Source organism: Solanum lycopersicum, chromosome 10 (genome assembly GCF_036512215.1).
Source record: "Solanum lycopersicum chromosome 10, SLM_r2.1".
Lineage (NCBI taxonomy): Eukaryota > Viridiplantae > Streptophyta > Magnoliopsida > Solanales > Solanaceae > Solanum > Solanum lycopersicum.
Window position 1 is genome coordinate 17,868,187 of NC_090809.1, and position 72,089 is coordinate 17,940,275.

At 36.3% G+C, this 72,089-nt stretch overlaps 1 protein-coding gene, 1 long non-coding RNA gene and 1 pseudogene across 2 annotated transcripts; all 3 read left to right on the forward strand.

The window, feature by feature from the left end:
• Window positions 1-21,035: 21,035 nt before the first annotated feature.
• On the forward strand, window positions 21,036-21,600 carry LOC109121246 (secreted RxLR effector protein 161-like). The gene is made up of 2 exons (XM_019215916.1): window positions 21,036-21,515; window positions 21,574-21,600. Exons 1-2 carry the CDS (start codon window positions 21,036-21,038, stop codon window positions 21,598-21,600), a joined length of 507 nt encoding a protein of 168 aa, XP_019071461.1.
• A 2,656-nt stretch (window positions 21,601-24,256) lies between these two features.
• Window positions 24,257-28,829, forward strand: LOC101259001 (large ribosomal subunit protein bL28m-like; annotated as a pseudogene).
• An 11,355-nt stretch (window positions 28,830-40,184) lies between these two features.
• LOC101258794 (uncharacterized) lies at window positions 40,185-43,169 on the forward strand. The gene is made up of 2 exons (XR_183160.4): window positions 40,185-40,779; window positions 42,774-43,169. It is a non-coding gene; the product is annotated as an uncharacterized lncRNA (long non-coding RNA).
• Window positions 43,170-72,089: the final 28,920 nt, after the last annotated feature.

The window sequence follows — 72,089 nt, forward strand, 5'->3', positions numbered from 1 at the left end:
ATACGAGATATTTACATGTGATGCGAAAGTGATCACAAAATTCTGAGGACAAGAGTACAGGTGAGCCAAGATTGGCAACATGATTCATGTAACACAAGCATTACTAACCCATGACAGTTATGATATGCATTCTATATCCGAACTACAATCAGAAGGTATGAGGCGTATTGCCTATATTATTATGTACGAGACAGAAATTGCCACAAGTTGAATAATATGATGTTGGTTCTCCACCAGAAAGCACGACCATTGCTAGTACTTGGTTGGGTATGACATATTTAATTCATATACGGTAGGATGTCAACCATGAAGATGATCAGAGTTTATGTTTCAGGTTGTATTTAATACCCTTTTTATAGCAAGTATTTATGATTCTATTTTCCTCCTTACATACTAGTACATTTTTTTCTGTACTAACATCCCATTGTCTAGGGACGCTGCATTTTTGTTTCATTCGTGTAGGACAGGTAGCAATTTTTAATTGAACTATTCACTAGGATTCGTGATTCATTTATGAGTTTATAACCTCCACCTCTTCCTAGAGCTTTCATAGGATATTTACTTTTAAGGTATAATTCAAGTATAGTTGGGTCCTTGTCTCGACTAGTGCTTATGACAATAATAGAGGCTATTGTGGACACAGTATTCTAGATTTCTTTTCACTGCTTCAAGTTTCCAGCCACATAGGCTTGGCATATGAGGCGATTCCCATACTTCTACAAGTGAACAAGAGGTGAGTCCCTATATTGTTATTATGATGAATGGACATGGAGGTTATTACCCATGATCCTTATGAAATAATGTGGAGGAGAGTACCCACATTATATGATAAATGATGTGGAAGCGAGTACCCGCATCGTATGATCAGATTGTGGAGGTGAGTACCCGTGATCTAAAAGTAAGTAAGGCAAGAGGTGAATACCCATTAGCCTTTAAGCTAGGCAAAGAGGCGAATCCCCACGTCTTTAAAAGTAAGTATGAATAATGAGAACTATGATGTAAAGAAAATAACTTGAATTGTTGCTAGAGATTCCCTCCATGTGGTAAGCTTGAATAGAGACGGATAACATAAGTCTTGACTAAGGATGAGTAAGGTTGCTTGAGAAGTATATCTTTCTTATTATGATAATGATTCATGTGCATTGATTATGCTCATGGTTTGTATTTACTAACCATGATGTTTTTGTTGTTTATACTATCTAGCATATTTAATACATGATTATGTTAATCCATATTTTTCCTACATTCTTATCAAATGAAGGACTTGCAACATTCACACTCATTATCATGGCTAGGATCGTAGTATATGAAGGAAGTGAATATTGGTGAGTCCTAATTGGATTTGAGGATGTGATCACCACTTTCTTTTATATATGAACTGTGTCCAGGACTTTACTCATGATGTTTACATGGTTTGAGATAATTATATTAGACTTCCGCTTCATTTTATAAAGAATTCAATTGTATTGGAATGTTTTAAATTTTTTATCATTTCTATTATTTTATGTTATGATATATTAAGACCTCTTCAACCCTACTCTATTTTACTCTCCATTCTCTATATTTGGAGAGCAAAATAGAGAATGTCCTCTTCAATCACTCTCTATTTTATGATCTACTCTCCAATTATAGTGAGTTGAATAGTAGTTCTCCAAATTTGGTTAACTACCATTCATACTCTTGATTCACTTTTTCAATATTATATTATTATTTCTATTTTTTTGCATTTAACAGATTATTTTTTATATAAGGCTATTAATTAAATATCTAATATATGCAATTCTTTTTAAATTTAATGCAACATTTTTAAAAATATTTTATTTTACATATACTACTTTCATATCAAATTTATAATATTTTAATATTTTTTTTAATTTTTCACTTGGTGATACAATTTGATGTTATAAGAATTTTCACTATGAAGAATGCACAAAATATAAATAAAAAAAATTAATTTAGAAATATAATACATAACATAAAAATTTAAATACAAGATAACAATAGATACAATGCATAACATAATAGTTTTAAAAATCACAACAATAATTTAGTAACACGGTAATTAGTCGCTTCTAGAGTTAACAATATTAAGAAATTAGTGCATGATTTAAAGAAGTTGTGAGATTGCAATTGTGCTTATTGATTTTTTATTTCAATATTTGCAGTTGTTCTTTAGAAATTTAGAATAATGTATAATTTAATATTAAAAAAAAATTTCAAAAAATTAAAATTTAATATTACATGAAATCATATAGGATGATTATCCGGCGAAAAAAAGAGAAAAGATTTATATTATGGAATAAGAATAAAAAAGGAAAGAAATAATAATATAATATTGAGGAAAGAGAATAATAGAAAAGATTTATATTATGGAATAAGAATAAAAAAGGAAAGAAATAATAATATAATATTGAGGAAAGAGAATATTCTTTCTTAGAGGGTAAAATAGAGAATTGGTTTGGAGTTGGATGTCTGAAAAAATAGAGAAGTCTATATTTGGAGAGTAAAATAGAGTGTAGGGTTGGAGATGTCCTAAGCGGCTTGTATGAGGTCTTTTGGGGTCTTATAAACCTTCTTACATCTAAAAGGCACCCCTGGATCGTGAAAGGTCATAATTCTATTGGATACCTAACAAATAATTAAAATATCAAATACCTGCCCGCTCCACTCGAAATCTCCACCCTAAAATTTTCTAAATCTTTTAATCCATCACATCATCCCCAAACCTTATAACTTTAACTAAACATATGCTTGAACTGGATAAAAACTACATAGCATTCAAGGTTTAATCGTGGAAATAAGATTTATTTTCTTTGAATTTTTTTTGTTAATAGGGTAGTGGATTATTTATATCTCAACCCCCAAACTTTATTAACTAGACAACTTTTTGTCGTTAACTTATTGAACTGCAATTTCTTAATAGCTGACAAGTGAGTTTATTTTAGTTGTGTCGTCTCATCACATGTTATGATATTGTTTTACTTATAACTCTCTCAACTTCAAAGAAAAAAAATGTTTTTGTCCAACATAACAACGAAAGGTCTTCAACTGCAAGTGTTTGTAGATTCATTATGGGAGTCCACAAATATACTTGGAAGGACAAAAATTGTGTATCGTGCTTATTATTTATTTTGATATTCTTGATTCTCCTAATTGAGTGTATATTTTAGTTCGGCTACAAGGTTTTGGGATGAAGGATTGGGTTAAAAGATTTAGGGATTTTTATTGGTAGAGCGGGTGGGTATTTGGATTTTTAATTATTTTTATTAATTGTTAGGGTAGATAACAGGATAGTGATACGTCATTAATGAATTTATTAATTGAGGCTATGGTTTAGTCCGTTAAAGATGAGGAGAAAATAGAGGCAAAAGATTGATATCAAAGGCATTTTAGGCCCCAAAAATAGAAGAAATATAATTTTGTATCAATTCGCATTTTAGGCCTTTTTCTATTTAACTTAGTACATATTTACGTGTTTCTTGAGATGGTCTACTAAAACGGACAAAGAAGTTAGGTAATTAGGTGAGAGTCCTTCAAGTTTTAAATATTGAGTAAAAGTGACAAATAAATTAATAATATTAATTAAATTAAAAAGTATTTTCTAAATAGCCCCAAACTTTTAAGTAGTACACTCTGACCCTATATTCTTTATTTCTTTACCTTAAATTATTAATATTTTTTTGTCAAAATAGACAAAAAAAAATGCATTCTTTCTCAACATCATTCTCTTCCTACAATCCTCTTCAACTGTAGCTATATTTGTCAATCCTTCTTTCTTTTTCTTCTTATTTTTCATCTTCCTTTATTGGCAAAATTATGCTTTTATATAGAAGATCTATCAAGAAAATTTTATGAAAATAGAATATCAATATATATATATATATATATATATATATATATATATATATATATATTACATTGTATTTTTTTTGTTTAAGCTTTGAATAAACTAAAAAGAGTATTATTTATAAGTATGAAAATCACTTTGCATCAATTCTTAAGTTGCATTTAGTGAACCCAAAGTGATTGTTTCAGTCAAAACCTTTGTAGTTGTCCGAACAACTATCGAAGTTGTTTATTGAAATAATTAGATGTCTTTGTTATTGTCCAACAATTGTTGTTAGTAGTCCGACGATAGTAGAAGTTGTTCCAACAACTAATGCAGTTGTTAGACAATTGTGTTTTGTTGTTGGTCAATTGAAAAATTATAAAAATGTACTTTTTGTCGTATTTATAATATATACTCAATGATACGATTATAAGATCAAACAACTTAATATTGTATCTTAACAACTTTTAATTTTTATTAAAAGCTTCTAATTTTTATATTAACAATTTCTAATGTTGTTGGACAACTGCAACAGTTGAAGGGTCAAGTCCTTCAAACAACTACATTAGTTGTCCAACGATATTGAAGAGTTGTCCAACAATATTGAAGAGTTGTCTAACATGCATAGTTGTCTAATAATAATTGAAGATAGATCTAGCCTTTCTGTAAATTATTAGGTATAAACTAAGTCCTTTAATAATAATTGAAGATAGATTTAGTCATTTTGTATACAATTAATAAGTATAAAGAAAGTCGTTTAATAATAATTGAATATCGATTTAGTCGTTTTGTAAACTATTCAGTATAAACTAAGTCGTTTAGTAATAATTGAAGATCGATCTAGTCATTTTGTAAATTATTATGTATAAACTAAGTCATTTAATAATAGTTGAAGATCGATTTAGTTGTTTTGTAAACTATTAAGTATAAACTAAGTTGTTTAATAATATCCGAAGATCGATATAGCCATTTTGTAAATTATTAAGTATAAGCTAATCGTTTAATAATAATTGAAGATCGATTTAGTCGTTTTGTAAACTATTAAGTATAAAGTAAGTCGTTTAATAATTAATTGAAGATCGATTTAATCATTTTTTAAACTATTAAGGATAAACTAAGTCGTTTAATAATAACGGAATATCGATCTAGTCATTTCATAAATTATTAAGTTTAAAGTAAGTTATTTAATAATTGTTGAAGATCGATTTAGTCTTTTTGTAAACTATAAAGTATAAACTAAGTTGTTTAATAATAAGTGAAGATCGATTTATCATTAAATTATTAGGTATAAACTAAGTGGTTCAATAATAGTTGAGGATCAATTTAGTCGTTTTGTAAATTATTAAGCATAAACTAAGTCGTTTCATAATAATTGAAGATCAATCTAGCCATTTTGTACATTATTAAGTATAAACTAAATCATTTAGTCATAATTGAAGACCGGTCTAGTTATTTTGTAAATTATTAAGTATAAACTAAGTCATTTAATTATAGTTGAAGATATAAACTATTAAGTATAAAGTAAGTCGTTTAATAATAACTGAAGATCAATTTAGTTGTTTTGTAAACAATTAAGTATAGACTAAGTGGTTTAACAATAGTTGAAAATCGATCTAGCCATTTTGTTAATTATTAGGTATAAACTAATCGTTTAATAATAATTGAAGATCGATCTAGACATTTTGTAAACTATTAGGTATAAATTAAGTCATCTAATAATAATTGAAAATAGATTTAGTAATTTTTAAAACTATTAAGTATAAAGTAAATCGTTTAATAATAACTCAAGATCGATCTAGTCATTTTATAAATTATTAAGTATGAACTACGTCATTTAATAATAGTTGAAGTTCGATTTAGTCGTTTTGTAAACTATTAAGTATAAAATAAGTCCTTAAATGATAAATGAAGATCGATCTAACCATTTTGTAAAATTATTAGGTATACACTAAGTGGTTTAATAATAGATTAATATCAATTTACTCGTTTTGTAAACTATTAAGTATAAACTAAGTCATTTAATAATAGTTGAAGATCAATCTAGCCTTTTTATACATTATTAGGTATAAACTAAGTTAAGGCAAGTCATATTCATCCCAACAAGCCAGTGATCAATAAAAATACAAGCATATGGTCCATATGTCGCACAAGAATGGTTACTTGACACAATTTTTAGACGCTCATATGACCATGCAACATTCAACAAATTTTCAGACAAATAATTGAACATCCCGCTTTGCTTGAGTAGTTTGGGTCACAATATGAAAAATGAGTTGGATCAATGTGAAAACAGTCAGCTCATCACACATATGAATATTGCACTCATAAACTTGAATCAAGCCTTTCTCCATCACTTTCACTTTCATCACCTTTTTCTTTTCCACTAGATTTATTTCCATCACTTTCATCATCTAATTTTTTTTCGCTTGAATTTTTGCTATTTTCGTTACTTTTTTCTTCACCTAGTAGGTCACTGCTGCTCTTACAAATTTTTTTCCATCTCACTAGATTGCTTCTCGCAATTTTGATCACCTTTTTATTCTGCTAATAAGTCATTGTTGCTCTTACTAGTTTGGAGTGCTGCAGTACCTCTTTTCTTAGTAGTTGTATAACTCTCATCATTTTCTCCATCATCAGGATTCGGTGAAGATGTTTCAATTCTTTTCCTCTTATATTGACGCATTATAGCTACACTTAAATAGTTAAAAAATTAGTAAATGATATAAAATTAACTTAATAGGATTACTAGAAAATGTGTAATTATAGTACATTAAACATAAATAATTATATTGTTTGTCCTACAACCAATCAATTGATCAACAATTGAGCACAATTGTCTAACAACTGTCGTAGTTGTGGGAACAACTTATCTAATCGTCCGATAACTACATGCAGTTGTTGGATCATTTTGTATCTGAAATTATGCATAATTATTCTTATAAATAACTTCAATAGTTGTCTAGGTAACTGTAAAAGTTGTTGACTGAAACAACTAAATTGGTTAAATTATTAACACAAAATAATTTTATACACACTAAAAAGATCTTTTGAGTTAATTTTAACTTCAAGCAGAATAAATACAATGTAAAATAACAAAAAAAAACAATATTATAGATATATGATAATGATTTTCTTCTTTATGAAACCCTAGTTTTGATATTTTGTAACGACCTGTTTAGTCGTTTGAGCAGCGGATTTTATTTCTGGAAAAACAGGCTGAGGCGACGAACCTAACGACGGACCGTCATGGGCACGACGGACCGTCGCAGGGTCTCGTTTCAAAACACTTAGAAAATCTAAAATTGGGTACTGAAAATCGACTCTCTGAACTTCGTAACGGAGTGGCAGGACGGACCGTCACAGGCCATTCACCCAAAATCAAGTTTCTGAACTATGCAACGGATAGTAGGACGGACCGTCGCAGGCGCGACGGCCCGTCACAGGTTGCGCAAATCCCAGGCAGAATCGGATTTCCTTACACGTTTTAAAGGACATTTTTGGACTATTCCTTCCTTAATTATAGGTTTTATGGGTTTATATTAATAACTCAAATTCTGGGGGGTTAAAAGAGGTAATCCTAAGTTAATTAGTGGGGTATTATTGCCATCTTTTATTCTTAATTATATACTAATTAGGGTAAAAGAAAGAGGGTTTGAATAAAGAAAATAGAAAGAATAGGAGAGAGAGAGGGAATCGAACGAGAAGGGAGAAACAAAGCTTTGGGAAAATTCTTGCTTGATTCAATTCTTCGGTGGAGGTAGGTTATGGTTTTCATGCTTTCATAGTAAACTCTTAATAGAGAATAATATGTATTGGTAGTATTGTAAACCCTGCTATGTGCTTAATTGTATGCATGCATGAACGTGATTATATAATTGTGATTATATTAAGCATGATGAAGTTATTGAATCCCAAATCTTGATAAAAACCTAATCTCTTTTAATGATGATGCCTTGGTAAGGGAGAAGGCTTGATGAATTGATGGAAGGAGATTAGGGGATCGGGTGTCACGAACCGACACGTAGAATTAGGGGATCGGGTGTCACGAATCGACACGTAGAATTAGGGGATCGGGTGTCACGAACCGACATGTAGATTCAGGGGATCGGGTGTCATGAACCGACACGTAGAATTAGGGGATCGGGTGTCACGAACCGACACGTAGATTCAGGGGATCGGGTGTCACGAACCGACACGTAGATTTAGGGGATCGGAGTGTCACGTACCGACACAAGAGGAATAATGAATATGAGGGAGCGGAGTGTCACGTACCGACACAAGAGAAATAAAGATAATGAATCTTGAAAGATGTTAATATACTCAATCTAATGAACATGATTCCCAAATGAGTATGGTATTGGGGCTTGAGCCCTCATGGATGAACTTGATGGTACTTATTGATGATTATAGTACTTGTTGTTGCTACATGTTGAGTTTTATAGTTGATTTACGATAATATTTGATATATACTATTCCCTATTTTGAGTTGGCCGATGATATCTACTCAGTACCCGTGTTTTGTACTGACCCCTACTTTTATGTTTTTCTTCTTGTTATTTGTGGAGTGCAGCAAACGTGTCGTCATCTTCGACTCAACAGTAACTCAAGCCAGTCTTCGTCACACCGGATCTTCAGGGTGAGCTAACGCTTCTAGCTTGGACTGGATCTTCTCCTTCATGTCTTGATGCCTTGAACTTCCGGCATGGACTATCTTCTTATGTATTTTTAGCTTCTTAGAAACTCTTAGAATTAGTAGTTTAAAGTAGATGTTCTTGTGATGATGACTTCCAGATTTTGGGGATAATAATAGTTATTGATTTTATTAATGAGTTTAAGTCTTCCGCATTACTTTATGTTTATATTATATTGAAATGTTAAGGTTAGATTGGTTGGTTCGCTCACATAGGAGGGTAAGTGTGGGTGCCAGTCGCAACCCGGTTTGGGTCGTGACAAACTTGGTATCAGAGCATTAGGTTCGTTGGTCTCATCACACAAGAACAGGTCTAGTAGAGTCTTAAGGAACGGTAGGGGGACGCCTTTACTTTTCCTTGAGAGGCTATAAGACTTTAGGAAAAATTTCACTCTTTCATTCTTTCTTTCGTGCTACTACTTAAGTCCAATTGGTATCTAGGCGATACTAATTGGTATCTGACCATCTTCACTCTCTTTCGCAGATGGTTAGAATTAGAGCAACGACTACGTTAACACCAACACCGGCCAGACAAGAAACAACTGAGCCAGCCACTGGGGCTGTGGCTCGAGGAAGAACAGCGGCAAGGGGCCGTGGTAGAGGTCGTGGGAGGACGTCCTCTAGAGGAAGAGGACGAGCACCGAGCCCATCTGGTACTAGGGTGGTGACTCCTCCACCGACTGAGGAAGTGATAAGAGAGGGGGAGGATGGGGTGAATGAACAAGTGCAAAATGAGGAAATGCCACCCCAACCTACCCCAGAGATCATCAATCAGGTTCTGGCTTATCTTAGCGGGTTATCTGATCAGGGCCAGACACCCCCAGTGTTTTCTGCACCAGCACCTCAGGCTCCGGAGGTACAACATGCGGCTACTATGGCTCCCCGCATGGATGTTCCATTGGAAATAGGCACGTTTTCACGTCTGACTACTGGGACTATGATGACAAGTGATCAGCATGAACTTTTCAGTAAGTTCTTAAAATTGAAACCTCCAGTCTTCAAGGGTGCTGAATCGGAGGATGCTTATGATTTTCTGGTTGACTGTTACGAGCTACTACACAAGATGGGTATAGTAGAACGGTTTGGTGTGGAGTTTGTGACTTATCAGTTTCAAGGGAACGCCAAAATGTGGTGGCGGTCACATATTGAGTGTCAACCAATAGAGGCACCACCTATGACTTGGGCCTCGTTCTCTAGCTTGTTTATGGAGAAGTATATCCCCCGGACTTTGAGGGATAGGAAAAGGGATGAGTTCCTGAGCCTAGAGCAAGGTAGGATGTTGGTTAATGCTTATGAGGCTAAGTTCCGTGCACTATCCAGATATGCCACTCAACTCTGTTTCAGTCCTCAAGAGCGGATTCGCCGGTTTGTGAAGGGGTTGAGGTCAGAATTGCGGATTTCGGCCTTACAGGTAGCGGCAACGGCAAAATCCTTCCAAGAAGTGGTAGACTTTGTGATAGAAGTGGAAGGAGTGAAGCCAGACGACTTCACCACAACATCGACATCAAAAAGGCTTCGAAAGGGAGGTGAATTTAATGGTTCTTACACTAGAGGACAGGGTTCGGGAAGTTACTCAGTCCGACCAATTCAGTCTTCACTACAGACTGTAGTTGGGGGACCACCTCAGACCGGTCAACACTTCTCCGAGGGGCCTATGATTGACTCCAGAGAATGTTATGGATGTGGGGAGATTGGACATATTAGGAGAAATTGTCCCAGACCAAGTTATAGACCCCCAATAGCTAGAGGTAGAGGTGGTCATGGTAGAGGCCGTTATTCTGGAGGACGTGGTGGTCGAGGTAATGGTGGTCACCAAAACGGCAGAGGTAATGGGCAAACTGGGGCCACTACATCACAACATGGTAGGGGCAACGGACAGACGAACGATAGGGCCCATTGTTACGCTTTCCCTGGGCGGTCTGAAGCGGAGGCATCTGATGCTGTCATCACAGGTAATCTTCTGGTTTGCGATTGCATGGCTTCTGTATTATTTGATCCTGGATCCACGTTTTCTTATGTATCTTCCTCATTTGCTAATGGTCTAAATTTACATTGTGAATTACTTGATATGCCTATTCGTGTTTCTACTCCGGTGGGTGAGTCTGTGGTAGTTGAAAAGGTATATAGGTCTTGTTTGGTGAACTTTGTGGGGAGCAACACTTATGTAGATTTGGTTATCTTAGAAATGGATGATTTTGATGTAATTCTGGGTATGACTTGGCTTTCTCCGCAATTTGCGATCTTGGATTGTAATGCTAAAACGGTGACGTTAGCCAAGCCTGGGACAGATCCGTTAGTTTGAGAGGGTGACTACACTTCCAATCTAGTGTGTATCATCTCCTTTCTTCGTGCTAAGAAAATGGTTAGTAAAGGGTGTTTGGCTTTCTTGGCGCATCTCAAGGATGACACTACCCAAGTACCTTCGATTGAGTCGGTTTCAGTAGTTCGTGAGTTTCTGGATGTGTTCCCTGCAGACCTTCCTGGTATGCCATCGGATAGGGATATTGACTTCTGTATTGATCTTGAACCCGGTACTCGCCCCATTTCTATACCCCCTTATAGAATGGCTCCCGCGGAGTTAAGAGAGTTAAAGGCACAACTTCAAGAGTTATTGAACAAAGGCTTCATTAGACCAAGTGCATCCCCTTGGGGTGCTCCGGTTTTGTTTGTAAAGAAGAAGGATGGGAGTTTTCGAATGTGTATAGACTACAGACAACTAAACAAGGTAACCATAAAGAACAAGTATCCTCTTCCCCGCATTGATGACTTGTTCGATCAGTTACAAGGTGCTTGTGTCTTCTCTAAGATTGACTTGAGATCCGGTTATCATCAATTGAAAATACGGGCAACGGATGTGCCAAAGACTGCTTTTCGAACGAGGTATGGGCATTACGAATTTGTAGTGATGTTCTTTGGTCTTACGAATGCCCCTGCTGCGTTCATGAGCTTGATGAACGGGGTTTTTAAGCCATATTTGGACCTCTTCGTGATCGTATTTATTGATGATATATTGGTATACTCAAAGAGCAATAAGGAACATGAAGAGCATTTGAGAATGGTATTGGAAATGTTGAGGGAGAAAAAGCTTTATGCCAAGTTCTCTAAGTGTGAGTTTTGGCTAGATGCAGTGTCCTTCTTGGGGCGCGTGGTTTCTAAGTATGGAGTGATGGTGGATCCTTCTAAGATTGATACAGTGAAGAATTGGGTAAGACCTACTAATGTGTGAGAAATAAGGAGCTTTGTTGGGTTAGCTAGCTACTACCACCGATTTGTCAAGGGATTCTCTTCTATTGCTTCCCAATTGACGAACTTGACTAAGCAGAATGTTCCATTTGTATGGTCGGATGAGTGTGAGGAAAGCTTTCAGAAGCTCAAGACTTTGTTGACTACCGCACCTATCCTTACCTTGCCAGTAGAGGGTAAGATCTTCATTGTTTATTGTGATGTATCCTATTCTGGTTTGGGTGCAGTACTAATGCAAGAGAAGAGTGTGATTGCTTATGCTTCAAGGCAACTAAAGGTGCATGAACGTAAGTATCCGACCCACGATTTGGAATTGGCTGCGGTGGTGTTTGCATTAAAGCAATGGAGACACTATTTGTATGGGGTTAAGTGTGAGATCTATACGGATCATCGTAGCCTACAGTATGTCTTTACTCAGAAAGATTTGAACTTAAGACAGAGGAGATGGATGGAGTTACTAAAGGACTACGATATCACTATCTTGTATCATCCGGGAAAGACGAATGTTGTAGCGGATGCTTTAAGTAGAAAGGCGGGAAGCATGGGAAGCCTAGCTCACTTGCAAGCTTCTAGACGCCCACTGGCTAGAGAGGTTCAAACTCTAGCTCATGACTTGATGAGATTAGAAGTAAATGAGAGGGGAGGATTGTTGGCTTCTGTGGAGGCAAGATCTTCCTTTCTTGACAAGATTAAGGGAAGACAGTCTGATGATGAGAAACTGCGCAGAATTCAAGATAAGGTATTGCGAGGAGAGGCTAAGGAAGCACAAATTGATGAGGAAGGTGTTTTGAGGATCAAGGGAAGGGTATGTGTACCCCGCGTCGATGGTTTGATCAACACTATTCTGACAGAGGCTCATAGTTCAAGGTATTCTATACATCCGGGCGCAACCAAGATGTATCGTGACCTAAAGCAACACTTTTGGTGGAGTAGAATGAAGCGTGACATTGTGGATTTTATTGCCAGATGTCCAAACTGTCAACATGTAAAGTATGAACACCAAAGGCCCGGAGGAACATTTCAGAGAATGCCCATTCCGGAATGGAAGTGGGAAAGAATTGCAATGGATTTTGTGGTTGGTCTTCCAAAGACAATGGGTAAGTATGACTCCATTTGGGTGATTGTTGATAGGTTAACTAAATCTGCTCATTTCATTCCGGTCAAGGTGACTTACAATGCAGAAAAGTTAGCCAAACTTTACATCTCGGAAGTGGTGCAATTTCATGGGGTTCCACTATCCATCATATCAGATAGAGGTACGCAGTTTACTTCTAAGTTTTGGAAAACATTGCATGCGGAATTGGGTACTAGGTTGGACCTTAGTACTGCGTTCCATCCTCAGACCGATGGTCAGTCTGAGCGAACGATTCAAGTGTTGGAAGATATGCTTCGTGCGTGCGTGATAGAATTTGGTGGCCATTGGGATAGCTTCCTACCCTTAGCGGAGTTTTCATACAATAATAGCTATCACTCAAGTATTGACATGGCTCCATTCGAAGCATTGTATGGTAGGAGATGTAGGTCTCCCATTGGTTGGTTTGACGCATTTGAGGTTAGGCCTTGGGGTACTGACCTTTTGAGGGATTCGATGGAAAAAGTGAAGTCTATTCAAGAAAAGCTTCTAGCGGCGCAAAGTAGACAAAAAGAATATGCAGATCGAAAGGTTAGAGACTTAGAGTTCATGGAAGGTGAACAAGTCTTGTTGAAAGTTTCACCAATGAAAGAGGTGATGCGGTTTGGTAAAAGGGGTAAGCTAAGTCCAAGGTACATTGGACCATTTGAAGTACTTAAGCGAGTAGGAGAGGTGGCTTATGAGTTAGCCTTGCCTCCAGGGCTGTCCGGAGTGCATCCGGTATTCCATGTGTCTATGTTGAAAAGATATCATGGGGATGGAAATTACATTATCCGTTGGGATTCAGTCTTGCTTGATGAGAACTTGTCTTATGAGGAGGAGCCTGTTGCTATCTTAGATAGAGAAGTTCGCAAGTTGAGGTCAAGAGAGATTGCATCCATCAAGGTGCAATGGAAGAATCGACCGGTTGAAGAAGCCACTTGGGAGAAGGAGGCCGATATGCAAGAAAGATACCCACATCTGTTTAAAGATTCAGGTACTCCTTCTCGCCCTTGTTTTTCTTCTTGTGATCGTTTGGGGACGAACGATGGGTAAATTGGTATCTATTGTAACGACCTGTTTAGTCGTTTGAGCAGCGGATTTTATTTCTGGAAAAACAGGCTGAGGCGACGAACCCAACGACGGACCGTCATGGGCACGAGGACCGTCGCAGGGTCTCGTTTTAAAACACTTAGAAAATCTGAAATTGGGTACTAAAAATCGACTCTCTGAACTTCGTAACGGAGTGGCAGGACGGACTGTCAAAGGTGTGACGGACCGTCACAGGCCATTCACCCAAATTAAGTTTCAAAACTATGCGACGGATAGCAGGACGGACCGTCGCAGGCGCGATGGCCCGTCACAGGCTGCGCAAATCCCAGGCAGAATCAGATTTCCTTACACGTTTTAAGGGACGTTTTTGGACTATTCCTTCCTTAATTATAGGTTTTGTGGGTTTATATTAATAACTCAAATTCTGGGGGGGTTAAAAGAGGTAACCCTAAGTTAATTAGTGGGGTATTATTGTCATCTTTTATTCTTAATTATATACTAATTAGGGTAAAAGAAAGAGGGTTTGAATAAAGAAAATAGAAAGAACAGGAGAGAGAGAGGGAATCGAACGAGAAGGGAGAAACAAAGCTTTGGGAAAATTCTTGCTTGATTCAATTCTTCGGTGGAGGTAGGTTATGGTTTTCATGCTTTCATAGTAAACTCTTAATAGAGAATGATATGTATTGGTAGTATTGTAAACCCTGCTATGTGCTTAATTGTATGCATGCATGAACGTGATTATATAATTGTGATTATATTAAGCATGATGAAGTTATTGAATCCCAAATCTTGATAAAAACCTAATCTCTTTTAATGATGATGCCTTGGTAAGGGAGAAGGCTTGATGAATTGATGGAAGGAGATTAGGGGATCGGGTGTCACGAACCGACACGTAAAATTAGGGGATCGGGTGTCACGAACCGACACGTAGAATTAGGGGATCGGGTGTCACAAACCGACACGTAGATTCAGGGGATCGGGTGCCACGAACCGACACGTAGAATTAAGGGATCGGGTGTCACGAACCGACACGTAGATTCAGGGGATCGGGTGTCACGAACCGACACGTAGATTTAGGGGATCGGAGTGTCACGTACCGACACAAGAGGAATAATGAATATGAGGGAGCGGAGTGTCACGTACCGACACAAGAGAAATAAAGATAATGAATCTTGAAAGATGTTAATATACTCAATCTAATGAACATGATTCCCAAATGAGTATGGTATTAGGGCTTGAGCCCTCATGGATGAACTTGATGGTACTTATTGATGATTATAGTACTTGTTGTTGCTACATGTTGAGTTTTATAGTTGATTTACGATAATATTTGATATATACTATTCCCTATTTTGAGTTGGCCGATGATATCTACTCAGTACCCGTGTTTTGTACTGACCCCTACTTTTATGTTTTTCTTCTTGTTATTTGTGGAGTGCAGCAAACGTGCCGTCATCTTCGACTCAACAGTAACTCAAGCCAGTCTTCGTCACACCGGATCTTCAGGGTGAGCTAACGCTTCTAGCTTGGACTGGATCTTCTCCTTCATGTCTTGATGCCTTGAACTTCCGGCATGGACTAGCTTCTTATGTATTTTTAGCTTCTTAGAAACTCTTAGAATTAGTAGTTTAAAGTAGATGTTCTTGTGATGATGACTTCCAGATTTTGGAGATAATAGTAGTTATTGATTTTATTAATGAGTTTAAGTCTTCCGCATTACTTTATGTTTATATTATATTGAAATGTTAAGGTTAGATTGGTTGGTTCGCTCACATAGGAGGGTAAGTGTGGGTGCCAGTTGCAACCCGGTTTGGGTCGTGACATATTTTGAAATAGAAAAGAGAAGAAAATTTACTAGGAAGAAAACACAATAGACATTATTAAATAATAATTTTAAAATTATATAAAATTAAATTTTTTTTCCAACTTGTCGTTCCTTCGCCGTCCCAACCATTTAGTTCTATTCTATTAATGAAGAACTCTTAAAAGTTCCTTTAAGTTGGAATTTTATCAAAATTTTAAAAATATTATTTTGAATCCTTAGGTTTTAAAATTAGTAGTTTGAATCATTTTTATTAATGTCAAAAACAAGAACATAGAGGAGAGATAAAAAGGACACACTTGTCCATTTTTTTAATTGAAAACTTAAAAGGCATTCTTACCTCGTCTTCTCGTGTGTCTTGGTAGAAGTGTCTCCGAAAACAAAACCAATTTCAATTTTCTCATTTCTCTACCTGAAGCAGTTGTTTGAGTCCCACTCCATTGAATTCAGGTATGCTCCGCCTAAATCACTTTTATCTGTTTTTTGTTGGTCTTCTCTTTCTTTGCCTTTTGAAGTTCTATTCGAAACTTTCATTTCGCCGTATGAAATAGTAAATTTATGTTTTGCTTGAGAATTCGTTTCAAATTTGTTGATAGCCAATCTGATTTTTGCTTTTCTTTTTTTTTCGAGTTTTTTTCAAAAACTAATGTTTATGCTACGTGTGGGGTAGGGATGTTTTACTATAATTTTCTCATAGCGCTTTATTTTATATTTTGCTCATTTGTGGGCCAGGTTGATTATGCACCCAAAGTGTTTGATAATATATTTCCCGACCAAGTTTGCCTATGTTATATTTTTATTGGAATCAATTAAAGTAGTATATGATTTAACTACACTAATGTAAAGTGAAGTTAACTAATCTTCCATCACAGGGAAAATCCCAAGCAGAGCAACCTAGTTTGAAAGATTTTACGAGCTTATAAACTCCTTTCTATATTTTCCTTTGCAATCAAAAAAATTGTGCACTGTAGAAAATTAAATCACTTAAAGATGAAATTTGATTATATCCTATATCAAGTTTATCATTCTCTTTATCTTACCAAGAAGTGTGAAACAATGATTGACTTATTAATCATTTTTTTTTCTATTAAGCTATATACTAATATTTTTTTGCAAGAACTTTTGGCCCTGCATTCTAGAGTCATTTTAAAATTTTCCCATTTTGACTTTCGTATGTTTGTAAATTTTCTTATTTTCGTTTCTTTTCATTCTTCTATGTGTGATTTCTGCAACTACATATCATTTATGAAACTGTGACTAAACGTTTTATTGCTACATTTGCTCAACCGTTACTAATTTAGTATGTTTGTGTCTATTTGTGTAAGTTATTAATAGCTCTATGTGTATATTTTTAGAGATTATAACAAAGAGATTGTAAATAATTAACTTTATTAGTTTACATGTGATAGTTAGTTGATAGTTAATTAAGTTGATATGATAGTTAGTTAGGATATTGAGAAAATTCTAGAAGATGATTTTCTTGTAAATAAGTCACTTAGTACATGTATATATATGTAGAGAGTAATACAATGTAGGGGTACTTGATTGATATGAAATTGAAATTCATTCTTCTTCTATAATTCAATTCTGATTGTGTAATTGGATTCAGTTTTTATCATGGTATCAGAGCTTAGGGATTGAGAATCATTATTCTACATTCAATTTTATAGCTCAAAGTTGATGATCAATGGCGAAGAAGATAGATCATGATCATCCTTTGTTTCTGGGTTCTTCCGATGTACCAACGGCAGTGCAAATTGGGATACAGCTTACTGGAATGGAGAATTATATATTATGGAGTCGGGCGATGCAATTGAATTTGCTCATGAAGAACAAATTAGGATTCATCGACGGCAGCATCAAAAGAGATGGTTTCACGACTGAAATTAAGAAGAAGCAATGGGACAGATTTAATGCAATGGTCCTATCATGGATTATGAGCAATGTTAGCAAGGATTTGGTCAGTGGAATTCTTTTTCGATCAAATGCAGCTCAATTTTGGTTGGATTTGCAGGAACGATTTGATAAAGTCAATATGTCCAGAATTTTTCATCTTCACAAAGCCATAGTTACACATACTCAAGGTATTTCCCATGTTTCAGTCTATTATTCAAAGTTGAAAGATCTTTGGGATGAATTCGATTCAATAGTTCCTCCTCCATCATGCGAATGTGTTAGATCGAAGGATTATTCTTATAATATGGGTAGGCAAAAGTTATTGCAATTTCTTATGGGTTTGAATGAAAGCTATGCACAAGCTAGAAGTCAGATACTTATGCTAAATCCCCAACCCAGTGTCAATCAATGTTATGCCATGATTGTACATGATGAGAGTCAACGTGCACTAAGTGGTGAATATTCCGGTGGAGGCATCACTGATCCTACTGTATTATTGACAAATAAATTAGGTGGTTATAAATTTGGAGGATCAGGTTCTAGAGGAAAAGGAGGTAGAGGTTATGGATCTAGTCGTCAACAAAGAGGAGGTAGTTCTTATTGTGATCATTGTGAGATGAAAGGACACACTAGAGAGGATTGTAACAAGTTAAAACACTGTAGTCATTGTAATATGGAGGGTCATACAAAGGATATATGCTTTTAGTTAATTGGATATCCTTCGGATTGGAAAGGAAAGAAAAGGGTTAATATTGTACAAGCTTCAAGTGGAACACAAGCAGAAGGGTTTTTACAAATGCAAGGGCAACAGAGATCTGGAGTTGAATTATACAATCATCAGCAGCCTCAATTTGGACCAAGCACAAGTTGAGGAGTTGGACTTGTTTCTTACTTCACGCCAAATCAATATAATCAAATATTACAAATGCTGAACAAACACAACATGAATGAGGTTAATGTAAATACGGCAGGTACATTTTGCAGGTACTTCCCTTTGTAATATTGCAGTGAATAATCCAGGAAGGGTTTAATTAGCTAATGGTGACACAACGCTCATTACCAATTCAGGCAGTTCTCAACTTAAAAGAGGTGATGTTATAAAAGATGTTTTATGTGCGCCTGATTTTAAGTTCAATCTCTTACATTGTCCAAACTGACTAAGGAATTGAATTTTTGTGTTGTATTTTATCTTGATTTCTTCTTCATTCAGGATCTCTTCACTGGGAAAGTGAAGGAGATTGGTGAAGAGGAAGATGGATTGTACATGTTGAATAATCAAGATCAATTTCACATAGATCAAGGTCATTTGTTGCAGCAAGAGGATATGAGGATGAAGTATTGTGGCATCAGAGATTAGGCCATGTGCCTTTGAATGTGATAAAAAAAATCAGTATGCTTTAGCTCAATAAGAGTTCTGTCATGAATCATTGTGATGTATATCCATTAGAAAGACAAATTAGTCTTCCCTTTCATGCTTGTAGCAATAAAAGTACTAGATGTTTTAATCTAATTCACATATATGTTGGGGACCTTATAAAGTTTCTACACATAATAACATGAGATTTTTCCTTATATTAGTTGATGATCATTCCAGATGGACTTGGGTATTTTTACTTCATTTCAAGTCAAATGTTTCCACTATACTTGGAAAATTTACTTTGATGGTTAAAACTCAATTTGATGTACAAATTAAGGCTGTGAGATCAGATAATGGAGGGCAGTTCTTCAATTCTCAATGTGCTGATTTGTTCACTAATCATGGAATCATACATCAGAGTTCTTGTCCACACACACCTCAACAGAATGGTGTGGTGGAAAGAAAACATAGACACATCTTGGAAACGGCTAGAGCAATCAGATTCCAAGGACATATACCAATTAAATTCTGGGGAGAGTGCATATCAACAGTTGTGCACATTATCAATAGAATGCCTTTGTCTGTTTTGCATAATGTATCTCCTTTTGATGTGCTATTTGGAAAACAACCTAATATATCATACATGAGAATCATAGGGTGTCTATGTTATGCTACAAATACACAAAAGATAGATAAGTTTGGTCCAAGGGAAACTAAATTTGTCTTGATGGGATATGGAACTACGCAAAAAGGCTACAAATTGTATGATCTTGAACATCATATTTTTTTCATTAGTCGAGATGTGATCTTTACTGAAAATATTTTTCCTTTTCAGTCTCACTCTACAGATTTTTTGCATGATACTGGTACTATTCGTTCAAGTCATATAAATGATGACCTAGAATTGGAGTCTGCACCTTCATCTATGGAAGATAGCCAAGCAGAAGTTTCTACGAATGCCAATGACATTGAAGATTACATAGTTCTTTTGCCTACAACAGAGATTGCTCCCCATCGTAATATGCCAGGAGGAGGAGGAACTCACATGGATCATCATGTTAGGAGGTCCAGCAGATCAAGCAAGGCTCCATTATGGCAGCAAGATTTTGTCCTAACAAAAACAGGGAAATCTAAACAGTCAAATTGCTTGTACTCTATCTCAGATAACACTGATTATAGCGGTCTCTCAATTTCATATGGATGTTATATTGTCAACTCTTCAATGGACAAAGAACCAAGTACTTATCATCAGGCTATGAAAGATGAAAGGTGGGTTCAAGCTATGAAGGAGGAGATTAAGGCACTTGAAGATAATAAGACATGTGAACTTGTTGAATTACCTATTGGTAAAAAGGCCATTGGTTGCAAATGGGTGTATAAGATCAAGTACAAAGATGATAGACAAGTTGAGAGGTTTAAGGCTAGATTGGTAGATAAGGGTTATAATCAAAAAGAAGGATTAGATTACCATGAAACTTTCTCACCTGTTGTTAAAATGGTGACAGTAAGAACAGTGTTATCTGTAGCAGCAGCAAAAGGATGGAATGTTCAACAAATTGATATTTATAATGCTTTTATACAAAGAGATCTGATGGAAGAAGTATATATGCAATTACCTCAGGGATTCCAATCTGATGAGAAAAGGAAAGGTCAAGGTTTGGTATGCAAACTGATTAAATCACTTTACGGGCTTAAGCAAGCCTCAAGACAATGGAATGTTAAGCTGATGAATGCCTTGATTGAAGCAGGTTTCCAACAAAGTCATCTTGATTATTCCCTCATGACCAAGAAAGTTGGAAATGACATTGTAGTTGTTCTTATATACATGGATGACCTGCTTGTGACAGGAAGCAGTTGTCAAATGATAGAAGAGACCAAGCAGGTTCTAAAGGATTATTTTAGAATAAAATATCTAGGAGATCTTAGATTTTTTCTAGGTATTGAATATTCTGAAATTCTGAAGGAATATTGATGCACCAAAGGAAATATGCATTAGAATTGATTTCAGATTTGGGGTTAGGGAGTTCTAAACCTATGTCTACACCTGTAGAATCAAATCTGAAACTTACTACACTTGAGTTTGATGATTTATTTGGAGATGAATCTGATTCACTTTTATTAGATCCTGGTGAATATCAGAGATTAGTTGGGAGATTATATCTTATTCTCACCAGGCCAGATTTATCTTATGCAGTTCAAAGTCTCAGCCAATTCATGCAGGCTCCTAAAGTTTCTCATATGAATGCTGCCATTAGAGTAGTGAAATATGTTAAGCAATCACCTGGATTTGGGATATTATTGACAACACAATCCACAGAGTCTCTTCAGGCATATTGTGATGCTGATTGGGGATCATGTATTAATTCTAGAAGATCAATTACTGGTTACCTAATCAAGTATGGAGATTCTCCAATATATTGGAAATCCAAGAAGCAGTCTACTATTTCCAAAAGCTCTGCTGAAGCAGAGTATAGGAGTCTGCCTCCACTGTTGCAGAGATTGCTTGGATTATTGGTTTGTTCAAAACACTAGATGTACCATTGGTGTTACCTGTTTCATTGCATTGTGATAGCAAAGCAGCTATTCAGATTGCTGCTAATCATGTGTTCCATGAGAGAAGAAAACATATCGACATTGACTGTCCTTTTATTAGAGAAAAGGTGTCAAAAGGTCTTGTGGTCTTACACTACTTATGCTCATCTGAACAGCCAGTTGATATTCTAACTAAAAGTCTAAGTAAACATCAACATTTTCATCTTATTTCCAATCTAGGAATAAAGAACATCTTCATATCTTCTAGCTTGAAGGGGGCTATTAGAGATTATAACAAAGAGATTGTAAATAATTAACTTGATTAGTTTACATGTGATAGTTAATTTATAGTTAGTTAAGTTGATATGATAGTTAGTTAGGATACTGAGAAGATTCTAGAAGATGGTTTTCTTGTAAATAAGTCACTTAGTACATGTATATATATGTAGAGAGTAATACAATGTAGGGGTACTTGATTGATATGAAATTGAAATTCATTCTTCTTCTATAATTCAATTCTGATTGTGTGATTGGATTCAGTTTTTATCATATATGTTGTGTGAGAACTCTTAAGTTTTTTATGTATGCTAGTGACATTTGTTGAGAATATTTCTGTAAATAATATTGATAGAGATAAACTCATTTCTTATTTCTATCTATGTTGCCAAAGTTTTTATTGTCTCACCCGTGAGAGCTATTATGATATGCTGATTCCAATATCTTTTACTATTACGAGAGCAGTTAGAGAATTTTGAGTTAGAGGTGTCTGTAAATGAAGCTGAGTATTTCTATTTTTGTTTTAAGTTATGTTTGCAGATATTAGTAGAGTTGCATACCAAGCATTTAAATTTCAATTTTTTCTTTAAAGATATTGATGCGACAAGAACCTGAGAACTTGCTTTAGCTAATGATCCATTCAAATGGATAATTCAAACATGTGTATTGAACTTCTTAATTGCATTATTGATTAAAAATAAATTTTCGAATGTTTGGTTACATACCGTTAAATGGTTAATGGCACACTTGAAAGATAGCCCAGAAAGTCCAGAAATGGGCTATTAATGTGAGAATTTCAAGAGTGACACATGAACTACGAAAAATCTAACTTCATTTGTGCCTTTCGGGTACGTTTTATTGACCAATGCTTGTGCAATCGGAGGTTTTAGTGTTGTATTTGGGTATGAAGTGTTGTCCAGAAACACGAATTGTAATTTACAAACAGTCAAGAAAGTGGATGACCGATGAATTTGTACACTTTTGCAATATGTTGTTTACAAATAAATAGTTTTATGATTATTTTTAGTTTCCAAATTTTATTTTCCTTCAACTTTAATTTGTACTAGTATATGGGCAAAAAATACACCCTTCAATCAAATATATTCTTAAAACAAAATTACAAATACAAAGAAAAAATATCATAATAGGAGCAAGTTTAGCATAAGGCTACCAATGAAAAATAGAAAAAATTTAAGACATTCTTTTTCCTATTTTTTTATTGATAATGCAAATTGAAACAAAGTTATAATAATAAACATTCAACTTTTGACCATAAAAAAAAATTAAAATATTTGAAAGACAAGTTAATGAAAGTGATATTCAACTATATAAATAGAGGGGCCTTGTCATACTTATGATCTTGACAAATAAGTACAAAAAACAAATACATCAAGCTTCGATATTCTAGTAATTAAAGTTTATATATTCATTCCTATAATCACATTATGCCTTGTAATCTTGATACAAGAGGAAAATCCTCTTGCCTTGAAATTTTCTTCATTTGCTTAAAGCTTCTCAAATATTCCACACACAAAAATTATATCACATATGAATCTTTAATGTTAAAAGATTTGTATTTATAGAAAAAAATATAGCTTTGGAATATGAAGATTCGCTTACAAAGTTGAAAGGTCAAGTGTTACAAAAATTAAAGAAAAATATAAATTAAGAACATAAAATTAATTTCGAAGATAAACCATATACATGTATCTATTTAAAGGGTAAAAAGTTTAAAGAAAATAAATTAAATTAGATATTTTAATTAAGAATTATTCTAAAGAAGTGTAAAAGTCATTAACATTTTTAATAAAATAATGTAATTTAATATTTAAATTAAATAGTTAAATATGTTTATAACATTTTAATTTATAATAACAGTAAAGTCGTAATTCAATTTTTAACTTTTTTGGTTCCTCTTATAATAATATATGATTTTGCCAATTTTAAGTTGTTCCTGTTTAAATTTAACCGCTAGATCAATTGTACTAATACATTAGATTTAGAGCCTGTTTGGCTCAGCTTAAAAGCTGGTCAAACTGACTTAAAAGCTGGTTTTTGACTTATTTAACTGTTTGGCAATACTCAAAATAACTTATTTTAAGTTAAAAAAACTTATTTTAAGCCAAAAGTTAAAAGTTGGGGTAGGGGTGTTTTTTTTTAGCTTATAACCTGTTTTAAGTTGACCACATTTTTATGTTTTTTCCCTTAATATTTTTATACAATCTCCAAATTACCCATATAACCCTAACATCTCTTTCTTTTATTTTTCCCTTTTCATGTTTGGCATAACAACTTCAACACTTTCATCCAAACGCATAAGTGCTTATTTTAAAAATAAACTTTCAACACTTTCAAAATATTTTTTTAAAAGCTATTTTTATTAAACCCATCCAAACGGGCCCTTAATTTGTGGACATATTACATCTAGTGCATACTATAATTTTTAACTCTCCTCTAATTTCAGCTCTTAAACCCTAAACCTCAAATTTCATCAAAATTCTTGAGAAGAAATGGCATTCAGATCCAAGGAAATGATGAAAAAGATAGTGAAGAATATAGGTGGAGAGAAGAACTTTGGCATCTGGAGTTAAACAACGGCTTGAGAAATGCGTACCAAATGCAAAAGTCGTCATGGGTCGTGCTCAGCGTGGCCTCTTCGCTGGCTACCACATTCAGTTTGGCAATCGGGTCAGTGAGAAAGGTGGAAATACGTGAGTTTCTTCTTCTTGTTTCTTCTTATTTAAAAAGCAATTTTCTGTTTCTAGGCTAAATGTGATATTTTGATAAGACTGCTCTGTAATTCTGTGATTTCAATCTATCTACTTTACATATTAATGTTAAGTTAGTTATGTTTTCACCAGTTTAGGAATCCTTCAATCGAAACCTCTGGGCAGTAACGAGGGATCCACTGAGGAGACAGAGGGATTTCAGTAGTTGTTGTTTTATAGATTTCAATGACATTGTATTAGATGCTACTCTTTCAACATAGTGGGCTGAATAGTTTTCATCTAAAATGTACAATTTTGTAAGTTTGTGGTGAACTGGCAGTTGGGATTGATTTCTGTAAAATATAGAAGCTGCTTAGGGCTGTTTCAACATGGATAGTATGAGGAGATAAAAAGTTAATCACTCAAAAGAAAGTAGCTAACTAACAATTTTAACAGCCCGCCCTTCCCAGTCCCCACCTTTTCCTTTGGTTTGTCTCATACGACAAGCATATCAATTATAGCTTATCAGCTTCTACAGTGAGGACAGAAGAACATCCTCCATATAGAAATGAGATAACCATAAATGCGACGAAGCTATGATTCAAAAGATGGAAACTCAGAGGCAGCTCCCATGTTCGATGGAATTCCTAATGGAGTTTTGTAGGACAATTCTTCAGTTACACCAGCAAGCCCAAAACGCTAATGGGACAAATTCAGAAGACATTGTTGATGACATGGTCAATGCGGACAACTCCCACAACAGCAGTGTCTCCATTCTCACTATGAGACCTTGCAAACCAAAGTGATTGTTGCGTCATTTGACAAACTGTTGGTAATTCACCCATTACTTCCTTAGTGGTTTCAACTGGTTACAATCTGATAGCAAATCCATCGATTGATTCTAAACATGAGGATGAGGGAAATACAGGAAACACTGTAGCTCAGGTTGTTGGCATTTCTCCTTTAAAAGATGAATCTGGTTATCCGGTTGTTCTTGCTAGCCAAGGGTATTTCGTGTTGAATGTGTTTTGGAGATTGGTGAAAATGGAATTTTCATTTGATGGCGCCTTATGCTCCACTTATTTCCATAGTTGCATATTTCACTTAGCGAATTTTGTTTGGGTAACCAAAATAGAGTATCACTGCCTTGGCTTTCGATTACAGAAATGCAATTGGGTTGATACTGGACAATAGCGCATTCTTTCGGGATTTTTTTTGTCTTATTTATGTGATTACAAGAGCTGCAATGTTCTGGATTTTCCTCTTGGTGGTGTCACTTGTTTGGTTCAGATAATGGGATCAGGGGCGATTTCTTTTAAGGGCTTTGCAACCCTCTACATCTGTTGTGCAGAGTGACGGGTAGATAGTGGTGAATTGATTGGCAAAGAGTTAACTATGGGAAGATGTTTTTTGCAGCTCTATATCTTGATAAACTCTTTTTGGAGAATAAGATTGCCATTCCTCCTACTGGGAGATTCAACAATCAGTATAATTGAGTCAATTTTCCTTTCATCCTGGAGCTAATTTCTTTATGGTACCCATTCCTGCAACTACATCGAATCTTTGTGTATGGGATCCTGGAATAAGTTTCGAGGCCATGACTGTTTAAGGTTATCCAGTGAAAGCGGAGGCAGTAAAATTTCAGTCTGGAATACTGAACTCCCCCCTTAAGTGTCGTGTTTTACTTGGACAGCCTTCAAAGAAGAATGCCTCGCTCTATACAACCTTATGAGAAGAAGATTTCAACTGGTCAATAGGTGTTACATATGTCAGTCAACTTCAGAAAGCATCAACAACCTTAGGCTTCAAATGCCCTTTTGCAACATACGTTTGTAACATGTTTCTAGCACTTTTTGGTAGAAGTTGGTCCATGCCCTTCAATATTAGAGATGCCTACACTAGTTTGGAGGTCTATAGAGGTTAGAAAATCCATCAGAAAAATCTGGATCATGACCCCAGCTTGTATTTTTTTGGGCTATTTGGAATGAAAGAAACAGGAGATATTTCGATGGAGTTTTAACTCCAATTTGTAAGCTTAAGGTTAGTTGTGTGGATAACCTTTTTAGCTGGACCAACTTTTTCCTTGTACATAGCTTAGATCACTACCTGGATTTTGTCAGCTCCTTAGCTCTATAATTGTTCTTGCTGAGCAGACAGAGCCCCCCCTCCCCCCCCCCCCCCCTTAAAAAAAAATTAATATTTCTATCCTGAAATTGGATTTGTTACATGTGATTTGTAATGATACAGAAATGGAAGAGCTTAGAAGGTGTTGAGAATAAAGTATTTTGTACTCCTTTTTCCTTTTCTGTCCTCCCTTTTTTATAGGGAGAGGGGTGGATTAATATTTGTGTCATCTCCTAATATTCCAAGTTTTGTAGACAATTACATGAACTTGTTGGATAGAAGTGCATTCTGTGCTGCTGACTTTATACCTGTTGCTTATATGCTTATCCATCTTTGGCACAGAAATAGAAGTCTTTAAGGGTTAACTGATGGAAAATGGTTTTCACCAAAACATAAACTGCTCATATTATGCAACCTGTGGCATTTTTATGTGTTTTATGCAAACACGTTATGTCTGCTTCTGGAGTCACTGGAACATGCATTACATTGGTGGGACTGTAGTGAGTACAACTGTTGATCATGTTCCACCTGTCAGATATAACAACTACAGTGAATGGTTCTCTCAGTCAAGGTTCTTTTATGTGCTTTGTTACGAGGTTTTCTGATCACTGACACGAGAAAATCTTTTTAACTTGCCTAGCACATTGACCTCCCTCTCTTACATGTGTGATTGGTTCCACTTAGGATCATATAGGGGTTTACATAAGAGAATATCTAAAGGATACATCTTCCTTCCATTGCCCCCTTACATAAGAGAATATCAAAAGGATACATCGTCCTTCCATTGCCCCCTGTAGATGAGACCAAAATTGTATCCCTAAGGCCATGCCATTATGTTAGGTCTCAAAAGGACTATAGTATAATTGAAACGCTATGCTTGTCATTCCGAGTTGAATGTCAGTGAAACACTTAGCTTGTATGGGTGTGCTGTTCAAGTAAAAAAAAAGGTCATAGCGATACAGAGGTTAAGGTCAGAAAAACAACTGACCTCTAGAAGTTAACTGCTTGAGTACTTATTGGCTGTTTCAGTAGACGGTAGCTTATGCTTATTTGGTATTTGCCTTGCAGTGATTATTCAATCCTGGATCCGTGCATATCTTTGATGTTAGTCTCTTTGTGGATTTGAGTTTTGTTTGCCTGTCATTAGACGGTTGATTAGACAGGTTCAACTTTCTACTTTTGACTTTTATGTTGATTTGCTTAAGAGTAGAATATATTTAAAGGAATACTATTTACAACATCCCTTGACCTTCATCATCAGTTTAGTTCTGATCTTATGTGGTGAATCATAATAAGCTGCTATCTTTTACTTCCCCCAAATATAAAACTGTGATTGTTAATATGAACAGGTCGAGGAGGACTTGGAAGCCTAATGTGCAAGAGAAACGGCTTTTCAGCTATATCCTAGATCGTCAGATACGAGTGAAGGTTACTACTTATGCCCTGCGATGTATTGACAAGGCAGGTGGTATTGATGAGTACCTGCTGAAGAAACCTTACCATGAGATGGAAACTGAATTAGGCTCTTCTGGAAGGCTAAGATTGAGAAGTTGTACGAGGAGCTCGGGAAATGGAGGTAGTTTTCTTTACACCCCCAGAAGAAACAAAACTTGAAGAACAATTTAAGGAAGTGAAGTTGGAAGAACGAGCAGCTCATAGGGAAGCAAGAAGGAAGATGTATGGTTGGTCACCAAAATCCGAGCTAAAAGCAGATTATGAAGGAACTGACGGAGAAGGAAGCTTACCAACTGAATTCCATGAAGGGATGGTCGCCAATGCTTGAAAGAAATTGACAAAATGTTGGTTTCTGAGGTGCTTCCTGATATTGAAGGGCTTCTTTTGTTGGTCCTAGTGTTTTAGGAACTAGTTAACGCAGGATTAGTTATCCCGGGGTTAGCTGTCCTGGAATAACTTATCCCACCATATAAATAGGATAACTTATCCCATCACTATAATATAAATGTGGAATAAGTTTAACCAAACATGGCAACCAAACAAGATACAAAAAATTTATCCCATCACTATTTGTTTTTATCCCTCATACCGAACGACCCCTAGTGTCTACAGTACCATGAATTTTGGCTGCATCTAGTTTAGTGTAAAACTTTTCTGCCTTGATAGCAAGCCTAGTAACGTAAGGCGCTGTTTGGATATATAATAACGAGAAATTCTACAGTTAACACAATACTATGTAGTTGGCTTTGTTAAACTAATCATCTTTGCAAGTTCATACAATACTCCACTTTCAAGTGTAATGCTCATCTGCTTGCCACATTATTTGATAACGATAAATTGTTTGAGGGATAGAGAAGAAATAATTTCAATACTCCACGTTATAATTCATGTACTTTTGGAGAGGAATATGATGAGAAGTTCATTGCATATCATGGTTGAAGTAAACTGAAATGATTGTTGTAATTGTTTAAGGAATTGCATTACATTCTCCCTTTGAGTTCATACTTCAACAACAGCACGGAACCTAGTGTAATCCCACAAGGGGGGCTTGGAGAGAGTAAAATATATGAAATACCTTTAAGGGAAAGATATGTTGTTTCTGATCGATTCTCGATAACCTTCCTCTTGTACCCTGACTTGAAACCAACAATGTCAATGAAACAAACTCACATAGATGGAGTTCTTACTTTGATTCTAACTTTGCAAGATTTGATCTTCTTTATCGGGAAAAAGGACATACATACATACATACATACATATATATATATATTCGAATTATCGTAAATGCTACGCAGATATCTTTTGTCGTACTTCGGGATATAGATGCCCATGCCATTCAAAACTAGAGCATATATGCCCTTCCCTCTAACGAAAGACTAAATAGGACACGTGATGCAACCTGATTCGTCGATTCGATATTTAGTAAATGTCGGATTGGCGGATAAGATTATGGCCTGTGTATGTCCATTAGTATAAAGGGTATATATATATATTTTTTTTTGAATTATCGTAAATGCTATGCAGATATCTTTTGTCGTACTTCGGGATATAGATGCCCATGCCATTCAAAATTAGAGCATATATGCCCTTCCCTCTAACGGAAGAATAAATAGGACACGTGGTGCAACCTGATTCGTCGATCCGATGTTTAGTAAATGTCGGGTTGGCGGATAAGATTATGACACGTGTATGTCCGTTAGTATAAAGGGTATATACGCTCTAATTTTTTGACGATAGGGACACTAATGTCCCAAAAGTATGACGGAGGTATCTGCATAACATTTACGATAGTTCCCTGCTCTCCAATTTATTGTATTGCAGAAAACTAAGGATAAGAGTTTTAACACTGTGTTTTTTCTTTATAAAAATTATAAAAATAGAAGGTAGGAAAATGAATTTAAGAAAAAATAATAAATTATAGTAATGATAAAGAGAGATGAAAAGTAATAAATTATAGTAAGGATGAAGGGAGATAAATAAAGTATTTCAATATTAATATTATTTTTTCATATTTCATAAGTTAAATAAAATAAAATTAAAAAACTGACAAAAAAGGTAAGCTGGGCAAAAGAGAAATGTGATATACATCTCTATTTATCTATCTATCTATCTTTGTGTACTGATACGCTCAAATTTACTTCTCAAATAAGAAGTAAAGGGGTCGTATCAAGTAAAGAATATAACTAATGAGGTTGGAATCGATCTCACGAGGAAAATAGTTCAGATTTAACTTAATTCTATTATTACTATTTTTTAGTCAACTATTTCCTTAGAAAACAAAAGGAAAAAAAAGGGGGGGGGGGTTTATTTCTAAATTAATGAAAATAATTAACTAAATTAAAGTAAACAACTAACAGATTCAAATCTCGGAGCTTAATCAATTAATAAAAGTAACTAGGCTTAAGTGTTCTCCACAGGTTCCTAACTTGATAATTTTAACTATAACAATTCTTTCTTAGTATCTTGCATGTAAAGTGATAAGTTATGTATCTCTAAATCCTTGGTCCAGCATCTAGAGAATTTCACTCCGCACCTTGATCCGGCTACGTGTGTTGCTATACTAACCCTTACCTTTACCTCATATTAAGCATTGTATTTGATATTTGACTAAGTTATTACCTTGTACCAACCGACACTAGCCAATTAGATAGTGTACACTAAATCTATGTTGATAATTCTTTTCCTATTATCTATCTCCTTGGTCCGGCAAGTAGCATTAAGGCGAGTTCTAACGTTAGCCATCCATTAAAAAGACTTCTAAACGAAAGAATTATCAATACATGCAAGACACTATTCTAGAATTGCTATTTTAGTTAGATTTTACCTCATTATTCAGCCATGGTTCCCACAACCCTAGTTATGATGTTTAGTTACCCATGGTCATAATCACACAATTCATATATTTAATATAAGAATTCATGCACTTACTTTAATGAGAAAGAATAAAATCCAGAAATTTTACTTGATTAATCAACAAAAGCACCAACAATCAATTCCAGAAAAAGTGTATTAAATTACTGAAATTAATTCTTCAATACTTGAACAAGAGAACTAAAAATTATTGAAAAGTCTAAACCCAAAAATGAGGTTTTTCAAACTATTTATAATAAAAATAAAAACCTAATAAAAGAAGGATTCTAATTACTGAAAATCTGTCAAACACGTCTGAGTTGATGGACCTCGTGACGGACTGTAGTGGTCACGGCGGGATGTCATGACCTCCGTCATCCCATACTTCATAAATTCTTCTGCTGCTTTCTTCATTACCTTCAACGAACAGGTATGATAGACCGTTCCAAGCACGACGGTCCGTCGAGGGTCTACATTCCATAATACATTAACTTCTTGGAATTTGGGTACTGGAATACTCTCTGATCATTACGATGAACCAGCAGGACGGACCGTCGTGGCTATGACGGTCCGTCATGGACTTCCGTAATCACACACTAGGTCAGACTTCCCCATTTTCCTTCAGCAGCTTCTCTCCTCACTACGATGCCACCTACGGACTGCCATAGACTCGACGAACCGTCATAAGCTCCGTAGGTGGTCTCTTCTGCATTTCTCGCTCAAAAACTTCCGCGTTCATCTTTGGACAGATTTCCTGCAAAAAAGGAGAAACTTACATAAAAATCAATACAAAAAGGCTTTTGGACACAGACTAAACTTAAGGAAAAAACATTTAAAATATCGTGAAACCATGGTACATCATGTACTACCTTAAAAGCATGAACTCCCAAACATGAATGGTGAATTACAAGAATATACTCAATTAAAAATACTCAATTTATTATATTTATTAACTTATTTATGTTAAAAGTAGATCCCTTTTCACATTAAAGAATTGTGATTTTTTCAAATTTTTTCGACTTTTTTGATGGTGTGACATTTTCGATGAGTGTGACTTTTTCGAAGGGTTGTGATTTTTCCGAAGGATTTTGACTTTTCCAAAGGGTTGTACCTTTTACGATGAGTTGTGACTTCTCCAAAGCATTGTGACTTTTTCTAAAGGTTGTAACTTTTTTGATTAGACACATTAACACCTATTCATACTACTATTTGATAGATATAAATAGAGTAGTTTATTCTCACTTTGAAACAACAATTTTTTTTTGTTGTTGTGCCCACTCTTCTTCTTCTTATAAAAAATCAAGGGTTATTTGCAACAGTTGATTAAGTTCAAAATTCAACGAAATTCAAGATACCTCATAAAAAGAGTTGGTGAAGAAATTGTAGTAAATCGTGAATCATTTCACTCTCATATTTTTTCTTTTGATTTTCATGAGTTAACAGTGACAAAAAATTGTGTGAAAGACTAATATGAAAACAATCAGGTGTTTTGGCTGAGATCTTTGTTTTTTTTTTTAATTTTTTATTCTTTTACCCTAAAAAAAAGTTCCTTTCTAATTTTGCGTAAACAATGGGCATCAACGCCCTCTGTTGAATTATTAATTTTGACATTCAATCCACTATTTTTAAAAATTGATTTTCACTTTTACTTATAATATGATGATATAATCATCATATCAAATTTTTAATATATATTTAAGAAAAATTGAACGGAGAAAGTAAAGTGTTGGTGGCAAGATATTTTGATCAAATGAAACAGCATATTGATATAGCATGAACATATATTCCTTCTTCATTGACTATGCATTTTTCCGTATATTTTTTTTATTTTTCTTATATATACTAAGTATGAGTACAAAAAAATATTTAAGTATGAGTTTCCTGTTATTTTCTATTCATTTTAATTTGAGAAATTATTGTGTCACAAGATGCACTCCTTGCTAGCTATATAAAAATAGATAAGAAAATAGTGATTGGTCATAAAATAATATTAAAGATTTTATAAATAACACTTAAAATTTGATTCATCAATTAATTTTTATATCATGATACAACTTCTATAAGATATTAGATACTTTCATTAGACAACAACTATATGATATGCATGCAGTAAAAAAGGAGAATACTACAATTCTATAAAAATAAGGTAGAAACTTAAACAAATGAAATGTTTTTCAACAAAAGTTATGTTGTTTATATATTGCCTCACTATGAATCTATGATACTCTTACTTAAGTATTAATTCAGTACTTATATATAGTAAAATATATATTATGCATAAAAATAACATATTGAAATATTTATGGTAATCCTTATTAGTATCATGCATATACTAAATTTATGTATGAATATTTAAGAGAAAAATCGTACTTAACTGGTGTCTATCATTTATGTTAATAACCTCATCACGAAAGACTATTGGTAACATTTTTTGTATGAATTTTTTTAAAAATTTTGTCGATTAGATTTGTTTATAATATTGACTTCAGTAAAATTAATAATTCTAAAGAAATGCCACTTTCTCGCCACATTTAAACTTTAATTTATTTTGATCTCATAATACAAATTACTCAATATCTACTAATAATTTCAAAGATTTTTTCCTATGTCCCATTCTTTCAATCATACATAGATCCCTACACTTATTCATTTCTTCCCTTCAGGTATCTCAAATACGCCTTCAGGAACCTCAAACATGCCATTTTCACACACACACACACACACACACACACATACACACACACACACACACACACACCACACACACACACACACACACACAGGTACACGCGCACGCGCGCGCGCACGCACACACACGCACGCACGCACGCACGCACACATTCACAATTTTCTCTCTAAATTACTTCATCATTTTCTGCTACAATGAAAATTGATAAAGAATATAGAAACAAGTTACAAAATATATTAAATTATTTGTGACTTTAGTATATAATATTTACAAGTGTTTTGATTCTCGTGAAACTCGATTGATTACTTAATCACACAGATGCCACGATCCATACTATCGTGGTTGACATTCACACAAACCCTCCGGTGGAAAAATCATAACTAATAACCAGCCAACCTCAACTAAGAATTTAAAGATACAAAAGCATGTTTAAATGCTAAAGGGAAAAGAAATAGAGTTACCCTAAATTCTGAAAGTCTAACAAAACAAATGCATAAATAACACCTAGAACTTGAAATTCAATATACCAAAACATCTAAGGTTTAACTATAATCCTAAACAAGAAGGAGTACAACCCTACACAAACATACAAATAACTAATTTAGAAAGACTAAGCTCGAAATGTGGACATAAGCAAAAGAGAACTCACGATAGTCCAAAAGACTAATTCACTCTTTAATTAGATGACAATCATTGATCTTCTAAACCCGCTTGAAGATGCCCGATACTCAACAAGAAAGAGCAAGTGTACTATTAATACACAAACACTGTGTACTGGTAGCATCACACGGCTATCCCACTAAGTACAACATACATATGTCATTATAACAATATAATGACATGTATACACCGAACATTTACAATATCAATATCTTTAACGAACAACGACAATCTCAAAATTCTAAAGATATACAGTTATGTCAAGTCAATGATCCTCTCATGGAACGTACATCCAAACTGTTACTATAACGATACGTGGTACTCGATCCAATGTTTATTTCGGAACATGGAAGTCGATCTCATATTTACGTCAAAACGTGGCAAACCTTCTCAATTTATACGCTGGAATGCAACAATGATCCATTCAACAAGTCACAATCACAATAACAATCATAAGTATATTCTCAAAAATCATACAATCAAGTCGTGATTCATGGTACTTATCATTCATCTATCCTCATTTAAAATCAGTGTGATCAATAATGCAACATGTGCATACATACATGTATAATGATGAAACAAGAACAAACATACATCACACAACATGAAATCACAACCATCACCTAGCTCAAACAAAACTGGAATCCCCTAAGAAACTTGATTATTCTCTTTCCAGAGGCTTTACTCTTGTTCTTGGTCTACAAACAATCATAATAACATGAAAATCAATACGCATTGTCTAATTACTCGGATTAAAGTTAACCCTATCAACCCTAGATCAAATCCATGGTCCAAATATATAAATTAGGGCTTTTCACACCATCCAAATAGTTCTAAAATCCTTCCCCAACAATAATCACCCAAGAAACTAAGTTCTACGGATCAAAAAAAGGATTCGAGAAGTGAAAACCTTATCTTTAGCCTCATGAATGGTGGAAAACAGTCAAGAAACCACCTGGGTCGTTGCTTGGCTGTCAAATTCGAAAAATGTAGAATAAAATGTTTTTGGGGTTTATTTCCAATTTAATTCGCGACGGTTCTGCCACAATAGTACTCACCTCGCTACAGCGGCCCTGCCCTAGTAGGAAAATCTCACCTTAGCGGCTTGCACGGAAACAATGAGCACATTTAAGAATTATAAGCCCCTATTTTACAATAAACCGTTATTCCATGATATTTAGAAAATACACTTTCATGCTAAGATCGATTCTGAAAGTTCTACTCACCTAAAATTCAGTTCCGTAAAGTCGTACGAATTTCTCAATGTGTTAGAGCTATATTTATATGATCAAGATCATATTTAGATAACCAAAGTTTTACAATATTTCCTTCTACCTCAATATTTCGTCCAAATTTGAACTAGGATGGAAATCTTAAATTACTCCGAAAAGTTTTGCGGCCCAAAATTTTTCCCCATTGGATTTTCTATAACGATGGGAGTCAATTTTTAGAATAGATACCAATTTACCCTTCATTTGTCCCCAAGTTATAAACTTAGGAAAAGTAGGCCAAAGAATGGAGTAGTAGCTTCATCGGCGAACAACTAGGGATACTTATCTTGCATATCCTTGTCGGTTTCCCAGGTAGCTTCCTCAACTAGACAATTTTTCCATTAAAACTTCATAAACTTAATCTCCTAGGTCCTCATATTTCGGACATCTTGATCAAGAATTGCAATTGGTTCCTCTTCACATTGGAGGTCTTTGTCTAACATAACTGAGTCCCATTTTATTATGTAATCCCCATCACCATGATATCTTTTTAGCATTAAAACATGAATACTTGATGGACTCCGATTTAGGAGGTAAAACCAATCTATAAGCCATTGGCCCTACATATTCGAGAACCTCAATGGGACCAACGTATCATAGACTTATCTTGCCCTTCTTGCCAAATTTCATCACTCCTTTCATGGGTGATATCTTAAGAAGAACATTCTCAACCATATAAAATGTCATAATTCTTACCTTATGGTCTGCATATTTCTTCTGTCTACTCTACGCTGCTAAAAGCATAGCTTGGATGCTCGTTACCTTTCTTGAGCATTCTTCACTAAATCCACCCCTAAAAATTTCACATCTCCATCCTTGGAATATCTTGATCTACTTTCCTTACCACAAAGTGCCTCAAATAATGTCATATGTATGCTGGAGTGATGACTATTATCATAGGAGAACTCACACAAAGGTAAGAACTTATCCCAATACCCTCCAAAATCAATCAAACATGCCCTAAACATGTCTTCTAACACTTGAATAATCTTCTCTGACTGGTTGTCCGTCTGTGGATGAAAAGTTGTACTAAAAGTTAGTTGTGTGCCCAGTTCCTTATGTAACTTCCTTCAAAACATGGAGGTGAACTGCGTAACACAATCTGAGATGATAGAAGGGGCACCTCATGCAACCTCACTATCTTTCTAACATAAACCTTAGCCAACTGCTGAGTATTATATTCTATTCTGATCCGAATAAAATGGGATAATTTAGTCAATATGTCAACCACTACCCAAATAAAGTCAAACATCCCCAAAGTCTTGGGAAGACCCACCATAAAATCCAATCCTATCCTTTCCCACTTCCATTCCCGAATTGGCATACTCTAGAATAACCTGCAGGCCTTTGATGCTTATATTTTACTTGTTGGGTATTTTAACCCTTAGACACAAACTCTAATATATTTATCCATGCCAGGCCACCATAAAGTTGCATTAAAACTCGGTACATCTTGGTCACACCTGTATGACTAAAAATACTGCGAACAATGTGATTTTTCAAACGATTTCTGAATCAAGTCATCAACTCGAGGAACACAAATCCTATCTTAAAATAGAGCAATCCTTCCACATCAAAAGTGATCTGTTATGTGTTACCAATCACAATCTTCTTTCTAAGATCACTCATTGTAACGCAGCGGAAACAAGTAAGTTGAACTAGAGAGTTTTAGAGCCTTTTGTAAGAGTTTTGGAGTGTGGTATGAGGATTAAAAGTTGTAAAAATGATTACCATACTTAGAATAAGGGTTTAAGGGTTATGGAGTCACAGTAATATCCCCTCCCCCCAATAAACACCAGGGGGTCGTTGAGGAGTGCCTCAAAATAGCACAAAAAGTTGTAAAAAAAATAGCACCTATGCTTGGCCACCTACTGGCCGTAGGTGGACCCACATCCTGTAGGTGGGGGTCGTGGGTCAAGGCTTTCACTGGGCTGCAAGTTGTGCCTTTGAACCAGCTCCTACGGAGGTTCAGTATGCTCCGTCACTCCACCCATGATCCGTAGATGGTGGAGTTATAGGTGGGGGAACATTTTAAGTTTTTAGTTTTGTGTTAGGGGTTTGGGGGTTAAGTTACTAGTTGATTAGGGGTTAGGGTAGGTAGGTTAGTTAGTTATTTGTTAGTTGCCTATAAATATTTAATATTCCCCTAAATGAGATCATAAAAAACCATTCATATAAGAACCCCAAGTATTCTCCAAATAATTCTCTCTCTAGAAGTGAAATGAAACTCTCCAAATAATTCTCTCTTTTCATCCATTGTTTCAAGCTTAATTAGGGATTTTAATTAAGGTATCTGAGCTTAATCATCTATGTGTTATTCCCCCTATAGACACCCCTTAGTTTTCCCCCAATTGTGAAGTCAACAACCCAATTCTAGCTATGGTTCTTCTTACATAGTGGGTAAGGTTTGGATATGATTCCAATCTAGTGGATAATATCTAATTATGATTGTATAAGAATTGAATTATAATAAAATGATGAATTTATATGATTTATATAATAAACCCTAGTCTAAATTGATGAATGTGATATTTGTGGGTTTATTTCATTAGAGGTGAAATTGAAGGCTCATAGGTGATCTTCCTAAATCAATGTCGCGTGTAGTAACTGTTCAAATTTAGGAACATATAATCATGAATTAAACTAGACCATTTTGAATATGATTGATCTTGACTTGTAAAGTTAGAATTGAACCTTTATGATCAATTGTGACTAGAATCACCTAGTAGTAAAAAATGTGATCAGAATACCTTGAAACCTAGGTATAATGAAGAGATCAAGAAAGAACCTTGAGGGTAAGGATTGTGATCATAATAATAGGACTTTAGAGTGAAGCTAATGTGATTAACTATTGAACATAAGGCTTTGAGAGTAAAGTCTAAATGAGAATACAAGTCTAATAGGTAGAATTGTGGTCCTATACGTGCCTAACCTACCTTATAAATGCTTGAAAGTTGAAAGCGATAGAATCACTTTCACATGGATTGATTGTCAAGGACATCCTTCCACGAGACATGAGTTTTAAGCAAGGCTTAAAAAGTAAATATTGGGGTGTATGCTTGTCTAGTGGATATTGATAATGAGATGGAATGTCACACAAAATAGGGTCTAGGATTCAAGAAGAAAGAAAGAACCACACCTAGTTGATGTGAGGACTATCCAAGAAAAAGGGGGAACTCTAATATATTTGAGTGTGGGTTTTTCCAATGTTAGGCCTCATGAGATAGGAGCCTTTACATAGTTGATTTAAGGTTTCTAGTAGCACAATTTATATCCAATTAACTAAGACATGCTTAAAGAAGAATCTCATTGTGTTCTAAAACATAATTGAACTTAGACTTACTTAATGAAGTACCTCATAGTGTTCAAGAGTATAAGTGGACTTAGACATGCTTAAGGCAGTATCTCATAGGGTCCATATGAATAAGTAAGACATAAAAGGGAGTATCTCATAGTGTTCAAAGTATAGATGGACTTAGACATTCTTAAGTAAGTGTCTCATATGATCCATGTTAATAGTGAACTTAGATGTGCTTAAAAAAGTACCTCATAGTGTTCTAATATGTAAAGAGAGATGAACTAAGATGTTCTTAAGAGAGTACCTCATAGTTTTCTAAAGTAAATAGAGGAAATAGGTTCCAAACGAAGAAGTGTTATGTTAGTATGAGGACCTAAAGGTGGTACTTAGCATGAATTAGGATTTTGCGGTGCTATGCATGCATTACACAACTCGAAATCATACATTAGATAATTTATCTCATAAACCTTCAATTGTCGAGATGTATAGGCTATGTCATTCTTTTCCTGCATCAACACCACACCCAAACCAGAATGTGAATCATTACAATAAGCTATAAAATCTTTACCTTTCAGCGGTAATGCTAAAATATATGTTGAGGTCAAGAGAGTCTTGAGCTTTTGAAAGCTCTCTTCTCATTTTTCAGTCCTTTCAAACTCTATCTCCTTTTTGGTAAAATTCGTCAAGTGTGTGGGAACAAAAGCAAAGTTTTTCACAAATCGATGATAGTAGTTACCGAGCCCCATAAAACTCCTAGCTTCAGTCACAGTGATTGGACGAACCCAATTATTAACTGCCTCAATCTTTTGGGGATCAACCATTACCACTTCTTTTGAAACTACATGCCCCAAAAAGGCAACCGAAGTTCACTGAAATTCACGCTTAGAAAATTTTGCATACAATTTATGTTTCCCAAGAACACCCAGAACAACCCGAAGATGGTCGGTGTTGACATCCAATTTTGGCCCTCCACAATTTAATTATTTTTCAAGCTTCTCCGACTTCAAACAATTTGAAGTTACAATTTTGAAAAAAAAAAGATACTTTATAAATCATTTTCAATTCGATTTTCCTTTTTTCCTATAAAATATATCTCTATATACTTGAAATATATAGATTTATATAGTTTTCAATAAACATTTAGAAAACTGTTTTTGTAAAATAATGTTTTAACTAAGTTAAAGTTTTTCTTTAAAAAATATTTAAGATCTTATGTCAAACTGATTGTTTTATTGTGTCGGATTTAAAAAAATCTCAATTATTAATTGGATACATTAAGTTATTTTATGCGAAGGACTGAGGCCATTTCTTTGACTTTAATATATTTTAAAATCAGTTCATGCCCAATTTAAACCAATTCTAAACCCTTCATCATCCCAATATAATTATCAGCAGCCCAACTTGTCAAATAACCCATTCCAAAACATAAATTCTAAATACCCACCGTACAACAATACATAAAATCAACCACCCGACCCGCACGACTGAAACTCAGACGAAACCCAGAAATCCCAGCATTCACGCGATGCATCCTCCCATCTCTCTTCGTACGAAGACCATTGGAGAGGGTGAGATGTCGAAATATCATGCCCCGATTGTCCTTCACTCAAAATCGACCGCTCACCATTAAAATTTGTACACTAACCAATGGAAAATCCCTATCTTTTAAGGGATTTCAAAAATTGTCAAAAATCCCACATCGTTTCTTCTAAGATTTTTGGGTTTCTACATAAACCCTCTTAATTCACTCTTTTAGGAGAGGATTTCCGGAGACCAAAAATTTCGCATAAAATCTTTAGGAATTCTTGGTTCCATAATTTAATATTTTTAAAACCTTTTTGTGGCTGTTTGAGTTTAGAGAGGTGGTGGAATAGTCTCCGTTAAGCCTGTCATTCGATTAGCTGCCCGGGAAGAGGTAAATTATTTCTTTAACTTAATTTCCTTTTAATCTCTAGTCCCATTCTGTTTATGTTATGTATCCTTAGCTTTCATTATTTTCGGTTCTTTGTTTTCGTAAGTAGTTTCTACTACCTTCATGTGTTTAACTGTGTCTAAGATGTGATTTCTTTCTATATCTTGTGTCACCAGCCTTTAGAATTTGTATATTGTGGGGAAATTTAAATAATATTTGTTGATATTCGAGTTTTGCCTGGAATAGTATTAGCTTCACTCATGTTCGACCGTTCCTTGTGATTTCGGTGTCACATTGGCAAATTCCTAATTCTTTGAGCAATCAATTTAGTCAAAACATATGTTGTACAACTTAGGAGTTAAATTTTCATCATACATTTGCCTCTGAGATGGTCTGCAATTTGTATTCTCTTTCACATTTTGTAGATATGTGGCTTCATATGCATCTAAGGTCTACTGTTATAGCTCATGCCCCCCTTTCTTTTCTCCCTTTACCTATTTAAGTTTAAGAAATCAAATCGTCTATTTTGTTTTGATATTCATTATTGTTGTTGTTCAAGTGTTTGACTTCTTAATTGTTTGGTATCCATTTGTTGCTTTCAAGAGTTATGGTAAGCTGTATGATTGAATGATTATTAGTTTTACTACTGGCTGCATTTTTCTCTTCATATTATTGAATTAGTTTTAACAGTTAGCCTTCAAGTCCCCTTTTAGAATTATTAGCTGTTTTTTTACGAAGATGACATGTGTAAGAATATATTTTGAGTTCATAATTAGTATATTGTGTCTTCTTTTGGGTTTAAAGGTTTAGCTTTATCATGCTTTTTTTTATTTAAGAAGTTCAAAGGTTTTGGTAAACTCAGTTTGATTGCCTTGATTTAATATAAGTTTCACCATCTTTATTTGTACTAGTTTGTTATGTATCATCAAGTATCTATTGCCGTTGTTGCTGTTGTTTGTCCTTTTAAGGATCTTATTCTTTCAAGAGTCATGAGTTGATCCTAGGATTAGTTGAGCTCTAGACTTCTCTTTGGTAGATCCTCTTGTCACTCCTTCGAGCTATAGATCCTAAATTGCGTGTATTGGCTCGGTTTGGAATTCGTAGTAATTGCTGGTTATTCGTTTAAATTTGTCGTTATTTGAGAGCTCAAAGGTCATCCGAAATGGTAGAGCATGTTAGCCTTACAATGCTTCTTCCAAGTACAGCTTTTGAAGTTATGTTAGGCTTAGTTTACCTAGAGTTAGTATAAGTCAATTATGCAACTAAGTGATAACTTATGTTGGTAGATTGTTAATTATGCTGGTTATTTACTCTTTGTTAAATCAATTTAAGTGTGGTAATTTTACAAGTTAAAGGCGAGTAATTTATGCCTAACAATGTCGGATTGAAACTTGAATATGTTTAAATTAGACACAAGAATGATCTTTTACTTTCTCTCATTAGCAACTTCTCCTATCTTTGCTTTGCTTTTATTAGTATTTATTTTGGAGTCCTATTAGATACAGATAAGAAGAGCAAGAGTTGTATGCTTGTTTTAATTTTGGTTTTGTATGTTTTGATGTAGATTAGAATACTATAATCCTGTTTAAGTTCACATGTAGCTTCTGTGTATGTATAATTGATTTATAAGTTTCCTTCATTTCTCAAAATAGTTTTCTTTGTCTTGTGTCTTGCTTAAGAAGGTTCATATGTGATGTTTATTATTGAATGCTTTGGCTTTATGTTCTCTATAATGATCCCCCAATTATTTTATTTTTTTGTTTTATTTTTTCGATGACTTGTTTATTGAGTTAGTTTTTCCTTGTTTTTTTAAAAAAATATTTTGTCCAGTTTGCCATACTAAAGTTTTGAAAGCTAGGACTAATTAATGACCATGTGTTTCCTGTTTGGTTAATTTGACAATAACTTTAATTCGTTATGTTTTCTTTGGTAGTTCATATATGCTTTCTAATTATTTTTTTCTTATTCATTCTTATGCATGAACTCTCTTGTTCAAGTCCAAATTGGACTCCCATCCCTGGAACACTCCTCTTCTTGTGTCAACCTCCTTCAAAGTTTCGAAATGGAGTTAATATTGTTCGGTTAAAATACCAAGGCAGCAATTTAGTAGCAAAGTAGCAGCAGTCCCAAAGGGATCAAAATTGGGAATTTTGAACTATAATGAATCCAATTCATACAATAACAGGTTGCAGCATTCACACAGGACAAAAATGAGAATATTTTCTTTAGATTTTGGAGTTCAATTTGATCGTGGCAGCAACAAATAGTATTTAGGCCAAGGGCCTGGATCCTCACTATTTATTATCTTGGTTATATGTTCTTAATTTGTTTTTGTTTGGAAATGCTAACATTTTCTTCGATTAACTTAGATGAATCCTTTGGATGTTTTCGAATGGCTCTTCTATTTCGTCATTTGTTTACTTTAAGTTTTCGAAACCCATTTTAAGTTAGATCACTTAAGCTTATTAGAATAACTTAAGAACTCTTCATGTTCTTTTATAGTTATTGAAAAGCTTTGAATCCATGTTCTTGAGTTTGAACTAACTATTTAGTTCAAATTTTTGAATAGGATAAAATCGTCAAGTTTGTCAAATAAATTAGTTGTCGTTTAATTTAATCTAAGACTTTGTATGAATGACTTGAGGATTTTCTATATCCTTTCATAGTTGTTAAACAAGGTTATTTAATTCATATTTATGATTATGAATGAATTATACTATTCAAAACTCAACTATGAATTTTGTTCCAAGTTAGGTCTATCCTTGAGATTTTGGACGTATCAAGATATTTTTATCTAAGTTTTCAACAAAAATTCTTTAGTAATTTGAGTTCTTTTTTTTTTAAAAAAAATAAAAAAATAAAAAAATAAATTATATTTTTCAAGTAATCTAAATGTTCTTTTAAAAATAGCTAAATTTTTAAATTCGTCGGTAAACCGTGTGTTAGCGGATTTTCTATGATGCCTAAACCTTTCCTTAGAAAATTATTTAAACCCTTACCCGACTATGGTTTTGTTGTTTAAATGTTTTCTTTAAAAATTATTCTTTTGAATGGTTTTCTTAATCTTTCCTAAAAAATTAAGTGGCGACTTCCCAAAATTATTGTTTTTTCAACAAACTTAAAAAAATCTACGAAAGTTGCGAAGTGACTTTGAAACCTTTTAGTTTTCCAAATCGGGTCATAACAGAATGACGAATCTACTGGGTATTCATCTAGGTTCTAACCAAAATAATTTTATTATTTGGATAACAATTTATTTGTATTAGTTTTTAATTTTCAATTATCTGTTTAAAATTTTAATATATTATTGTCATATTGCATATCATGACATAATTTCTGTCAAATGGCAAATAAAAGGCATTAGGACAAAAGTGGTTACGTGGCTTTCCATGACTGTCCTTTAGAAAAGCATGTCGAACTCTTTTGAAGTGATAAATGAATAGTTAGCTTGCGGTCATCCAACGTTGTTCATTATACTTCACTTCGTAATTTGTCCAACTCGGGTAACCAGGTCTTGTCTTTAAGCCAACTCTTAGTCAGCTAAGTTAGAGATTAGCCAAAACCTTTTTAGGTGCATTAACCTAAGATGACCCAATACTCAAGGTGTATTGGGCCCATTAGAAGACCACCTTGAGTCTAATTGACCCTCAATCAATATAAGACGATCATACAACTATTTCTTAAAGTTGAAGAATATGTATGTCGATTTGTAAGTATCATTGTGTCTTGGGGTTGGGTTTTTTATTTTTATAGGTAGTTTATTTGTTTAAGTCAAGTGAAGATCCTCCTTATCCAGAAGAAATTCAAAAGCATCAACAAGTAGAGAATGAAGATTTCATATGGATGTTTAGTTTAGTTTACTATTGTACCCATGCGTGAGACTGATATTTATTTCCCTCTCCTCTATTATGTATCTCCATTTGTTTTATTCATAAGGTTTGTATTAATAGTTTTGGGGGCAGTTAAATGTTTTACAAACGATATACACATCCTTCAAACGTTAGGCCTAAACTTTGGCTGAAAAGGTCCCATGTATGGTAGGACGCGTTGTATATTGTTTATATGCTAAGTGTTATAAATTTTGTTTAATTGTACTTGTTTTACTTATCTATACTTGACATTTTGGACGTATCAAGATATTTTTATCTAAGTTTTCAACAAAAATTCTTCAGTAATTTGATTTTTTAAAAAATATAAATAAATAAGAATTTTCATGTAATCTAAATGTTCTTTTAAAAATAGCCAAATTTTTAAATCCGTTGGTAAACCGCGTGTTAGAGGATTTTCTATGATGCCTAAACCTTTCCTTAGAAAATTATTTGAACCCTTACCTGACTCTGATTTTGTTGTTTAAATGTTTTCTTTCAAAATTATTCTTTTGAATGGTTCTCTTAATTTTCCTTAAAAAATTAAGTGGGTACTTCCTAAAATTATTGATTTTTTCAACAAACTTAACAAAATCTACCAAAGTTGCGAAACGGCATCAATACCTTTTAGTTTTTAAAATCATGTCGTAACAGTCGACATGCTCCTCCTCACTTTTCGAATTGAACAAAATGTCATCAATAAAGATTATAACAAAAGAATCAAGAGATGGTTTGCACACACCATTCATTGGACTCATAAAAGCTACAAGCACATTAGTCAACCCAAATGACATAACTAGAAATTTGTAGTTCCCATAGCGGGTTCTAAATGCTGTCTTGGAAACATCCTCAGGCCTAATATTTAATTGATAGTTACCAGACCTTAGATCAATCTTTGAGAAAACTGATGCACCTTGCAATTTTTAAATCAGATCATCTATTTGAGTCAATGGGTACTTTTGAATGGTGACACTATTCAATTGTCGGTAATCTGTACATATCCTCATACTACCATCCTTTTTATTAACAAACAGTACCGAATCACCCCATGGTATATCACTAGGATGAATGAATCCTTTATCAAGAAGTTCTTGGATTTAGGCCTTAAGCTTTGTTAATTCTGTTGGAGCCATGCAATATGGAGGGATAGAAATGGGGTGGGTACCATGTTCCAAATCAATGTAGAAATCTGTGTCTATCCGGAGGCATACCAAGAAAATTAGTAGGACACACTTCTCTAAATTCTGATACTACAAGAATAGACTCAATAGAAGGAGACTCAACGTTAACATCCCGAATATGTTCCAAATAGGCCAAACAAGCTCGTTTAACCAGATCCCTAGCCCGAATGGAGTATATGATCTTAGCATGTACACACCTTCCAACTCAAACTTTTCCCTTTAGGGAATTTCTAGATTTACAAACTTAGGATTACCATTATGCACCACATAATATGGGGACAACCAAGTAATGCCTAAGATTATATCAAAGTCAGTCATATCCAAAATCACTAAATCTTCCATAGTCAAAAAACATAAACAAAATAGGACAAAACAATAAACATGAGTATCTATGAAAAACTTTCCAATTGGGGTGGAAATATTGATATAAGTGGAACCTGGATCAAATAACATTAGCTTTCTGGTCACATACAAGAATAGTACACGTGGTCACTACGTCAAATGCCTCTGCGTTGGTTTTTCCCCGAAAGGCATAACACTGAGCCCTATCATCATGATGGGAAACTTCCTTTCCTAGCTCCACTGTACCTCTGACTAAGTTACCAATTCCTCTACCGCCGTGACATCGGTGATTTTCTCCTCGCCCACCTTGTGAATGCCCTCGACCATTATTATCATTCCCCCGAGTACTATAGATCTAGTATGCTGTTGTGCGAAATCCATCATGCGCAGATAGGGACAATCTTTCCTTATATGCCCAGGTTCTCCAATGTTGTCGCCGTCGGAGGTGCAACTTCCTGGCTATCCTGAATTAAATTCTTATATAGAGTTCCGTAGTAATTACCTATGGAAGCGGGCATGTCAGACTGAATTGTCTGGGATGCAAGTGTCGGCCTCCCTAAACTTCTAGAGTAAGAACCATTAAAGTTGCCTGAATTCTTGGCTTTATTAGACAACGCCTTATCCTGACCATCTCTCTTCACCGCCTTCACTTTCTTCACAAAATCTGTCACTTCATTGAGGTCTTATGAACAGACAATACATGAAACTCATAATTTAGTCCCCTTAAAAAATAAACAAATCCTCTCTTCCTCAGTAGTCACCAATTGTCTAGCATATCTAGAGAAAGCATGAAACTTTGCCTCATAAGCATCCATAGTCATAACACCTTGCTCCATAGCCCTGAATTCATCCTTATTTCGATCTCTCATGATTCGGGGCACATACTTTTCCAAACACAAAGTATGAAACTGAGTTCAGATAAGTGGATATAAAACTTTTGATCTGCATTCCACATAAGCTCTTCACCACTACTTAGCCTCACCTTGAATTTGAAAGGTCACAAACTACGCACGCTGCTGACGGGAAATTACCAACTTACGAAGCCTCTCATAAAGATCTAGGATGAACTCATAACCGTCCTCACTCTCAGAACTACGGAACACATTTAATTTAAACTTCAATAATCTAGTCAACATCCCATACTCATTACTAGTCACAATAAGACCCAACAAAGGATGAAAGAAAACATCATGACCAATGGTTCCACCTGTAAGTTGCTTAAACAGTGGGAAGTACTCCAAGACCAACCAATCCTTTAAAGAACGACATGGTCTGTTAAGCTAACACTGGTCTAAGGGAGAAATACATATAGTCTCATTCTGTACCTCTTCTTCTTGTCAAACATTCTCCTCATTCTCTACATCTGCATTCTTTTCCACCTCTTCATGATGTGAAGGAGCTTTATTTCTAGGAGCATTCTCAACTGGTGCTCAATCCCTAGAGGCGCCACCCTTCCTCGACCGCTACTCATAGATCTTTCTCTACTTCTACCTTAACAGGGACCTCTTGTAGTAGATTCTTCAGCTAGAGCATTGATGGGAGCTATGAGCCTGATGCCGTTGAACCTAGTGTTAACTATTTTAGGATAGAAGAGTGAAGAAGGTTAGATACCAATTCGAATCATCATATACCAATTAGAATCAAGTTATATCACGAAAGATGATAACATGGGTAGCTTGGTGTACCTTTGAAGACCATTCACACGGATTCGAACAAAGGATCTCCAAGGCCTACAAGCAACATTCATGAAAAGGGAAGCATTGGAGGAGATTGAAGGTCACCAAAGAAGGACATACTGGAGAAGAAGGAAGGAAAGAGGCCATGTACGCAAATGGCCATTTCATGAATCAAGAATTCACAAAAGAAGACAACAAAACAAGATCCTTACCTCATTAAGGGTAACATTGTCAAAGAAATGTCTTCTTTATTTCCTTAGTATAAATATTTGTCTTTTAACATTTTCCAAGACTTAGACTATATGTAATATTGAATCTCAAATTGTAGTATCTTCTTAGTGAGTAATTAAAGTGAATGTTGAGATTGCTAGTTTAATTCTTGAGTTTGATTAATCGAAGTGTTACCCCTTTGTGATTTTTGGTTTCATTTGATTATTCTTGCTTGGGTTAAATTTTCGTTGTTGAAGTTGATTTGGAGATGAGGGTTTTAGTCCCTTGTTTCCCATAATTTCAATAACTTGGGTATTAATTCACATATACTTTATTTCTTCATTTCTTTCCTTGTTTGATCTTTATCATTTGGTATCAGAGCCTAAGTTTAGATTGTTCTTAAAAATCTAGTCTTGGGTTGCAAAAACAAAAACAAAGTCTAAAATTCGTCCAAAAAAATTTGAAATTATTTTTATTTTTATTTTTGACACTAGATCTTTGTTGCATAGTGTATTTTGAGTCTAGGTTTAAAATTTTATTTAATTTGGAGTTGTAGAAGTGCAGTTACTATTGAAGAGTTGCAAGCTTTTCAAATTTTGAAAGTGGATCTTTTGATTGAGGTGAAATTGGAGGTTAATAATTAGTTGGCTTTGTTTTGTAAGTTGAAGGGAAGAAAATTATAAAATTTGAGCCAATTTCAAGTTGATTTGAGTATATTGGGGTTTAGTGTGTGTTCTTGGTGTATTCAAGTTTTTCTTGAAGAAGAAAAAAAAAGTACATTTAATTCAACTTTTCAAGTCAAAAATTTTCAAATCTATTTTATTTGGGGTCCATTAGTGGAATTTTCAAAAACAATTGAAATATAAAAAAAAATCAAAATCTAAAAAAAGAAAAAAATTTAAAAATTATTTTCCACATGAACTGACACGTCAGCAGCCACATCAGATGCCATCTGTCACGCCAGCACAACACGGTATTGCATCAGCAGCCAGAGTAGCTAAAACCTGCCAGTGATGTCCAAACGCCTAGTCAGCGCATGGGGCTCAGTTTTAGAGTGCAAAAAAACCTGCAGGTTTTTTCTACCCCAAAAATATTCTAAATATGAGAAGTTTTTTGGACCTAGAAATTTTTCTCATTGTCCAAACTTCGTGATTATTTTTTCTACCATTTTCCTTCAATTCCTAAACTAATTACATGTTTAATTACTTGTTAACTAGTTTTAATCACCAAATCATCCAAACAAAGTCTTATAAGTGATGAACTTTTTTGTGACAATTTTTTGAAGTGTCCAAATTCACTTCTTCTTTTAATCTCATTTTTCTTCTATTTTTCAACTATTTACAAGTAATCGATACCATCACAAAGTATAGGTGATCTTGAGTTGATTGAACGGAGCTAGTTCACTATTAATTTTGAGACGATGCCATAGAAGGTGAGTTGAGAGTTACATATGAGTGACGTGAGGCTTTTGCTGCTAACCTGGTTTGTTGAGTTTTATGGGTATCATATTTAATACAAGTCCAATTGAAGAGAGCTTGGAAAAAATCATGGAGGTTCTCGCCAACATCTCTAAGCAAGTAGTAGAAATGAATGGAAGGATGTGAGGTATAAAGAAAAGGTTGGTAGGGGTAGAAAATGAGAATAGAAGGAAAGCAATTCAGCCCGAATACGAGGAGATAAGGAGGACATCGGTAAATTTTACCACCCTTACTCTGAAAGCTCATAATTTATGTCTCTTCCACAAAGTCATACCCGGAACTACCAGCGCCCCACTTTACAAACTTCCAACCCTCCAAGCCACCTAAGAAAGCCTACACCACATCCAAATCCACAACCCTATCAACCGCCACAAGAGAATCTTCTTTTTGTGGCAAACCAAGTCCAAGATCAAACTCCATTTCGAAATGATTCAAATGCCTCTTTTCGTGAAACCTCCACATCTCATCCACAAATTCCCTACCAAGACTATCAATACCAAATCCTCTATATAATGAGATTCATGAGGAGTTAAATATTGATGAGTTTTGGGAGCATGGAGGTAGGATGGAAATGGAGTACAAAGGCAAGGAGTAATACCTAGGGACTTGGGGGTAGGACCAATAATTAAGTGTTATGATGTTGTGCATTATTAATACCTAGAATTCCATGGTATTAGATATACACAACTTAATACACAATAGAGTGTACGACTGTCACGACCCGAGTCTACACTCTGCATGTGGCCGACACCCAATTACCATTGCTGGACATGAGCGGACCCTTGGTATGACTTACTAAACTCAGTGGAAGACTTAACTTAACTTAACTTAATATAAATAGTAAAGAACATTCCAAAGGGAAATACTTAAAGTGTAATAGTCCGTCCAAAATGGCACTTAAGTCTAATTTTTTACAAATGAAATCTAAAGACCAAGAACTAACATTGTTTGTATGTGAAGCCTCTAAAAATGAATATTTGTACAAACCCCACAACATTCTATAACTCAAAATGATTGAAAACAATAAATTAGTCCTTCGGATTCAAGGAGGCTCACTACTGATCCTGAGCTTCTAATTAGATCAACAACACGCCGAATGTTGATCCTAGTAACCTGTGTCTATATCATGATGCATCTAACCATACCAAATGGCATTAGCACATTGAATGTACGAGTATGCAAGTCGGAATGATAAAACAATACTTAAACTGGAAAAGGAGTAAGAAGGAACACTTACCTTGGCTTTGTTCAACTCATGATTACCTAACTCAATGCAATATAATGCAGTTTAAAGTAAGTGCAATATAAAGAAATGCTGATTGAAAACATGTTGTAAATTCTCAATGGATTCAAGGATGCAAATATCTTTGATATGTATGTAAAAATACAAATAATAGTATATATTAAAATGCAATAACTTCTATGGAAGCCTCTCTAACCAACAACTATCACTTAAGAGCTATAATGATGATACAACGATACTCGGAAAATGCTGCCTAACCATCCTACCCCTGCCAGAGTATAGGACTCGAACTGCCTAATCGATCCACTAGTCTACTCTGAAAAAGGTTCATCAAAAAAGAATGATCCTCTTCTGCACATGATAGATATATGGTTTTCATGTAGACTTGAGTTAATATGAAACTTTCTTCTCCACTTCGGTGCTCAATACTACTCCCAAAAATATACTAGATGTTATGTTTTTAGAATATGCTGACTCTGTCGTTTTAGATTAGTGATCAAGACTTACCTCAAAGGCTATCTTTAAAATCTAAGTTTCCCTGCTCACTTCAATTTATAAAGCAATTACTTCTTTTTGAAAACTAGCCCGAAGGCTTCTTACTTGTTTAAATGTGAAAATATATGTAGCTCTTAGAAAATACATAGTTCCATTACTTTAAGAGTCAAGACAACAGTATTGGTCAAGCGCAAGCAAACGGTTCTAGTGATGCTCCAAACAAGAATCGCTTCTATGCTCTCCGCTCTAGGGGTGATCAAGAGACTTCTCCCTGATATTGTTACTGGTATGTTGAAAGTTTTCTCTCTTTATGTGTATGCGTTACTTGATCCCGGTGCTACTTTATCATTTGTTACACCTCCAATAGCTAATAAATTTGATATTTACCCAACATTTTACATGAACCTTTTATAGTGAGTACTCTGATGGGTGAGTCGGTTCTTGCAAAATGGGTGTATAGAAATTGTCCAATAATGTTGCCTAATAGAGTTTCTTATGTTGATCTAGTAGAACTCGATATGCTTGACTTTGATGTTATATTTGGTATGGATTGGTTGCATGCATGTTTATCCTCCATTGATTGTAGGACAAGAGTGGTGAGGTTTAACTTCCCAAACGAAATCGTTGTTGAGTGGAAGGGGGGAAATTCTTCCTAGATTTTGTATTATATCTTGTCTAAAATCATGCAAAATGATCTCAAAAGGTTTTATATATCAAATAGTAAGAGTCCAAGATCTAGACTCCGAAATTCCTCCCATTGAGTCGGTACCCATAGTAAGTGAGTTTCTGAAGGTCTTCCCTAATGACATTCTCGGTATTCCTCCCAAACGGGAAATTGACTTTGGAATTGATTTTCTACCATATACAAATCCCATATAAATTCCTCCTAATCGGATATCTTCGATCAAGTTGAAGGAGTAAAAGGCTCAACTCAAGGACTTACTAGATAAGGGTTTTATAAGGCCTAATATTTCTTCGTAGGGTTCTCCAATTTTTGTTTTTAAAAAAGAAAGATGGGTCCTTGAGAATGTGTATTGATTACCACCAAATCAACAAGGTCACCATTATGAATAAGTACCCTCTCCCTCGGATTGACAACTTGTTTGATCAACTCCATGGGGCGATTTAATTTTACAAAATTGACTTGCCATCGCAGTATCACCAACTTAGTGTAAGAGGTGAGGATGTAAAAAAGACGGCCTTTCAAACTAGGTTTGGGCACTATGAGTTCTTGGTCATATCTTTCGATCTCACCGATGCTCCGGCGACATTTATGGACCTAATGAATAGAGTGTTTTGAAATTACCTAGATTCATTTTTTATTGTCTTCATTGATGATACCTTTGTATATTCGAAGAATGAGGGTGATTATATGGGTAATTTGAGGGTGGTATTGAAAAACCTTAAATAACATAAATTGTATAACAGATTTAGTAAGTGTGATTTTTTTTGAGGTCGGTGACCTTTCTTGGGCACATCATCTCTAGTGAGGGAGTTGAGGTAGACCCAAGGAAAAAGGAAGCGGTGCAATATCAGCCTAGACCATTGACTGCAACCGACATTAGGAGTTCTTGGGTCTAGCGGGTTATTATCGGAGGTTCGTAGATGGTATTACGTCTATTGCGTCTCCTTTGACTACTTTGACCCAAAAGAGTAAGAAGTTTTAGTGGTAGAAGGCATGTGAGAAAAACTCTCAATTTTTGAAACATAGGCTTACCTCCGCTCAGGTGTGACTTTATCGGAGGGAACAAAGGGTTTTGTAGTGTATTGTAATGCATCCTGAGTGGTTTTGTGGTGTGTGATTGTTCAGCATGGGAAATTGATAGCCTATGCCTCTAGGGAACTTAACGTGCATCAGAGAAACTATCCCACTCATGACCTTGCGTTAGCGGCCGTCGTGTCTGCTTTGAAAATTCAAAGGCATTACTTGTATGGGGTTCATATTGATGTCTTTAACAATCATAAGAGTCTCCAATATGTGTTTACCTAAAAGGAGTTGAATCTCCGACAAAGAAGGTGGCTAGAGTTGTTGAAAGATTATGATATGAGTATCCTTTATCACCCTGGCAAGGCTAATGTAGTTGCAGATTCCCTAAGTCGTATGACTATGGGTAGTGTATCCCATCTTGACAAATCCAAGAAGAACCTATCAAGGGAAGAACATAGGTTGGCTACGTTGGGGGTGAGGTTGGAGAGTTCTCCAGATGGGGGTGCTATAATTTATCATAACTCTAAGTAATCTTTAATGATTGAGGTGAAGTCCAAACAACACCTTGATCTAGCCCTAACGGGGTTGAAAGAATCTGTTATTGGAGAGTTGAATGAATCATTCTCCTTGGGGGGGGGGTTGTTTGTTAAGGTACCAAAGGAGATTATGTGTTCCCTATGTAGATGAGTTAAGGGGACCGGATCCTAGAAGAAGCACATAGGTCCCGCTACTGAATTCATCTTGGTCGACAAAAATGTACCATGAATTATGGGAGAGATATTGGTGGTAAGGTCTAAAAATGAACATAGCAGAGTTTGTCTCTAAGTGTCTGAATTGCCAACAGGTAAAGGCTGAACACCCAAAGTCGGGTGGATTACTACAAGAGATCCAAATTCCTACTTGGAAGTGGGAAGACATTAATATGTACTTTGTAGTAGGCTTACCTCGGACTCAAAATTCATATGATTTCATATGTGTGGTTGTGGATCGATTGACTATGTCTGCTCGCTTTATCCCATGAAGTCTACATATTCCACGGAGGATTATACAAGAATATTCCTAGATGAGATTGTGTGCCTCCATGACATTCTGTTATCTATCATATTGGATAGGGGCGCACAATTCACATCTAGATTTTGGAGGTCGTTGCAAAAAGGGTTGGGCACTACGGTGAAGTTGAGAACAACTTTTCATCCCAAAATGGATGGTCAAGCGGAGCGTATGATACAAACCCTTGATGATATTCTTAGGGAGTTCATTATTAATTTTAAAGGGAATTGGGACAAACATGTACCTTTGGTGGAGTTAGCCTATAATAATAGTTTTCATTCATCCATTTCCATGACTCCTTACGAAGCCTTGTACCTGTAGGAGGTGTAGGTCTCCTATTTCTTGGTTTGAAGTGGGTGATCCATCTCTTCTTGGTCCCAAGTTGATTTATAAGACTTTGGAAAAGGTTTATATCATAAGGAACCAGTTGCAAACGGCCTATAGTTCGCAAAAATCTTATGCAGATCATAGGAGAAGGGATTTAGAGTTTGAATAAGGTGATAAGGTGTATTTGAAAATTTCACCAATGAAATCTTTCAAGGGTTGGTAAGGTTGCGTATGAATTGAAACTTCCTAGTGAATTGGTTTTGGTTCATCCGGTTTTTCATGTTTCTATGTTGAAAAAGTGTATCGGTGATCCCGAGTCCATTCTACTTACTGAAGCTCTTGGTGTCAATGATAACCTCTCTTATGAGGACGTTCCGGTTCAAATTCTTGATTGGAAAGTCAAAAAGTTGAGAAATAAAGAAGTTGTGTCCGTAAAGGTATGGAAAGATAATCTAGTTGAGGTTGCAACATGGGAGGCCGAGGACAACATGAAGTCCCGTTACCCTCATCTTTTTGAGAATTAAGGTTATTCATTCTTTTTAATAATATAAATGTGACTAGAAATTGAAGATTCTTTATTATTCGGTGAAGTTTTGCAAAATATGCATTTTTGAGTACATCATAGTGAAGTTCAGTGAAATTGGTGCTTTGGACTTGAAATTTTGCTTTTTACTTGTTTTGAATGATGTTGTGAATTCTTGTACGGTTATTATTCATGGAAATGATATGTAGCATATTGTTAAGTTGAAATTTGTGCTAATTGACTCATGTATAGTATGTTGAACTCATAAGTGTTATGAGAAGGAAATGCATCATGATGAGTGTTTTGAGCCTTATGTATGGTTATATGAGTTTTGATATTTTCCTTGTTGAAATGATATGAATTATGTTGATTTGATATTTTTGATTGGTTGGGCTGCTAGTCTTGAGTCTATTTCTTCATTCGTAAGAGTTTTGATGTCATTCGGGGAGGAATGTTCCTAAGGGGAGGGGGGGGGGGGTAAATGTAACAACTTGAAAATCCAAGACACATTGTAAATCCTAACATAGGTTTCATAAGGTCTAAGTACTATTTATAAGTCCCTTTTAATGAATATAGGTCATTTAGGAGGTTTAAGAACCAAAACGTCCAAGAACAACCCTGACATCCGGGAAGTTGGTTCAAAGGGGTGTTAATGTGCCTTAGCCTATTTAACTAACTTTGTAGTTTGATTGAACACTGCCTGGTAGTTTGCATCGACAGGACAGAAGACGGCCCACATGTGTATCTATAGGGGATACATCCCACCGTCTTCACACATTTGGGCTAGTTGAGAAGGTCCCATCACCGCACAGCCTCTGAACTCATCGATGGAGTGTAGAGGTGTAGGCTACGGTCCGCGTGTGGATCGAAGGGGCGTCGATGCCATTGTCATCCCACACTTATACAATGCATGGAAGACCCTCGTCTAAATAGCTTTTGAACTCATCAACGGAGTGCAGTATGGAGGGGTGAGGGACTATCGACTCACGACGACCCATCGATTAGGGTCTGCCTGTGAGGGTCGAGTTTTCTGCTTAATTTAAGTTGTGTCAATTAATTAGTATGGGGGTTAGGAAGTTTAATTAGTGGTTAAGAGAGTATAATTGATTTGATTTAAGACCCAATATAAATATTCCCATCCCTTATTAATCAAAAGACAACTCTCAAATAAACTCTCTTTCTTCTCTCTTATTTGTCTCTCTACTTGAACTCACCAGTGAAGACTAGAAAGGATTAGGGGTTGGGGGCTAGAAAGGGTCGAATTAACAATCAAATTTTTGCAAAATGTTAAGGTATGAGTTCTATTCACCTTTGAGACGCTTTCCTCAGAGGGTTCCTTCAAAATAGATTTCAAAAGTTGAGTTTTCTTATGGGTTTCATTCAATAACGAAAATTAAAGTTTAAAATTTAGTTATAATTTATTTATTTAGGTTAATTGAGTAGATTAGTATGTAATTTAACTTTTTATGGTAATTTTTGATGGTTTGGTCTAAACTGAAGAAAATGATCCTCAATCCCTAACCCTAGGTTGTGATCTTGACCTACGTTGTATTGTAATAATTCAATTGACTTGGTTATTGATTAGATTACTATCCTATGGTGTTATTATGATTAGATTAAGATGAATTATAGTCCTATCATGCTATTTATGAAGATGTGATTTAGGTTATGAATTGTAAATGTAAAATTAGTCTATGTATCTTGTCTTAAGTTGTGATCTAGTGTTGAATTGTATTATAGAGATGTTATTGGCCGTGTTATCTTATTGGTTATCATTTTGTGATGATGTTACTCCCAAAATTGGGTTGAGTTATGAGTTGAAGATAAGACCTTGGTGATAGACAATGAGGAAGACTTGGTCAGGCTTAGCATCTCTATCTTTATTTCCAATTGTGATTAATTGTCGTTAAGTCATGATATTAGATTGGAGTATGCCTTAAAATAGGATTATAGGGTGGTATGATGTTGAACTTAAATGCCTTGGCTATGTTGTGAGGTTGATTAAGGTGTGTGTGCTATAAGGATGGTGAAAACTATCAATATGCCTTGATATACTATGGAATGTTAATGTGTTTAACCTCACTTATATGAAATGTGATGAAAGGACTTATACTCATACAATTCTTATTAAGCTATTGATGATAATGATTATACAAGAGGTAGAACCTATGATCTAAACTAAGCTATGATCGATAACTAAAGGCTTAAAGACATTTCAATAAAGGGACATATCTTAGCACCAAGTGAACTTGACAATGAGAGGGGATGACTTCCCAAGGAGGAAAATTCTCCCCATAGTTCTATATGAGATGTTGCCATCCCAAAGAGGAATACTCATCCAATGGATTCCCATGAGAGGAGGCCCCAAGTACCAAGTGGTATCAAGAGGGAACATGCTATCTCTTCGTTATTGAACTATGTCTCCTCCACAGAAGGACAAGCTAGAGGATCAACCTAGAAAGCTATGTTTGTGTTTGGTTCTACTTTTGCAAGTAGACCACCTCCTGTCGCTGTATCAATTTATGATACGCTCAAACTTACTTCTCAAATAAGAAGTAAAGAGGTCGTGTCAAGTAAATAACCCAACTAGTGAGGTTGGGATCGTTCCCACGAGGAAAATAGTCTAGACTTAACTTCAACCTGTTATTACTATTGTTTGGTCAATGACTTCCTTGGAAAGTAAAAACAATAAAGGGGGTTTCTATTTCTAAATGAGTGAAAATAAATAACGAACTTGAAAGAGACACTTAACAGCTTTGACAGTTGGATTTTAATCAATTATTCAAAGTAACTAGGGTTTACGTGTTCCCCACAGGTTCATAACTTGATAATTCTAACTATAACAATTCTTTCCTAGTATCTTGCATGCAAAGTGATAATTTATGTATTTCTAAATCCTTGGTCCGGCATCCAGAAAATCTCACTCCGCACCTTGGTCCGGCTACGTGTGTTGCTATCCTAACCCTTATCCTTACCTCATAGTAAAAATCGTGTTCGATATTTGACTAAGTTATTACCTCGTACCAATCAATACTAGCCTATTAGATAGTATAGACTAAATCTATGTTAATAATTCTTTTCCTATTATCTACCTCCTTGGTCCGGCAAGTAGCATTAAGGCGAGTTCTAACGTTGGCCATCCGTTAAAAAGACTTCTAAGCGAAAGAACTATTAATACATGCAAGACACTATTCTAGAATTGTTATTTTAGTTAGGGTTTATCTCATTATTTGCCTATGGTTCCCACAACCCTAGTTATGGAGTTTAGTTACTCATAGCCATAAACACAATATTCAAAGATAGTAGATAAGAATTCATGTACTTACTTCAGTGAGAAAGATTAAAATCCAAAAGTTTGCTTGATTAATATCCAAAAATCACTTGCAAGAATCTCCAAATCCAACACTAATACACAAAGTCTAAAAATATGATGTCTAATCTCATAGAGTCTAACCTCAAAAACGAGGTTTTTCGAACTATTTATAAAAAAATAAAAACCTAATTAAAAAAGGATTCTAATTGCTGGAAATCTGTCAAAACACGGCTGGGTCGATGGATCTCGCGATGGACCGTCGTGGTCACAATGGACCGTCATGGACTCCATCATCCCATACTTGTGTAATTTCTTCTACTGCTCTCTTCATTCCCCTTGACGGCAAGTATGATGGACCGTCATAGGCACAACGGTCCGTCGAGGGTCTTCGTTCAAAAACATTTCAACTCTTGGAATTGGGTACTGGGATCACTTCTCTAAACTTCACGACGAACCTGCAGGACGGACCGTCGTAGACACGACGGACCGTCACAAGCTTCGCAATCCCACACTTGGTCATACTTCCCCATCTTCCTTCAGCAGCTGCACTACACTGCCACCTACAGACCGTCACAAGCACGACGGACCGTCATAAGCTCCGTAGGTGGTCTCTTCTGCATTTCTTCGCTCAAAATCTCCGCATTCAGCTTTGGACAGATTTCCTGCAAAACAAAGAGAAACTTATATAAAAATTAGCACAAAAAGGCTTTTGGACACACTAAACTTAAGGAAAAAGTATTAATAATATCGTGAAACCACGGTATATCAACACCCTCAACTTATATTCGTTGTTTGTCCTCAAGTGACGCACTAAGACTAACTACACAATCTTTGTACAATAGTATCCATGTTTTATCCTTTGCAATCATTTGGCTATAAATCCCGATTAATCTCATCAAATCTATGAATGCTATCACTATTGGTCTTGAATTTTCTGGGATCAGAACATGACACAGACTCACCATGCACTAACACCTATCCTCTTCAATTTCTCACCGAGGTGCTAACAATTCTGCTATTGCAACTAGTGTCCTCACTTTAAAACAAAATCCTCCCTTTTCACACAATGGTTTCAGTTTGCGTATAAGGATTACTTTTCAACACTCGCTCTCAGAACAAAGTCACACTCATTCATACCTTTTGCCATAAGCTTGCCCTTATTTTCACTGCCTTAAGTTCGCTATACAACCCTTAGGATCACGATAGGACTTTCTTTAGCTAGTAACATAGGCTCGGGGTCAGGTAAGGTATATTTTGGTATACTTAAGTGACCTTTTGTCCTCCTTGACATATCGGCTAAACCTTCCACTTTCTATCATTTTATCTCGCCCAGTTTCTCATACTCTTTCACCTTGCTATTTTCTCTTCTTTCTTCATTTGTGTAAGTGACTCTCTTCTTTTCTTCTTTGTATTTCTTGTGTATTTTTCTTTTTCTTTACTTTTCTTTTCAACGAATTCTTGAGTCACTTTACTTTTGTTCTTTCTCTCTCTTTGTTCTTTCAACCCCACTTTCCAGAGCATTCCTCATAGTAGCCACCCTCAACTCATGGATTTGCCATGAGTCAAGGTAGACAATACCCAAAGTTGGGTCAGGGCCATAACAAAGGTTGTTTATGCATTAGCCATCCTCAACTTATGCTTTTGGCATAAGCTGAGGTGCACATGTCCAAGGAGGGACCAGGCCAACACATTGTTCCCAGAAAAGATTAGTTGGGGTGAAAAAGAAAGTTCTAATTTAAAGCTCAGATTATTTGGATCAAAGAAGGATAAATTTCATTTGGTTTCTTTTATTTAGGCTAGAAATGGGCTATATTGAATAAGGGCCTATGATCCTTTCCTAATTGTGTATTATAACTTATTTTTAGCAGGACTAACCAGGAAAGTTCTAGTTCAGTACCAATAGTGGACTATTCAAATTTCCTCACACTCACTTGAAATCTCATCACTATACCAGATTATCAGACACCTAGTTCAAATTTAAGACTTAGAGTAATGCAATGGTGTAACTCTATTTCATGCTTAGAGCCACACAATTATCAGTTACTATTCCTAGTCATGCATTATTTTCCAGTTTATTAGGATATCATTTTAGCCATCATGCTCCAGAATTAAACTAAGTACAAAAGATATAAACATGCCGGTTCAACAGAAAAAGTAATCAGTCTTTTGGGGAAAAAGAACACAGGCAAGAAAACCCCAAAAGAGGATAGTGAATTGGGCTAATCAGACATCACCTTAACACTCACTATCCATTTACCCCAACCCCAACAAAAAAGCATGCAATTGTCCCCAATGCATAAAAATGTAAATACTAGAGTGGTAGGTGAAGCAAATCAGTGGCGCAAGTGCTGTCGATCAGCAAGATGGTGGGTCCGGTTCCCAGAACCCACGTCCTCTGCAATCTAGACACCCTCAGTGGTGTCCTCAGAAAAAACCTCACCATCAGTAGTGCCTCTTTGTATCTCCACAGTGTGGGAGCTAGACGCCGCAACCGCTAAATCAGATGCTCTCATTCGATGCACCTCCTCCTCAGCAAGGGAGGCTCTCCTTGCAGCCTCTATATCTCGGTGCTCCTTCTTTCATACTCGCGCCTCGTCCTCTTCTCGACCCCTACGCCTCTTGGCACTCTCTCGAGGGGGAGATGGTGGAATGTCAGAAGTATCAAAAAGGGCCTCCAACACGGTGTCCTCAGCAGGCTCGACAAAAGAGGCCTCAGACTCCGGCACCCTAGCCTCTAAGATCATGTCGATGTCTGCACGAAGACTGTCGACTGCAACCTGAAGATTCGACACATCCACCGGAGGGGATGGTCGGGCTAGCACTCTCAACTCAAAGGCGTCCAGGCGCTGGTTAACCTCAGCGATCTTCCGCTCTGTAAACTGCATCATTTTCCTCTCTAGGCGCTCTTCGGACTCTGTAATTGACTTCTTCATCCACGATTGGATATGATGCAGAAGAGTGGCCATTTATGCCTCTAGTTTTTGGACCCTTGCAAGCGGGACCAGTGCCGGTAGAGGGGCTGTGCGAGAGGAGCTCGGGGCTGTGCTACTACCTTGGATAGACTCGACCGAGGTAGTGTCAGTGGACTCCTGTGTAGCTGTGCGGGCCTGGGCTACCGTATCAGCAAGATCATCAGTAAGTGGGGGCAGCTCTGGACGGGTCCCTCTGCGTGGAGCCAACTTATTGGCCTCGTCTGTGATGAGGCCGACGTCAATAGTGCCCTGCGGGGTCTTAAGCTAATCTACGTGCCATATGGGCACTCCTGCGGACCTGCAAATGGCAAAGATCATGCACGGGAAAGGGTAGGTAGTAGTGACCTTGAATGCCCTCTCGTGCATGACTACCTGGAGAAGCCATGGGAAGTCCACCGCAAATCCGGCTATCATCGCCGCCATCAACACTGCTCGATCCCCGGTAACAATATTATCTGCAGCTGTGGGGGAAAGGCAGTGACAGACATGCAGCCACAAGAACTTTGCTGTTAACGTGAGGTTGGCCTTCTTGATGGCCCCCTTCGACTTAGTCACCCAATTGGCACCCTCTCCATCTACTGACAGGTGCAGGGCCATCCACCTCTTGGTGGTCTCTCTCAGTGATGGCTCGCGCAAGAACTGGCCATCCTTAACTATCTGCCAGCGGTAGTCAAACTCCGCAGTGAGGGGGGTCCGAGTAGCATCAGCACTCTCGCCGTGTAGAAACCGGTGGATGGCTGGCAGGGAAATGTCAACCTGAACGCCCCGGACTCGGACCTGCTCAAGTGGGGCCTGTTTAGTCGGGGCATCCCACCTATCGATCTGTGATCGGAGAGTCGCTACGTAGGATGCGTAGAACTCTCGGACCATTTCTTCGCTGTATCGTCCCAACGGACGTGCTGTCCACTCAAAGAAATGCGTGGTGAAGAGGTTGTGGATCTCAGGCATCGCCGGGAGACTCCCTGTAAATACCCGCCGCTACAAAGTGAGTGTTCGAGTCATCACTCCTTTATCAGTCAGGAACTTAGCGTTGGAGTAGACTTGAAACTGCCCGTCGACACACCACCGGTTGAGCTGGTCAGTGGCTGGGGTGGGGACCTGAGCTGGTGAGCTGGATGTAGAGTCTGAACTGTCAGCATCATCACACGAGGCCAACGCTGCAGCAGTGGCGGGTGCGGAAAACTCAGTAGAGACAGAGGCTTCCTCGGACCATGATACTCCTAAGGAGCCAGACGCTCCTTCCTCATTTGTGGCTGACACAGAGGGTGTGCCGGTCAGTGTGCGCTCCTCATCAGACTGGGAGGCAGTTACTACGCCGGACACCACCTTTTTAGTGCGGCTCTGGGAGCATGTGAAGGTGTAGAAGTGCCCTGGGGGCACATACTTAGGGTCACGCTCATCATCAGAGCTGATGATCATGCGGGCAGACGAGGCGACAGACTTTGATCGCCCGCTTACGTAGATTCGGTCTTGCTTGGGTGCCATAGTAGATAGTACCTGCAAAGGATCAATATTAGTACGAGTAGTGGCAAAGAAGACAAGCGAGACCATACGAAATAAAACATTGAAAATAGTATGTCATTGCTGTGGAAACAGTGACACACGACGGTCCTGGTGACGGCTCGTCGAGACTGTGACGGACCATCGTAGGGTCCGTCGTGTTTTACTTGGACTATGTATATATAGAGAACCTTGAAGGAGATTCTCTGACTAGTACGAAGGTATGTGCCGAACGGACCGTCACAGGTACAACGGTCCATCGTAGATGTTCGTCGTAGGACACTTGGGAAAAAATATGGAGATCCTTAGGAGAGGGGTCTCTGACCGTCATGATGGTCGTGCATGACGGTCCGTCGTGAGTACAAGGATCCGTCACATGTGTCCGTTGGGACAGGGTGCTAGGGATTTTGCAACGGACCCTATGATGTTCCGTCATCGAGGTCTCGTTCTGAATGACAGTGATAGAACTAAGGGTACTCTAAGCATCCCCGATGAACCCACATCAACCTTGTAGTGTTTTGGACATACATGTGTCTAACCTAACTACCTAGGAAACTAGCAATGCAAAAGCACCTATGTCTAGGGTGGTAAACATGGCAATTTCGAACATTTGTAACCTAGGTTAGACAGAATCTTATAAAGTAAACAAAATAAGATGAGGAACTAAGCTTAATACTAACTAGTAAACAAAAATGCAAGATAAATGAGTATAAACTAGAGACACATATCTTAGAAATGGAGAAAAACAAATGCACAAGTACTCGGTGGAAAGGTAGACACTCACATCAGCAGTTTTCACTAGTAGATAACACTTTAGGGCTTTGGAGAATTGTGAGAGGGCAATGATCGGTGGTTCATAGAGGAATTGATTGTGAAAGTTGAGAAGGAAAGATTAATGGGAGAAATAATGAAGTAATGGGGGTGAAATGAGGGGTTGGGGAGTTTAAACGGTCTGATTTTGAAAAAGGGCCCAGCCGGGTTGGGTTGGGTATAATTCATTAATCACACGACGGTTCCCCAACGACGGTCCGTCGCAGTTGTGACGACCCGTAGTTGGTTCCGTCGTGTGTGTCCTAGTTTCAAAATAACAGAAAAAATGTACATGGTATGACGGTCCTCGCACATGCAACGATCCGTCGATGTGTCCGTCAGTGACTGCTGCAGAGTAATTTTCTGCAGAATTTCCTGGTGATGTGCCTGCAAATTTAAAACCCATTAGTAGAAAAATGCTACCATTACTAAAAAGACGATAAGTATTGGGTTGCCTCCCAACAAGCGCCTGATTTAATGTCGCAGCACGACTGGGGACACTTGATTATTCAGACTTCATCAAGATGGTATGCCTCTATCACTTTATTCCCCGATGCTTTATTCCCAAAATAGAGTTTTATTCTATCTCTATTCCTCTTAAACCGCACTCCCTCCTTGGCTTTTAACTCAACTACTCCATGAGGGAAAACTTGGGTAATCAGGTAAGGGCCAGTCCATTTGGACTTGAGCTTGCCCGAAAGAAAAGGCACCCCAGAACTGTCTACAAGCACCAAATCCCCAACCATAAACTCTTGTTTTGCATTTTTCTGTTCAGTCTCCTTCTTCATCTTTTCTTTGTGGGATATGGCAGATACCAATTGGAGCTCACCACTCTGCCTCATGGTCCTACAAATGTTGAAGGTCGCTTCTTCATTATTCAACCGAAATGTCATCTGTCCCTTCTCCATATCAACTAATGCTCTACTTGTAGCAAGGAATGGTCTCCCAATAATAATAGGCACTTCAAAATCGACCTCACAATCAAGAATAACAAAATCAGCCGGAAAGATGAATGACTCCACTTTTACTAGCACATCATGGAGTATCCCTATAGGCCGTTTAACTGTCCGATCAGCCATCAGTAGCCTCATCGCAGTGGGTTTTGGATCCCCCAAACCCAACTTCTTGTAAGTTGAGAAGGGCATGAGATTTATGCTTGCCCCCAGATCACATAATGCTTTCGCAAAATGTAATGACCCAACTGTACAAGGAATAGTGAACGCACCAGGATCTTCTTTCTTTTGTACGAGGGATCTTGTAGCAATAGAACTACAATGCTGCAGTCTATCATCATCCTCGAAAGTGACCGATCTTTTCTTGGTGACCAGATCTTTCATAAATTTGGCATAACTGGACATTTGTTCTAGAGCTTCTACCAAAGGGACATTGATAGAAAGCTGCTTCAACATTGTTATGAAACGCCGGTATTTACCATCCTCGGTCTTTTTCACTAATCTCTGAGGGAAGGGTGGTGGTAGCCTAGGCATGGGAATTACCTTGATAGGTACTTCTGCATCTTTTCCATTACTTTCCTCTGCTTCACCACTACCCTTTACCACATTATCATTATTCTTTCTCACATTTTCCTCAGTAGATAGCATAGGTGGGTCAATGGTTTGCCTACCACCCCGATTAGTGATTGCCATACAGTACGCATCATTCTTTTGATTTTGGATAGTGTTGCTAGGAAGAGTGCCCGGTTGCCGTGTGTTCACTGTCGCAGATAATTGGGCCACTTGCAATTCAATCTGTTTAATCGAAATTGCATGTGTATCAACTTTTTGCCCAATACTAGCTAAATCACACCTCAACTCTTTAATGTGTTCATCACTAGTGTCGAACGTCCTCATCATTTTGTGCAACATATCCTCAACTCGCGCCATACTATCTCCACCATCCCTTGGAGTAACTTCATGATTTTGAGGAGGGACATAGGGCCCATTCCTGTCGTTTCTATTAGCACAGTTACCCCTGTTAAAGTTGTTGTCACGGTTGTAGTTTCCATCTCGGACATAATGACCCTCACGGTTGTAGTTACCATAGTTCCGACCTTGGTTCCCTTGACCTTGGCGCCAATTATCCTGATTTTAGCCTTGGGCGCTTGATCGGAAGCCCCCCGTCTGCTCATTTACTGCATAAGTGTCCTCCGCATAATAGCACTCATCATTAGGAGGTGGAGGTTTAGCCAAGTAGTTGACTGCATTTATCTTTTCTGCACCCCTTGTGACATGTTTTAGTACCAACCCAAGCTCAGTTCTCATCTGAGCCATTTCTTCCCGAATCTTATCTGTGGCTAGGTTGTGAGTGGACTGCACTGCGAAGGTGTTTCTCCGTGTATCAGACTTCCTAGTACTCTAAGCTTTGTTATTCCGGGAGGGTTTCTCTAATTTTTCAGCAATCTCTGCATAAGGGCATTCTCAATAAGATCCACCTGCTATAGTGTCCAACACTGCTTTGTCGTTATCATCCTGTCCCTGATAGAAGTATTCCTTCAGTGAATCATCATATATATGGATTTGGAACACTTCTCAAGAATGAGGTGAATCTATCCCAAGAACTACTAACTGACTCTCCTGGTAGTGCCACAAAGTTATTCACTCTGTCTTTGTGGTTTAGTTTCTTGGAGACTGGATAGTAGCGTGCCAAGAAAACATCCCTTAATTGTTTCCAAGTGAAGATTGAGTTGTATGGAAGCTCAGTGAACCATATAGCAACTTCTCCCGTCATATAGCAGCCTCCCCCGTCAGTGAGAAAGGTAACACTCTGAGCCCTATTACATCTAGATCTAAATCAGGCCTCCCCACACAACTTTTACACACTGCCCTTACTTTAGCTATATGGGCATGTGGATCCTCAGAAGGTAGCCCTGAAAACAAACCTCTGGCAGTGAGCATTTGCATCAGGATACTATTACCACAAAAGTGTGGCCTGTGGGTAGAGGGGGCAAGACAAGTGGCCCATCTGAGTCTGCTATGTTATCATACCCTCTTTAGTATGCTTGGGGCCGTGGAATGGGATTTCGTCCCCTCTGTTGATGTTCACCCGGAGCATTGGGTAATATCTGACCATGAACATCAACTGGAGCTGGGATGTTCTGGTTCCATCCTCATCATTTATTTCCAAGTTTCAATTCATATTGCGCAGTGTACACTCTAACTCATGATCGTAAGGAAACAAGGGTTCTCTTCCTCTCGGTGTATTTGGCATACAAGGAGGATAGTTGTGAAAAGAAATCAAAAATAATAAAATAAAGTAAAATCAAGAAAATATCAACTAAGCTATAGTAATAGGTTCAAGTTAATCTAAAAGCTATATTCCCCGGCAGTGGCACCAAGATTTGATACGCTCAAACTTACTTCTCAAATAAGGAGTAAAGCGGTCGTGTCAAGTAAATAACCCAACTAGTGAGGTTGGGATCGTTCACACGAGGAAAATAGTGTAGACTTAACTTCAACCTGTTATTACTATTGTTTGGTCAATGACTTCCTTGGAAAGTAAAAACAATAAAGGGGGGTGTTTATTTCTAAATGAGTGAAAATAAATAACGAACTTGAAAGAGACACTTAACATCTTTGACAGTTGGATTTTAATCAATTAATCAAACTAACTAGGGTTTACGTGTTCCCCACAGATTCATAACTTGATAATTCTAACTATAACAATTCTTTCCTAGTATCTTGCATGAAAAGTGATAAGTTATGTATTTCTAAATCGTTGGTCTGGCATCCAAAAAATCTCACTCCGCACCTTGGTCCGGCTACGTGTGTTGCTATCCTAACCCTTATCCTTACCTCATATTAAGCATCGCATTCGATATTTGACTAAGTTATTACCTCGTACCAATCAATACTAGCCTATTAGATAGTATACACTAAATCTATGTTAATAATTCTTCACGACAAACCTGTAGGACGGACCGTCATAGCCACGACGGACCGTCACAAGCTTCGTAATCCCACACTTGGTCAGACTTCCCCATCTTCCTTCAGCAGCTGCACTACGCTGCCACCTACAGACCGTCACAAGTACGATGGACCGTCATAAGCTCCGTAGGTGGTCTCTTCTGCATTTCTTCGCTCAAAATCTCCGCATTCAGCTTTGGACAGATTTCCTGCAAAACAAAGAGAAACTTATATAACAATTAGCACAAAAACGCTTTTGGACACACTAAACTTAAGGAAAAAGTACTGATAATTCCGTGAATCCACGGTATATCAGTTTACAACACCGGATTCCACACTTATCTCATGTGGTCTATGTCGATTAAATCATGTGTTCCCTAAATTAAAATAAAGTAATGAAGTATAAACTAACTAAGGTGACTTGAGAGGTTTAACTTAGCCTTTGTAGGGGTATTGGACTCTACCTATGCTTGCACTAGTTGACTTTGATGGAAGATTTAGGAAGTTGATATTGTGTAAGCATATGATAATGATGTATATGATGGTAATATGTTGATGCTACAGTGTAAATATCTATATATTATGATGATTATCCTCTTGATTAATGTAGTTGGAGTATATTGTTAAAGTTGGATATTGATTATGTTTTCTTGTTGAGTTTACTTTGTTGGGCAAGGTTATGGGGATTTTCTTGGTCATTGCACTTGTTTACTTGATAAGGATTCATGAGTAGTTGTCTTTCTTATTACGATACGATTGACTCTTATTCATTCTTGTGATATTATTCCTTAATGATAGCGTTGTAGTAAATCATGGTTTCAAGTATGATGGGACAAGTATTACTTGTGAGATAGAAAGCATGTTTGGTTGGTTGATATGACTTGCTTGACCTTGCCTTAAGTGCCTAAAATGTTAAAATGATATGTTTTAACTAAAAGTACCTTTTAACATGTTTTGATTGTATATGTGCATAAGGTCTCATACTTAGTACATGTGAAGTACTAACCCTATTTTCTTCCCTTTTCACAAACATTTTAAGTTTCGATCCTTGAAGAGTTTGAAAGGCGAAATTTTTGAAGGGTTTGATTCTTCCTTTTATCCAAGTGGGGTATCTTCTCAACTCCGAGGGCAATTCCATCATCTAGCTTACGGTCTTGTGATGAGCTTAATCACTCTTTCATTTTTTCCTTTTCAATTGAGTACTATACTTTTGTATGACATATATGTGGTCTTGTTGGATTGATGTAAGGGATATGCCCATATTGTGATAATTTTTTAGATGATATTCGATGAGACAATCGTTGAGACTATTTCTATATTATAAGTATATGTATATGCAATAAAAGTAGAAGGCTATGTAACCTCCCTATTCAAATAGTCTATGTATACTCGATATGAATATATATATTATGTGTATGTAGAGGTCTATGTAAACCTCCAAGGCCGCCGCTGTTGTTTACGTCTAGGGGGTAAAACCGGATCTAACACCTATATTCTATGTTCATGTTTGGTCCTACTTTCGCCAATAGACCACATTTGATTGGTGTAAGGTTTTACAACATCTGATTCAACATAAGCTCAGGTGGTCTGTGTATGTTAAGTCAAGATATTTCCAAAAGGTAAATTGAAGTAATTAATGAACTCTAACTAGGATGAAATAAAGGGTTTAGCTTAGTCTAGGTAGGGGTATGGGACTCTACTTATTATTGCACTAGTTAACTTTGAAGGGAATATTAGAAGGAGATTCTTATGTATGTACATGCGTATATATGTAAAGAATATGTACATGATGATCTTACATGTTGATGGCATCATATAGTGTTCAATTCACTTATGACTATATGTTTGGTATTTATTGCTAAAGTATGATGTCATATAGTTTTAAGGACATGATATGTGAATTTGGACATTAGTTATGGTTCTTGTTAGGTTTAGTTAATTGAGTAAGGTTATGGGGCTTTGCTTAGTCATTGCATCACTGGACTTAATGAGGGTTAATTAATAATTGTCTTGCTTTGGTTATGTTGTAATGAACTCATATTCATACTTGATTATGTTACAACTTAATGATACAGTTGTCTTGATTATGTGTTCAAGTATGTTAGTATGAATGATTGAGTTGAATAGACTTAGTACGTTTGGTCTTGCGATGAACATGGTCTTGACTTGGTAAATATCCATTAATGACTTGTGTTGGTCCTTGAATGTGCGTAAGACTTTCCAAATGTAAAATATCATGCATTAATGAAATGTCCTTTTTAGCATGATTTGACCTTTTTATGTGCATGTACTCACACTTAGTACATGTGTGTACTAACCCATCTTTTATGTTAACTATGAATGTGTGGTCCGGCCGTGAAGCTTATAGAAGGCATTTGAAAAGTACTTTGATATTCCTCAAGAGTTCGGTAGGTCCTCACCTTTAGAGGACAATGCCATTATAAAGCTAATGATGTTGTTCTAGTTATAAGACTTCTAGTTCTTTCCTTTTCATTTCAAGAAATTTGTTGTATAGCCTATATGAAGCTCTTTATTGTATTAAAATATTAATTAAGCCGAATTGTTTAATTAGTTTTAGATGATTTAATATGAGGCATATTATAGACTTCTTATGAGATTATGTTCATATACTATGTATGTGAAATAAAAGTAGAAGACTATGTAATCTTCTTATTCGAAGGGCTTATGTGTACTCGATATATATATATATCTGTGTGTGTGTGTGTGTTTGTGTGTGTGTGTGTGTGTGTGTATGTGTGTAAGTTAGAGGTCTAAGTAAACCTCAATGTACAAGTAAACAAAAAGTTTTAAATCTTCCGTTTTTAACCTATAAATAATGATTAAAGCTAAGAGGCTAGTCTTAGTCTTCTTCGAGGACGACAACGCTGGTTACATCTAGTAGTGCTACCACGATGTGACAACCTTTTTATCAGATCATGAGGTTGAATATCCTTAGGAATGATATCTCATTCAACCATATCTATGTAGATTCTTATTCATAATTGTGAAGCGCGCCACACTTATGAATGAGAGACTATGTAATGCTTATGAAATTATCATCTTCTTTTAATCGTATATCGTAGCGGTTGAGTCTACTTTATGTTTGCTTCACCTAAACCTTGTATGGTGGCTGTAGTTAAGAATACTCAAAGAGCAGCCTCAAGAAGGGACAAAGAAGGAGTTTCTAATGTGGGGGAACATGATAACCAAGTCCCTCCTAAAGAGGAAGTTGCTATTAATGATCAAGTTCCGGCCGATCCTCCATCCATGGTGGACGGGGATATAAGGGTAGCCTTTATTCAAATACACCAAGCTATTACGACCCAGGAACAAGACATCACTACTCAAGCACAAGCTATGACAACCATAGCTAATCAAGAGGTGGTACCCCGAGGAAACTATGTTAGAACCCTGGCCTCCCATTTGAGGGATTTTATTATGATGAATCCCCTTACTTTCTATGGGTTCAAAGTGGAGGAATACCCCCAAGAGTTCATTGATTAAACCTACAAGATTTTCTATGCTATGGGGTTGAATACTAGCAACAAAGTCGAGTTAGCCACTTACCAACGTAAAGATGTGGCCCAAACTTCGTATGTCCAATAAAGAAATAATAAGCCTTTAAGGGGTGGACCGGTGACATGGGTGTTTTTCAAGAAGGATTTTCTTGAAAGGTTCTTTCCTAGGAAAAATAAGGAAGACAAAGTGGAAGAATGCATCAACCTTGGTCAATGAGGTATGAGGGTACTTGACTACTCTTTTGTTTTTGCCGTAGTGACGAGATGAGATACTTTTTGATGGGAGTGTCAGATGACTTGATAGAAGAATTTTATCAACTATGCTACATAATAATATGACCACTTCTCGGTCTCATGGTTAATTATCAACATGTGGAGGATACGAGGGTTAATAGGAAGAGTAGATATATCAATAGGGCAAAGTCTTCTGATGGTGGTTCTTCAAAGGGTAAGCTTGATATCAAATACAAGCCTAGGTTCAAAAAGAGGTTACCCAATTAAATTTTTATGATAGGGTTTCTAAACCTTAGTCTTAAAAAGGGAAGGGGTACTAGTTCAACAACCGAGAAACAGACTTGTGGAAAGTGTGGCAATAAACATCATGGTGATTGCCTCGTTGGGACGAACAATTGCTTTGGTTGTGGAAAGAGTGTCCACAAGTTTAAGGATTTCCCTAATATGAAGGATTAATACAAGGTTAGTGGTCAACCTCAAGAAAATGGTTCTAATGATGCTTCGAAAAAGAATCGCCTTTATGCTCTCCGCTCTAGAGGTAAGCAAGAGACTTCTCCTGACGTGGTGACCGGTATGTTGAAAGTCTTTTCTTTTTATGTATCTTCTTTACTTAATCGCGGTGCTAACTTTGTTTCTTACTCCTCTTATATATAAAAACTTAAACATTTTTCTCAATATCTTTATGAACCTTTTATTGTGTCTACCTGGTAGGTTAGTTGGTCGTTAAGAAAAAAGTGTATAGAAATTGTCCTATAATGTTGCCCAATATAGTAAGTCATGTTGCTTTAGTAGAACTTGATATGTATGATTTTGATGTCATTTTGGTTATTGATTGGTTACATGCTTTCTTTCTTACGTATATTGTAGAACAAAGGTGGTGAAGTTTACCATTCCAAATAAGCCCGTTTTAGAGTGGAAAGCGAGCAATTCTATTCGTAGAGGTCATATAATTTTTTGTTTGAAAT

Bases quoted from the DNA above. Each gene is read 5' to 3' on its own strand.
- LOC109121246 (XM_019215916.1), top strand. From the start codon at position 21,036: ATGTCTACACCTGTAGAATCAAATCTGAAACTTACTACACTTGAGTTT. The intron at 21,516-21,573 runs GTTTGTTCAAAA...GCATTGTGATAG, and splicing joins AGAGATTGCTTGGATTATTG to CAAAGCAGCTATTCAGATTG.